Source organism: Salvelinus alpinus, chromosome 38 (genome assembly GCF_045679555.1).
Source record: "Salvelinus alpinus chromosome 38, SLU_Salpinus.1, whole genome shotgun sequence".
NCBI lineage: Eukaryota > Metazoa > Chordata > Actinopteri > Salmoniformes > Salmonidae > Salvelinus > Salvelinus alpinus.
Window position 1 is genome coordinate 14,231,805 of NC_092123.1, and position 72,089 is coordinate 14,303,893.

Genomic DNA, 72,089 nt, shown 5'->3' on the forward strand with positions numbered 1-72,089 from the left:
GTTTAATGTGAGTCTGGAAGGAGAGTTTACAGTCTAACCAGACACCTAGGTATTTGTAGTTGTCCACGTATTCTAAGTCAGAGCCATCCAGAGTAGTGATGCTGGGCGGGCGAGCAGGTGCGGGCAGCGATCGGTTGAATAGCATGCATTTAGTTTTACTTGCGTTTAAGAGCAGTTGGAGGCCACGGAAGGAGAGTTGTATGGCATTGAAGCTTTTCTGGAGGTTAGTTAACACAGTGTCCAAAGAGGGGCCAGAAGTATACAGAATGGTGTCGTCTGCGTAGAGGCGTATCAGAGAATCACCAGCAGCAAGAGCAACATCATTTATGTATACAGAGAAGAGAGTCGGCCCGAGGATTGAACCCTGTGGCACTCCCATAGAGTGGCACTCCCATAGAGACTCCGATTTGACACACTGAACTCTATCAGAGAAGTAGTTGGTAAACCAGGCGAGGCAATCATTTGAGAAACCAAGGCTGTCAAGTCTGCCGATAAGAATGTGGTGATTGACAGAGTCGAAACCCTTGGCCAGGTCGATGAATACGGCTGCGCAGTAATGTCTCTTATGGCGGTTATGATGTTGTTTAGTACCTTGAGCGTGGTTGAGGTGCACCCATGACCAGCTCTGAAACCAGATTGCATAGCGGAGAAGTGGTGGGATTCGAAATGGTCGGTAATCTGTTTGTTAACTTGGCTTTCGAAGACCTTAGAAGAGGAACGAATAGAACCAATGGAACCAATGTGGAACACTGAGCAATGTCATTCCTAATTCTGGTAGGATAATTCAATTGGGTTTTAATTATGATTTGGAAGCTGAATGATTTTTAAAACTGCCTGATTGATTTGAGTAAGTGTTAGTATGTTAATCGGAGCAATTAATGTATTATGGATTAATTGTTGTTATGCTGATTGTGACATAGGTAAAGAAATTGTTGTGTACTGAAAATGTTGACCAATGACTATTCTCAGCATGCCTTGGTGAATGGAGAGGTGAACTCTGGTCCTGAGAGTAAAATTGATCCTAATGTATTTGATTTATATCCATGCCAAATTCAATTTTTTGATGATAACACAACAAAAAATCTGTAACTATAGCAGGTTTATGCTAATGGCCAATAGAGTCCATAGGCAATGCCTTATACATGGTGGAATCATAATGCTTGTCCTGGGTCATACTTATTAGGCACTACATGGAATAAATGTGTTTTTAAACCTTGTAATTCTGCTTTTAATAAATTGAGATAATTCTCAAAATGGGGGAATGTGGTAGCAGGATAACATGATTGTTATATTTATGCACCAAACTCCTTTCGGAGTTAACTGAGAGGAGTCTTTATGGAGCTTGGGCTGGCAACTGATTAAGTGATGGCTTGGTGATAAAAAAAACTACAGCTGGCATTCCAAAGATCAGATGTGGTGGGTGTCACCGAGATGGCCTGGAGGAACAAAACAAAGGCCTCACTAGTCCTAATTATCCTGGCATCTGGGAAACAGCACCAGAGGCCGGAGGATGACCGGAGGATAAACCCAAAGTGGCTTATGGTGCCCCCCAATCTATATGGGAGAGGTGGAACCAAGCATTATGGGTATCAGCTATATAAACTGTGCATTGTCTGTAAAGGGTAGGCTCTCGCCCCCACAGTCAAGACTTTTGTGTCGACGGTTTCATTATTGCAATAATTATTCGATATTGAATAAAGATGATTGTTTGAAGAAATTACAAAGTCTCTCTCACTCTCTACATAGAATATTCCACCATACAATACTGTCTGTTGGTGATTCAACAGCTAAAGGGGAAGTAATCAGGGAAATGATGAAGTCCAAGTGTGCCTAATGAGGTGCAGGTGTGCGAAATGATGGTTACTAGGTGTGCGTAATGATAGTTTGCCAGGACTGGTGGTTAGTAGCGCCAAAGCGGGAGTAGCCGTGATAGTACCCCCCACCGACGCGCGGCTCCAGCCACAGGAGGACGGCCCCGAGGGCAAGGAGCGTGCCGGTCGGCGAATGTGGAAATCTCGGATGATGTTGGGATCTAGAATGTCATCCACTGGAATCCAACAGCGCTCCTCTGGACCATACCCCTCCCAGTCCACCAGATACTAGAGCTGACCCCCATGACGTCGGAAGTCGAGGAGGGATCTGACGGGCTTCCCTCGATGTCCAGCGGAGGTGGAGGGGTGTCATGGGAGATGGCATAAGCCAGGGGACCAGAAACCACCATCCTGACAAGGGAAACATGAAGAGGATAAGATAAGGTAGTTCTAGTGGGGAGCTGTTATGGGTACGTTATTTCATTGATCCTCTGGAGGACTTTTTTTATTATTATTATTATTATTTTTTTTAATTCGGGGGGTGGATCAGCTTAATATTGCGGAAAGAATGTTGTTTCCAATGTAATTGTCTGCATCATTTCCAATCCCCCATATTTTTTTGGGTAAATATATATATCCATTCACGTATGCATACATATACACATATATACATACACATACCTACATAGACATACATACTTTTTTTAAAGAGTATACCTTTATTATTATTACCTGCAAACCCTACCACCGATCCCCCAATTGGAGTAAACTGATAAACATTTCTGTTTTTACCTTCAATTTATACATCTTATACACATTTACAGACACAGTCTACTTTATAATAGTTCTCTCTTGTTTGTTCTTAGTCCTTCCTCTATTTCTGTTGTCCATCCAGTTTGATTTCCACTTGTAACTGTGCTATTTCACAATAGCTCCGCACCTATACACATTCCACAGATCCCGTATGCCCTACATTGTTTATCTTGTTATTAGTCCCACCCTTCAGCTCCACTCAACCTTTCCCATCTATCTTCCAACATCATCCATTTCGGATTTTTATTTGCCATATATTTTTCAGCTGTGCTGTGATGCTTCACAAAAGATTTGAATCTTCCTATTCTCATAGCTTCCACGGATTGTAAATTAAAAATAAACATTTTTGCTAAAATAATTATTATATTATTGATTGATTGACTATGGCTTTTCAAATCCCCCAGTATTGCTATCTGTAGCGTTAGTTCTACGCAAATGTTGCAATTCTTCAACCATTCCTGGACCTGTGACCAAAAACGAGCTACATGCGGACAATACCAAAATAAATGGTCTAATGACTCTGCCTCCTCACAGCAGAATCTACAGAGCTGAGAAGATTGTATCCCCCATATATATAACATTCTATTAGTTGCAAGAATTTTGTACAATAATTTATATTGAAAAATTCGAAGTTTTGAATCCGGCGTTGTTTTGCGTATCAATTCATAAACCATGTGCCATGGAATGGGTACATCGAAAATCTCTTCCCAACTATTTTGCAATTTATATGGCACAGCTGTAAGTTTTTTGGTCCTTAAATGAAATTGGTATATGTTTTTATTTATCACACTTTTCTTTAACCATTTATGTTCTTTAATATAAGGCCGACATACAAGTTCCTTACTTTTATCCCCTTCCACCTGCCTCTTCCATTTTTGTGGTAATGCTGCAATTAATTGGTTGTAATTTTGGGTAGAGCAGACATTTCCATATGTCTGTGTTAGCTGCATGTGTGACATTACTCCACCAGTCCTATTTATGATATCATTCACAAAAATTATACCTTTTTTAAAAATTTCTTAGATAAATACAGTTTTTTTATCAATTACTATATTTGAATTTAACCACAAGATTTGTTGTACTATTTGTTCCGTCCTTTCAGGTGGATTAAACTGAAATTGCAACCAACTTTCTAAGGCTTGTTTAAAAAATAAAGATATTTTGGAGATTATTTCCTTTTCAAGCAACCGAAAGTGAGCAGGTGTAATCTGAATAAAGGGAAAAAGGCCCTTCTTGAACATAGGATGAGACATTCGTACCAATCTACTAGAGAACCAGTTTGGATTTAAGTATAACTTTTGTATGACTGATGCCTTTAGTGAGAGGGTTAATGCTTTAATATTTAATAATTTCTGCCCTCCGAATTCATATTCGTTATATAAATAGGCCCTTTTAATTTTATCTGGCTTGCCGTTCCAAATAAAATTGAATATTTTTTGTTCATATAATTTAAAAAGCAGGTCACTAGGTGTAGGCAAAACCATAAGCAAATAGGTAAACTGTGATATGATTAAAGAGTTAATCAGGGTGATTTTCCCACAAATAGACAGGTATTTTCCTTTCCATGGTAGCAAGATCTTATCTATTTTTGCTAACTTTCTATAAAAATTTATTGGAGTGAGATCATTTCTTTCTTTTGGGATTTGTATACCGAGTATGTCCACATCACCGTCAGACCATTTAATTGGTAAACTACATGGCAATGTAAAATGTGTATTTTTTTGTGATCCAATACGTAATATGGTACATTTATCATAATTTGGTTTTAATCCAGAGAGGATAGCAAATGTATCTAGATCCTCTAAGAGGCCGTGGAGAGATTCTAGTTGTGGTTTTAAAAGAAAACATGAATCATCAGCGTACAATGACACCTTAGTTTTTAGGCCCTGGATTTCTAATCCCTTAATATTAATGTTTGATCTAATTTTAACAGCTAACATTTCGATGGCAATAATAAATAGATATGCCGATAGTGGACAACCTTGTTTTACTCCTCTAGATAGTTTAAAACTTTCTGAGATGTAGCCATTATTTACTATTTTACACCTAGGGTTACTATACATAATTTTTACCCATTTTATAAGAGATTCCCCAAAATTGAAATATTCTAGGCATTTATATATAAACTCCAGTCGTACTTTATCAAAAGCCTTTTCAAAATCAGCTATGAAAACCAGGCCTGGTGTCCCCGATATTTCATAGTGTTCTATTGTTTCCAGTACTTGCCTTATATTATCTCCAATGTATCGTCCATGTAAAAAACCTGTCTGATTAGGATGAATAATATCTGACAAAACTTTTTTTATTCTATGCGCCAAGCATTTTGCTAGGATTTTTGCATCACAACACTGAAGTGTAAGAGGTCTCCAATTTTTTAAATGGACTGGATCTTTATATATACCACTTGGGTCCTGTTTCAGTAATAATGATATCACACCTTCTTGTTGCGTGTCTGATAATCTATCATTTATATAGGAGTGGTTAAAACAAGCTAATAGTGGTCCTTTGAGTATATAAAAAAAATGTTTGTATACTTCCACTGGTATGCCATCCAGTCCTGGAGTTTTCCCATCCTTAAAGGCCCCAATTGCATCAAGTAGTTCCTCCTCTGTAATTAGGCCTCTGGAGGACTTTGCATGGCCCCACAAACCGGGGGCTCAGCTTCCGGCAGGTCATGCAGAGTGGGAGGTTCCTGGTGGAAGGCAGACGCGATCACCAGGATGAAACACGGGAGCCTCACTGCGGTGGCGGTCCGTCTGCACATTCTGGTGGCGGACGGCGTGTTGGAGCCTCACCTGGGCAGTGTTCCAAACCTCCTCTGCAGGAGCTTCTGGCTCGGGGTCCACGGAGCCAGGGCCAACTGGTACCCCAGGAAGCACAGGAAGGGAGACAGCCCGGTGGAGGAGTGACGAAGTGAATTCTGGGTGTACTCCGCCCAGGGAAGGAACCGGGCCCACTTCCCCTGCCGGTCCTGGCACTGACTCCTAAACTCAGACACTCTGACCAGCTAGAGCGCAACCAAAAGCAGGCTTGGCGAATCATCCTTGGCACAGCATATCTCAGATACAAGGCTGCACTAAATTCATTATCACTACCCTCATTCCATGAGCAAAGAGAGAAATTGTGCCTGGACTTTTTCCTCTTTAAAAGACTAGCTAACTGCCGCCTTGTCCACAGCCCAAGACAGAGATACAAGCAGTCACCCATGCCTTCCTTCGGTCACCCCAACCCTAAATGTTTTTGTTTTTACATAAATCAGCCTGCTCTTGTCAATTGTTTTTGTATGCAAATGACTCTACTTGTGTCCCATAAGAAAAAAATACTCAGTGCAGTTGTCCAATATCAGCAAATAGATTTTTCGATAAATATTTCTCTGCATCTTGGAAAAACGCAATAGATCTTATTTGGTTCCAGAGCAAAGCTTGCAAGGTCCCCTGTTTTAGTATCAAAGTTGTCAACTCAGAAGTTACACCAAGTACATCAGTCAGCTACCTTGGGTGTGAATTGGATAGGTACCTGACTGGTAAGCTATGGCCCTGGAGGTTTTAACAAAGATAAAGCCAAAACATTTAATTCCTAGCTCGGATCTCAAAATGGCTTGATAGTGACACCATCTGGCAGGTAGGCTAGTTCAGTGTCACTTTGACTATGCGTGCACACCATGATTCACCAGCAGCCCCAAACATCTAAAGAATAAGCTACTGACCAGCCAATTAAACTTCCCCCATGTACTGGAGGTCAAACATTTTAAATCAGCTAGGTTGGCTTGTATTAATTAAACTTCGAGTTATTACTGACTTGGCCCCCAACTATTTTACTTTTATTAGTGACATTCAGCAGTACAATAACAGAGCTAGAGACTCTTATATTGGCCATTTTAAATGTAAGTGTGTACCTGGTAAGAACACCTTTCTATATCTATATACACACACATATACACTACCGTTCAAAGGTTTGGGGTCACTTAGAAATGTTTTTGAAAGAAAAGCACATCTGTCCATTAAAATAACATCAAATTGATCATAAATAGTGTAGACATTGTTAGTGTTGTACATGACTATTGTAGCTGGAAAGAGCTGATTTTTAATGGAATATCTACAGAGGCCCATTATCAGCAACCATCACTCCTGTGTTCCAATGGCACATTGTGTTAGCTAATCCAAGTTTATAATTTTAAAAGGCTAATTGGTCATTAGAAAACCCTTTTGCAATTATGTCAGCACAGCTGAAAACTGTTGTCCTGACTAAAGAAGCAATAAAACTGGCCTTCTTTAGACTAGTTGAGTATCTGGAGCATCAGCATTTGTGGGTCCGATTACAGGTTTAAAATGGCAAGAAACAAATAACTTTCTTCTGAAACTCATGTATAGTCTTGTTCTCAGAAATGAAGGCTATTCCATGCGAGAAAGTGCCATGAAACTGAAGATCTTGTACAACGCTGTGTACTACTCCCTTCACAGAGAAAACTGGCTCTAACCAGAATAGAAAGGAGTGGGAGGCCCCGGTGCACAACTGAGCAAGAGGACAAGTACATTAGAGTGTCTAGTTTGAGAAACAGACACCTCACAAGTCCTCAACTGGCAGCTTCATTAAATAGTACCCGCAAAACGGCAGTCTCAATGTCAACAATGAAGAGGCGACTCCGTGACGCTGGCAATTTCTCGCATGGAATAGCCTGTGTTCCGGTCGAATTGGACCGTTTACAAGTTTTCCCTCAGAAAAATGTAGTTCATTTAATCTGATTGTCATAAGGTTCCATGACTTTGTCCACACAGGGCATCTGAACACACAAAATACATTTAGATGACTTTCATAAAATGTTGGGTGTTTTATTTAATTTTTGTACACCAGCGATGTTCAAGGTCAAAAATAACCGGTCATTAGAAATGAATGGGTGAGATTACAATTATTGTATAAAATTAAGTTCAGGCACAAGCCCATTCATCAGCTGGTACACGAAATCTAATATTAATGAAGATTCAAGGTTTTGCTTGCCTGAGGTAGAGTATCTCATGATAAGTTGAACACCACTCTATTTTCCAAGAGAGTTTTACAGTTGAAGTCGGAAGTTTACATACACTTAGGTTGGAGTCATCAAAACTCTTTTTTTCAACCACTCCACAAATTGTATGTGAACAAATTATAGTTTTGGCAAGTCGGTTAGGACATCTACTTTGTGCATGACACAAAAGAAATTCCAACAATTGTTTACAGATTATTTCACTGTATCACTATTCCAGTGGGTCGGAAGTTTACATACACTAAATTGAATGTGCCTTTAAACAGCTTGGAAAATTCCAGAAAATGGTGTCATGGCTTTAGACGCATTTGATAGGCTAATTGACATAATTTGAGTCAATTGGAGGTGTACCTGTGGATGTATTTCAAGGCCTACCTTCAAACTCAGTGCCTCTTTGCTTGACATTATGGGAAAATCTAAAGAAATCAGCCAAGACCCCAGAAAAGAAGTCCGGTTCATCCTTGGGAGCAATTTCCAAACGCCTGAAGGTAACACGTTTATCTGTGCAAACAATATTACGCAAGTATAAACACCACGCAGCCATCATACCGCTCAGGAAGGAGACGCATTCTGTCTCCTAGAGATGAACGTACTTTGGTGAGAAGAGTGCAAATCAATCCCAGAACAACAGCAAAGGACCTTGTGAAGATGCTGGAGGAAACAGGTACAAAAGTATCTATATCCACAGTAAAACGAGTCCTATAATCACATAACCTGAAAGGCCGCTCAGCAAGGATTAAGCCACTGCTCCAAAACCACCATAAATAAGCCAGACTACGGTTTGCAACTGCACATGGGGACAAAAATGGTGCTTTTTGGAGAAATGTCCTCTGGTCTGATGAAACAAAAATAGAACTGTTTGGCCATGACCATCGTTATGTTTGGAGGAAAAAGGGCGAGGCTTGCAAGCTGAAGAACACCATCCCAACCGTGAAGCACGGGGGTGGCAGCATCATGTTGTGCGGGTGCTTTGTTGCAGAAGGGACTGGTGCACTTCACAAAATAGATGGCATCACGAGGAAAAAAATGATGTGGATATATTGAAGCAACATCTCAAGACATCAGTCAGGAAGTTAAAGCTTGGTTGCAAATGGGTCTTCCAAATTAACAATGACCCCAAGCATACTTCCAAAGTTGTGGCAAAATGGCTTAAGGACAACAAAGTCAAGGTATTGGAGTGGCCATCACAAATCTCTGACCTCAATCCTATAGAAATTTGTGGGCAGAACTGAAAAAGCGTGTGCGGGCACGCTTGTGGAAGGCTACGCAAAACGTTTGACCCAAGTTAAATAATTTAAAGGCAATGCTACCAAATACTAATTGAGTGTATGTAAACTTCTGACCCACTGGGAATGTGATGAAATTAAAGCTGAAATCAATCACTCTATTATTCTGACATTTCACATTCTTACAATGAAGTGGTGATCCTATTTTTACTGGGATTAAATGTCAAGAATTGTGGAAAAACTGAGTTTAAATGTATTTGGCTAAGGTGTATGTAAACTTCCAACTTCAACTGTACGTATTACCTCAATTACCTCGACTAACCGGTGCCCCTGCACATTGACTCTGTACCGGAACCCCCTGTATATAGCCTCGCTACTGTTATATTGCTGTTGCGCAATAATTATTTGATATATACAGTGGGGAGAACAAGTATTTGATACACTGCCGATTTTGCAGGTTTTCCTACTTACAAAGCATGTAGAGGTCTGTAATTTTTATCATAGGTACACTTCAACTATGAGAGACGGAATCTAAAACAAAAATCCAGAAAATCACATTGTATGATTTTTCAGTAAATAATTTGCATGACATAAGTATTTGATACATCAGAAAAGCAGAATTTAATATTTGGTACAGAAACCTTTGTTTGCAATTACAGAGATCATACGTTTCCTGTAGTTCTTGACCAGGTTTGCACACACTGCAGCAGGGATTTTGGCCCACTCCTCCATACAGACCTTCTCCAGATCCTTCAGGTTCCTGGGCTGTCGCTGGGCAATACGGACTTTCAGCTCCCTCCAAAGATTTTCTATTGGGTTCGGGTCTGGAGACTGACTAGGCCACTCCAGGACCTTGAGATGCTTCTTACGGAGCCACTCCTTAGTTGCCCTGGCTGTGTGTTTCGGGTCGTTGTCATGCTGGAAGACCCAGCCACGACCCATCTTCAATGCTCTTATTGAGGGAAGGAGGTTGTTGGCCAAGATCTCGCAATACATGGCCCCATCCATCCTCCCCTCAATACGGTGCAGTCGTCCTGTCCCCTTTGCAGAAAAGCATCCCCAAAGAATGATGTTTCCACCTCCATGCTTCACGGTTGGGATGGTGTTCTTGGGGTTGTACTCATCCTTCTTCTTCCTCCAAACACAGCGAGTGGAGTTTAGACCAAAAAGCTCTATGTTTGTCTCATCAGACCACATGACCTTCTCCCATTCCTCCTCTGGATCATCCAGATGGTCATTGGCAAACTTCAGACGGGCCTGGACATGCGCTGGCTTGAGCAGGGGGACCTTGCGTGCGCTGCAGGATTTTAATCCATGACGGCGTAGTGTGTTACTAATGGTTTTCTTTGAGACTGTGGTCCCAGCTCTCTTCAGGTCATTGACCAGGTCCTGCCGTGTAGTTCTGGGCTGATCCCTCACCTTCCTCATGATCATTGATGCCCCACGAGGTGAGATCTTGCATGGAGCCCCAGACCGAGGGTGATTGACCGTCATCTTGAACTTCTTCCATTTTCTAATAATTGCGCCAACAGTTGTTGCCTTCTCACCAAGCTGCTTGCCTATTGTCCTGAAGCCCATCCCAGCCTTGTGCAGGTCTACAATTTGATCCCTGATGTCCTTACACAGCTCTCTGGTCTTGGCCATTGTGGAGAGGTTGGAGTCTGTTTGATTGAGTGTGTAGACTGGTGTCTTTTATACAGGTAACGAGTTCAAACAGGTGCAGTTAATACAGGTAATGAGTGGAGAACAGGAGGGCTTCTTAAAGAAAAACTAACAGGTCTGTGAGAGCCGGAATTCTTACTGGTTGGTAGTTAATCAAATACTTATGTCATGCAATAAAATGCAAATGAATTACTTAAAAATCATACAATGTGATTTTCTGGATTTTTGTTTTAGATTCCGTCTCTCACAGTTGAAGTGTACCTATGATATAAAAAAATACAGTTATCTACATGATTTGTAAGTAGGAAAACCTGCAAAATCGGCAGAGTATCAAATACTTGTTCTCCCCACTATATATATACATATATAAAAAATTTGATTTGATTTAGTCATGTTTTGAGGCTATACAGTGTTATGGGGTACAACAGTTGAACTAGGTTCATGAGGCATCTACAAGTTATATTCATCAAGAATCAATGAGTATATCATTAATTTAAAAGTCGATAAATGGATGTAGCAACTGCAGATTGTCCCTTCAAGACCCAGTTAAGACCCAGCTACAAAGTAGTAGGACTAGGAATCACCAAGATATTCCTTTGCACAACGTCACATTTGCAATTAGCCTGTCCAGCACGGTGTTAGAGCTAGCTAGGAAGACAATCCCTCCTCCGATTTATCGCATAAACGCGGGACGTTGAGCCCTGGTCGCCGAGCTCATAACTGCTGATTTAAGTCTCTGAATGTATCCTCGTGTCTCCTCCCTCCATCGAAAATGACTGGTCTCCATTGTTTTGATTGCTGCTAGAGGTAGTGCCTAGTATAACTGGTCCGTTAGTGTTGGTACTTAAACATTTTAATTAGGCCTAAATATTATTCCTAACATTTATTTGGGTACTTTGTATGGAAAACAATATTGCTGTATCGGCTACTTTTCATTACTCACTGCGTAGAGCTGGATGAAAAATACTTTTTGCTCAAGGAATATAATACATTTAGCTTGCTTTTCAGCCATTGAGAAAATACAGGCCTACCTTTTTTGTAATGTTACCATCGAAATCAATAATTCCATATTGGTCTTGATAAACCTGCAACACAGGCCAGTCCCTATGACAGGTAATCCACAACATAGAACCCAGAACCCACAAATCCCACTTGCTCGCTTGAGGAAGGTAGTTTGACATAGTTTTTAGGGCTCTATCAAATCTGCGTTCCGGAGAACGTGGAAGGAAAAGGAATACAGATATTAAAACAGAATTCAACAACGTTAAAAAAGTTAATCATAAGACCTGAACAAAATGCATCAGTGATTCGTATTTTCCTGCAACTTTCTGAAACGGCACAGGAATGCCCCCATCTGTGTGTGTGTGTGTATGTCTATACTTTGTGTAGCCGTTAGCAATGACGCTAATGATAACCATCTCTGGTAGATATGGTAAGGCTTTCCCAAAAACCTTCTCAATTAAATGTTAAACTACAAAGTAGCCTACCTGGTAAAATTATATGATTATTTGCATCAATCCAGTGGCCATTTGTTTAGCAAACTTTGCGATCACGAGTGCTACAGAAACCTATGCTAACCAAACACGGTGTGTTGCTGTTGTGCACTTAATTTACACACGATCTTAATTTCTTTAAAATTCAGAGCTCAAAAGTAGTCTCCTGATGTGGTTTAAGCATTGTTGTGAACTTAGAACATCCAATTTGGTTTTCTTTCTATAAAGATTGAGAGCAAAAACCTAAAAAATAAATAAACTGCAACAAAACGAATTTGAGAAGTGATTTTATAGGGCCCTACATTTTGTAAATTTTTGGTGGTGGGCACCAATATTAATAATTTGATAGAAATTTAATATTTTGATAGCGATATGAGCAAGGCATGTCATGATATCGGTTTATTCTTCCTGTTAAGCTACACTGTTCCGCAAAACTGGGATACATGACCGATCCTGCTTGCACAAAACCCTCTCACAGACCTTGTCACAGGCTTAGCATACTTAATTGCCTGATGATGGGACATCCACTGAGGATGGGCTTCCCATTGTAATCAAACTGGTTAGTTAGGTTCGAATTAAACCAGACTGACTCAACTTTGCATCCATTGAGCTATTTGGTACCATTTATACTTTCTAAACTAGAAAAGTTTTGGCACCATAGTCTGACCAAGGAATAAAGGGATACTTCGAACAACCAAAACGGATGGACAATGTTGACAGGAAGGTTGAAAGGCACCATCACATACAATGACGCTGCAAGGTACAAGTGGGAGGCTTGATCACATTGGATACTCTGACAAAAGGGGCAGTGAGTGCCAAAGGTGTGGCACCCCATTATAATATAAATTAAGTGCAGATGTACATGGGACACACCGCTAATATGACATTCTACATTTAAGGCACCTGTTATGGCTTGTGAGTGCTAGGCTACTTTTAGAACTACTGGCTGAAATTATATAAATATCCCACTGCATTTATTTTAAATGAACGTAAAAGAACAACATACAAACGACAATACTAAACAAAATAAACAAGGTTTTTAACCAATGGTATTCCATGTTACATCCAGGTACATTTGTGATTCACAGGAAGAATAAAGCCATCTGGAAACAAATGAGCCACATCTACAAGATCAGAGAGAGCAGCTAATGAGTGAGTGTGACCCATAGAGATAGAGGACTATCATGGATATCACCCATTTTGGCAAAGACATTGCCAATGAGGGCTTCCACCATGCCGCCGCCATTTCAAAGCATTAAAAGTAGCCAACTGGATGGGGATTCCTATGGGTTGTAGCATCAATGGCACTGCCCATGCTGTCAAAGACACTATAATGTCAGAGATAAAGTTGAGTCCTCTCTCTCTCCCTTTGGTGTGACCCAATATCTGAAAACAAAAACACATACTAGCTATCCAAAGGAATGTGTGTTCCATCAATTACCCTTGACGGGGGCGGGGGGGGGGGGGGGGTGAACATGCGAAAGACAAGTCTAAGGTACGTGATTCAAACCCAACAGACATCTCTTCAGACAGGGTTCACTGGGAGTGGAAAATGGTGCAAATACTTCATTATTATTCAAGTTTTGGTTTTACAAAGGGAAAATATTAAAAACATTGTCACTTCCTCCTTTCTAAATGATGAGTAAATCGCTTATTCATGATTTAAGATTCCTTCATTGTTTGTCATCCCCTTTCAGAACAGAATGTCTTCGTTCTTTATAAGCGTCTCAACCACCTGTCTCTGGTAGCGGATGTCATTGAGCGCCGTCATCGCATCCAGGTCTGGGGCACGCATGAGGGTGGGCCCAAAAACAATGCCAAGGTTTTCTGCATTCATCAGGGTGTCTTTCTCATTTTGGGTTACCCTTTGAAGAGGAACAGGAAAGGGTCAGGGCAAAGAGAGAGAAAGCAACAACAACAAAAAACTTTAGGTGCCACTGACATGCTCATTCAAGGCCAAATTAGTTTTCTACCATAAAACAAATTATTGGCTACTGTTAACATATAATGCCTAGTAAAAAATATTAACTCTACAATTAATAATGATTAAAAAAAGGCCTGTCTTGATTGCATAAGTATTTGTCCTAAGATTTTCCTTAAGTCACACAATAAGCTGCTTCACAAGTATTTACACATTTTAACACTAGAACCGCCATTGGCCAACGGGCATTTGATTTTGTAATTAAAATAAGGCAGAGGCTGCGGATCCCACCCTCATGGATCCCTTTCCCCCAGAACTGAAGATTCGAATCACGTTGTGCATGTGATTCTTTGGCAAGCGCTGCTGAGTTTTGGCCGCATGAGAAAAATGTGACCATTCGCACAATCATCCGAAAAATCTCATATGAAATTAGGTGATGTAATTTGACTTACAGTATGTTATACTGTGCTATTATATTCGGTTATGTTATATAGAATACTATCATTATGTGATCTTGTAGACATTGATTCAGCTTTGATCTAACTTTATTAAACAAGCATCATTCGCCAGGGTAGCATGCTCTCTGGGCAGCTCAACGAGTAGAGCAGAGACTGTGCAAAGTAGAGAACCCAGCACCTGAGCAGAAGCTTCGGACCTTTAGCTTGTCGGGAAGAGGGGTCCGGAGAAGACGGGACTGCAGCCACTCCTTTAAAATAAATCTGCAACATCGTCCTCCTTCCCTGACTTTTCTTAAGTATTTGTATTTTACAATCCTCTAAAAAGACAAAACAAAATCGTTTTCAGGCCGTTTGCCTGTTTTTTGACACCTAATTGCCAAGACAAACGGCATTGGTACCAACAGCTGATGTGTCTTTCCTCACTTCATGATTGAATTTGAATTAACTGAGTAATGATCATGACGATGGTGAAGGGGGTGATTGAATTTACAATGTACAACGCTTAGTTCACAATGGCAAGAAAAACAAAGTGAATTGATGCGCACACTGTATCGGAGATGGATTAGAATTTGGAACATCTCACTAGTTATTCATATGGATAATTGTTATTTTTTTATTGTTTTATATTGCATTATATTATTATAAATACTATAACAGAATAAATAAATTGACATGGCAGGAATCAACTATTGATTTTATTGATTGTGCGATAAAGATGCTGTTAGATTCCACTGGAACAGGCAAAATACGTGCATGCCAGGGACTCCGTTAGGAAAATGTGGCGCCACACATTTGACCGGCAGCATTTTCATTTAAATTACATTTGAGAAATGTATCAGACCCATAAGTTTGGGGAAGCAAATTTTCACCATAAAAATGCACCTTTATAATATAAAATACCATTCATCATCACATTTGAAGACTGATGTAAGATCACATTACAAATAGTAGGCTATGACTCAATCACTGTTTGCAAATAAAATACCAATCAACGCATGGCTGAGCGAGTATAGTGTAGAGGCCTGGGCTATGTCAGATACATTTCTCCTTTCTTTGCACATGAAAAACACATTTCATGCAATTCTACTACACTTTATATGACTGAAGACATTAGCAGAATCTTTTTTAATAAGACAAATTACAGGGTAGCCTACTCTGCTGAAACTGACAATTAATAAAAACAATGTTGTCCATATAATAGGCCTACGACAAGGGGAGACACAAATACGACGTCCATCTAAACTGGAGGAGGAAATTATTGTCCAAAAACAAACTTAAGTGGGACTGACCCAACAATGATAGTGTGAATATGCGCTGTGCGTAAGGTAGGCTATAGGACTACTGTTATTCGATCAATTAAGATGAACATTTTGATATCTAAAAGACAGATGAGTCTTTTCATTGTCTTCTCTTTACAGCAATAGCCATTTGCTTTCCAAACTATGTTTTCCTGCGATTGAATTTAGAAATATTGTAATATGCCTGGCTGGGCCTCTACTTTTCAGTGACAGTCGTAAATCAACAATCTATTTGGTATTTGCAGCGCTCGCTGCCTTTCCTTCCGACTGAAACTAATGATTCTCTGTGGCCTTAGTAGTCTATTTTGAATTATTTTACTTATTTCTGTATAGACAGGAGTAGGCTAATTCGGCTATATACATTTTTGCAATTTAATTAAATTTACTTGGGGAAATCTACTATACCCATAGTAGAAAAAAAGTTTAACTATTCTATTGGTCAGCTTGTCGAGAAATAAATAGCCCAGGCGCAGTTGTGGGAGGATAGATACCACATTCATAAAAATCAGTAGGCCTACGTGACATACATTTTCTTTTTAAAAGCAATGAATCTGATACAACAGATCAAGACCGTTTAGCTTAAAATGTTGATAAACTATTATTTCTTAACATTATTAGCGCAGCAATATGCACAAGGCAGTAGGCTACACGCAAATTTGCATTTGGCTACCGGACAATGAAAGAAAGTTGAAATAAAAATAGAATATGAGAAATAAGCTACTAGTTTCAATGTCTTATTAAAATAATTGATATGATATGGTGACATTTTGCCTTGACTACGTTGAAACATGGTAAAACATGCCTCATACTATGTAGTAAAATGCTCAGGTTTCAAACAATTAAGTAGCTATAGTATATGTTTTAAAAACGCATACTGCCTCCAGCTCATTGCAAAGTGGTGTGAGAATTACAAATAGCCATTTTTAATTGTGGACAAAAAACTATTTTTAACATTCTAATGGCTGTCAAAGGTGCTTCCACCAACTATTGTTCAGGTGCGCAAATATTTATGCAATCAAGACATCTCCAGATTTTTTTGTTATTGTTAAAACTTCTTAGGGATAGCCCCCTTTTTTTCAAATTTTCGCCTAAAATGACATACCCAAATCTTACTGCCTGTAGCTCAGGCCCTGAAGCAAGGATATGTTAGGGGCTCTCAAACAATAACATGGCATTTTTTCGCAGTAATAGCTACTGTAAATTGACAGTGCAGTTATATTAACAAGAATTTAAGCTTTCAGCCGATATAAGACACATACGTACCGACATTTGTTGTTTCTCTAAAATCTGCGATCGTGACACAAGGCTCTGCATGATTTACAACTGTCCCGTTGACGGGACGCTGATTAAATAGACTGTACAATCTAATCATTGTCTCTACTCAATGACTAGGCCTGTTCTACCATAATATACTACAATATCTGGTCTCACCTCTTTAAGTGGGCCATGAGATAACACAGTGTTTCACAGTGTGCAGGTGGCAGCAGCTTCAGAGCTTCATGATGGGCCTCTAACCCCTTGTCTGGATCTGTAATCTCTAGAACCAGACAAAACGGACACACAGTCAGCCTCTGCAGGATAGGAACCATAACACACACCCAATAAAAATAAAAATATTCATTAAACGGACTAAGTTTAGGACTAACTTGCTGCCTCCATGAACCTTGGGTAGGCGTCATACGTGATAAGAGGAATAGGTAAATCCCTGAAGTACAGTTTCAGTGCGCCAGTGATTATATTGATGTCTTCATACACATTCACAGAAATGTCCGCCTTTTCACCATCTATTGGGAGACAGAGGGATAATTTTTTAACTTAACTAGAGATGGGGCAGTTAATTAAAAGATGCCACAACGGTTGCATGCATCCAAAAGGAGAACTTAGAATTACATTGTTTTGTGGCTATGCAGCCGGTCTATAGATTATAAACTCAGTTGGCACTCGATTGGTGTTACTTGATAACTGCCATTAACAATTAAATCAGTTTTTGTCCAACCTAGTCCCCGCAATCTTGCAGCAATATCAACAATAGTCCTTGAAAAATGCTGTCCATGCCCTAAGTCCAATTGATACCCACTGACTGCCCCACCCAGAAAGCAGGTAACTGAATGCAATACAGTGGCAAAGGAAAAAGGGCCCTGCCTCTGTCAAAAGCCAGCTTCACATCTTCAATCAGATCACTGAAGCCTGAGATTCTGTACAGGCCCTCAGACTGAACACCTACAGTTAGAGAAGGACGGGAGAGAAAGACAATGACAAATTAAACAGCTTTACATTTATCAAACTAACACCAGTGCAAATTCATACCTCTCCATTACTTGTCAGGAAATTCGAGTAACATGAACATTGTTACTGGAGGATGTCTGAAACCATAACAACCGTATAGCAAAAAAAACATCACAAGTGGGTCATTTTCTACTGCTCACCTCTAGACTCAATCTCTTGTATGCACATGTCCACCACCATGGGTCGCTTGGAATTGTGGGCTTTTACCAGGGTCGTAAGGTCACAACTGTATACTTTCTTGACATGCTTGAGGTCAGGCTTACAGTCGTTTGGCACCATTTTGGAACACTGTTTGTGGACATTCAAACCGCAATCTGGGCAGAAAAAGAGATGAGCAATAATGCTGTATCATTTAATTGAACCTTTATTTTGGCAGGGTAAGTCCTGCATGGTAGTATCATTATCACAATTTAAAATGGCAGGCAGCACTAAAAACGATTATTCTGTTACAACGCATAAAAGCATCCTCAATGTTATGTCAATCTGATTGCTTTTCCAATTGGAGATTAATTGTGTATGTTTTATTTAACCTATATTTAGTCAGGGGGTCCCATTGAGACCAGCCTTGTTTGCAAGGGAGCCCTGTATTACAAGAGCAAAAAGCAATTACACATTAGTTAGACAAATACTTCAAATCAATAAAAAATACAATAGTAAGAACCCACTCTATCATGCACATAATTTCTTAAAGTCTGCAGTGGCGATCTCTGATAAATTTGCCCTTAAAGTGGCATTGAAAACTAGAGCAAATCAAATTGTATTAGTCACATGCGCTGAACACAACATGCTTACTTACAAGCCCCTAACCAACAATGCAGTTTTAAAAAATATGGATAAGAATAAGAAATAAAAGTAAGAAGTAATTAAAGAGCAGCAGTAAAATAACAATAGCGAGACTATATACAGGGGGTACCGGTACAGAGTCAATGTGCGAGGGCACCGGTTAGTTGAGGTAATAAATACATGTAGGTAGAGGTACTAAAGTGACTATGCATAGATGATAACAACAAAGAGTACCGTAATTTCCGGACTATAAGCCGCTACTTTTTCCCACGCTTTGAACCTCGCGGCTTATACAATGACGCGGCTAATTTATGGATTTTTACCGCTTTCACAAGATTCATGCCGCCAAAAAACTGAGCACCGTCACATAATGTGACGTAAATCGAGCGCGCTCAAACTTCCCATCATTCTGATTACGGTAGTCATTTTGTCACCCTCATCATGGCAAAGACACAGAGAAATGCATATGATGCAGCTTTCAATTTGAAGGCGATCGATCTGGCTGTTGGAAAAGGAAATAGAGCTGCTGCACGGGAGCTTGGCCTTAATGAGTCGATGATAAGACGTTGGAAACAGCAGCGTGAGAAACTGACTCAGTGCAAAAAGACAACAAAAGCTTTCAGAGGAAAGAAAAGCAGATGGCCCGAACTAGAAAATGAGGCTTGGATGACAAGTGGGGAGAAATCCTTCACTAAAACAGGCCGCATGCGAAGAGCAACTTATGGTCAAGTCTGCCAGTGGGTCCTGACAGCGTGGAGCATTGTCAAAAAATCCACTATCATCAACGGGTTTCGAAAGGCTGGACTGCTGCGTACTGAAGAGGGCAGCATGAGCTCAGCGGGGAATTTGCCTCCGGATGAAAGTGACGAGAGCGACAATGAAAACGATCCAACATCGGATGAAGCAATTCTGAGGCTATTCAACTCCGACACCGAAGGAGATGACTTCAGTGGTTTCAGTGCACAGGAGGAAGATAGTGACCAATGACTTTCTTGGTAGGCTACTGTTTACTGCTATTTTTTTTTTTTTATTGTTACAAGCCGTGTTTCGTTAAAGCCTATATATTTTTGTTACAAGCCGTGTTTCGTTTAAAAGCCTATTTATTTTTGTTACAAGCCGTGTTTCGTTTAAAGGCCTATTTATTTTTGTTACAAGCCGTGTTTCGTTTAAAAAGCCTATTTATTTTTGTTACAAGCCGTGTTTCCTTTAAAGGCTGTGTAAAGTTCATTTGTTTCAATGTACCGGTAGGCACCTGCGGCTTATAGACATGTGCGGCTTATTTATGTACAAAATACATATTTTCTTTAAATTCAGTGGGTGCGGCTTACATTCAGGTGCGCTTAATAGTCCAGAAATTACGGTAGCAGCGGTGTAAAAGAGGTTGAGAGGGGGGGATGGGCAATGCAAATAGTCTGGGTAGCCATTTGATTAGATGTTCAGCAGTCTTATGGCTTGGGGGTAGAAGCTGTTTAGAAGCCTCTTGGACCTAGACTTGGCACTCCAGTACCGCTTGCGTGCGGTAGCAGAGAGAACAGGGTGGCTGGAGTCTGACAATTTTTAGGGCCTTCCTCCGACACTGCCTGGTAGAGGTCCTGGATGGCAGGAAGCTTGGCCCCAGTGATGTACTGGGCCTCGGGTCAGATGCCGAGCAGTTGCCATACCAGGCGGTGATGTAACCGGGTCAGGATGCTTTCGATGGTGCAGCTGTAGAACTTTTTGAGAATCTGGGGACCTATGCCAAATACTTTCAGTCTCCTGATGGGAAAAGCTGTCGTGCACACTTCACAACTGTCTTGGTGTGTTTGGACCATGATAGTTCATTGGGGATGTGGACACCAAGGAACTTGAAACTCTCGACCCACTCCAGTACTCGTCGATGTTCATAGGGGCCTGTTCGGCCCACCTTTTCCTGTAGTCCATGATCAGATCCTTTGTCTCGCTCATATTAACGGAGAGGTTGTTGTCCTGGCACCACACGGCCAGGTCTCTGACCTCCTCCCTATAGGCGGTCTCATCGTTATTGGTAATCAGGCCTACCACTGTTGTCATCAACAAAATTAAATGGTGTTGGAGTCGTGTTTGGCCACGCAGTCGTGGGTGAACAGGGAGTACAGGAGGGGACTAAGCACGCACCCAAGGGGCCCCTGTGTTGAGGATCAGCGTGGCAGACGTGTTGTTGCCTACCCTTACCCTTATGTAAACGTCCGTTTTTTGATTTAATACATTTGCAAACATTTCTAATAACCAGTTTTTGCTTTGCCATTATGGGGTAAACAATTTAATAAATTTTAGAATAAGGCTGTAACGTAACAAAATGAGGAAAAAGTCAAGGGGTCTGAATACTTTCCGAAACCAATGTAGGTTTTCAAATGTTTTCCCTAAAATAAAGGTTAAATTAAAAAAATATAATAACGGCAGTCAAGCATCCAAGCTAACTGGCTAACATTGACTAGCTTGCTAGCTACTTTAAAGACAAAAATGAGAGAACAGCTTACTCTGACTAATTTTACTCACCTTTGCTGAGCTGGTTAGACTATTTTCATGTTATTAAGAGGGTTAGTGATTGTAACTTACTGGCAACATTTCAATTCGTTGTTTTAGCCGATGTTAACTGGCACCTGTCATTTCAACAGGCACAACTTGTCGTTCGTAAATTCATCAATTATTCTGTGCTCCGACACTCTCAAACCAGAGTGCTCTGAACTCTAATAGATTACCAGATTGAATTTACGAACGCCCTGTAGACACTGGTATGGCACAGTAGATGACATCTCCTCGAAACCTGGTTCAAACTAGCTGTGTGTTAAAAGACAAAACACAAAGCAGAGACCACAGTTTGCTTCCCACCCTCCCTTTACCTGCACATTTAACTCCCTGAGCGATGAGGCCCCACATGAAGTTGGCACAATATTCACACCAGTGGGGTCCCCGGAAGGTGTGCACCTGCAGGGGAGAGGAAGAGAGGACGGAAAACATGGTCACTTTTTTACTGGATGGAAGGATAGATGGACATACTAGGCTTTCCCCTGGCTCTCCACAGCCTGCGGACACTGAAGGAGCCAATTGGGAATTATCCCTGTGAGAGAGATAAGCAGCGCTAGAAAGCAGACTGGCAGGCCTTATAATGTGGGTTGGAAAGTGTGTGTGTGTGTGTGTGTGTGTGTGTGTACCATGGTTGACAATGCCAGGGTTATCACATATCTAAAAGGGACTACATCAAACAAATGCCTAGTTCTGCCAGGTAATGGCTAGACCAATCATAAATGCTCAACATTTATCTGGACTCAGACCCCTTGTTTTAGATTGCTATTTTGGGTATGGGAACGTGGAGGATAGGCATCTTGTGCAAATGACAAGACAAACAACAAATGAGAAAACCTAATGACTGGTGTTATAGTGGTCTTGGTATTTTAAAAAATCTCACAAAACAAAATGTATTATTTTCACATGCTCTAGTAAAATTATATCTGGCTGAGATTATTTTAGGAGAAGATGGTTGCTGTGTTTGACTGGTAAGAGGCGTGGTTAGCAAGATGCGGCTGGATTCTGTGAGGGTCCCCAAGCGTCTGGCTGGGCAGAATGGGATTAAGGGCTGTGTTGTGTTCTGTCAGGTTGTGTCTCCCTCTCCCAGTTTATATGAGCTACTAACGACAGGTCCGGTAGCCAGTCAGACTACACTATCAGTTGCTGAGGACTACTACAATCCCTCCTCCTTCATGACAACTCAAAATGCTGCTCACTAGTCAGAAGCCGATCAGAATTTAGATTTAATCAAAGAGGCAATTCTCTCCCCCGTCATTCCAAAAATGTAAAATATGCCAATCAAACAACCTCAAATGTGATATAACCACCATAAAGGCAGTGAAAAAGAAAGAGCAGAAGAGGAAAAGTAAGAAGCGCTGAGCAGGCAGGTTCAGGTCTTACCTTGAAATTGTGGACTTTCTCATACTTGGTCGCGTGGTCGTTGTCCTTCAGGGTGGCTCGACGGACCAGTGAGGTGAGCTGTGAATAGGCAAACAGTTTGAGAGGTTGCCAGAAGGTGGCACGGGGCTTCTGGGTCCCTGACGCCATCCTCACACCCAGGGCTGTGGCCATAATGTCTTTCTGCGCCCCCTCCTTCTTAGCCTCTTGTACCAGAGACTTCTTCCCCCTCCCTGACTATGTACAACTCCCTGGATGGCATGATGGGTGGGTAATAAAAGGGAAATTCCCCCAATTTTCTCAGAACAGCTGATGTGATGCCTATGTGGAGGACTGACAGAGCTGGAGAGCGACCTCAGAGGTCAACTCGGAGCAGCTCAGAGCAAGCCTGTACTCAGCACTGCTGCTTGCATCGTTAAAATCAACGCATCAAGTAAACCAAAACAAGCCAACGAAAGCAGTAGGTAAAATCCACTAAGAATCCAAAGATCTGAAAGGAAAAAAAAGAAAAAAAAAAGTAGTTTGAGTATTCCTTTAAAATTACAGTGCCACAGAATTGTGTCCTTAATCCTGTGCTGATCAGGGTGTCTAAACGAGATTCCTCCTCAAAAGATCCGGCTTGACTGTGTGCATCGATGCAGATGAGGTGGGTGGCTGATTTTATCCTCTCCATGTCGCGCTGATACTGTCACTGGTGCACAGACAAAACCCAGAGTGAATACAGCCATTGGGCGGGGGGGGAGGAAGCGAGAGAGAGAGAGCGAGTGAGTGAGAGCAGGTGGAGCATTGGGTAGTCACTGCTGGATCTAAATGCCACATTGAGAATAAGCCAATCAGAGAAAAGAACAGGCTCGGCTTTATCACCAGTGCTATAGTATATTCCTATTACCCCACAGGCAGAGGGAGAGAGAGCTCAATCCTACAATACAGCTCAATGTCACTGTAGCTCCAGGGTTGAGACTGAGCATTAATCTGAAAGCTACAAAAACACTACATCTACCACATACAGAAGAAAATAATTCCCCAAATTTTAGGATATGGTGCAATTGATTGAACTTTCAGACAACTTAGTCCAACATGGTTGTAACTTCCAGAGAAAAAAATCAATATAGGATCTGCATGTATTCAAAACAGCTATTTACAACAACAAAAAATTACGCATTACTTGTTATATACAGTGCATTCAGAAAGTATTCAGACCCTTCGACTTTTTCCACATTTTGTTACTGTTACGTTCCCCAGTTTCTGTGTTGTAGCTTTTGTATTTGAGTGTGTGTTTCAGGACATTGCTTCCTGAGTTCTCCCCAACCAGCTGATTGGTCGACCCCAGGCTAATTGATGATTGGAGCTGACCCCGCCCCCTCGTCAAGAAGCAGCTGACTCTAATCAGCTAATAGCCACCTGAAGATATAAAAGCCAGTGTTCTGTTTAAGAGAAATCATTAGAGAGAGAGAGAGAGAGAGAGAGAGAGAGAGAGAGAGAGAGAGAGAGAGAGAGAGAGAGAGAGAGAGAGAGAGAGAGAGAGAGAGAGAGAGAGAGAGAGAGAGAGAGAGAGAGAGAGAGAGAGAGAGAGAGAGAGAGAGAGAGAGAGAGAGAGAGAGAGAGAGAGAGAGAGAGAGAGAGAGAGAGAGAGAGAGAGAGAGAGAGAGAGAGAGAGAGAGAGAGAGAGAGAGAGAGAGAGAGAGAGAGAGAGAGAGAGAGAGAGAGAGAGAGAGAGAGAGAGAGAGATCATTGTAGGCTAGAGATTGAATATTTTGGAGAGATGATGAGAAAAGATTAGAGAGAGAAAGATTAGAGAGAAGATTGAATGTTTTGGAGAGATCATTAGAGAGGATAGGCAGGGTGAGATCATTGAAGGCTGAGGAATGCAGAGAGTTTGATTGTAAGAGAGATATTTGCTGAGAGAGGAGGCTGATGGCTTTGGAGTAATTTACTGTGTTCGTTGTTGCTGGGAGTGGTTGGTATATTCTGTGAGTTTGTTGCTCAGTCAGACAGAGCCTCATTGATGTCCTGTGTTTCTGAGTGTTTGTGAAATTGTTAATAATTATTCTGTTTCATTTGTTCCCAGGGGGGAAGGGGAAGGCACTTAGGGAGTGCTTAGGCAAGAGGCCCGCGGGCATACATATACCCGTAGTATATTCATTGTCTAGGCACACTAGGTAAGACCTGGGCGGACCACCACCTATATTTTGGTTAGGGCACCAGGTGGTGCTAAGTTAGGTAGTTAAGTGGGTAGGCAGGTTAGATAGGAGAGGGGGAGCTTTGATATTTACTTTCTTTCCTTTGGTTCCGTCCAGCCCCTTTTCCCCATATTACCGTGTAGGAAATCAATCCTAGTAAACGGTAAATTCTGCCTTTGTCGTCCTTTCTCGCACCTACAGTCCATACCTCTTGCACTTCACAGAGAGTTGAGTTGTAGCAGGGAGTTGCGTTCCCTCTTCTCAGAGAAGATGCGTAACAGTTACGTTACAACCTTATTATAAAATTGATTCAATCGTTTTTTTCCCCCTCATCAATCTACACACAATACCACAGCAAAAACAGGTTAAGACATTTTTGCAAATGCATAAAATAAAATAAAAATTAACATTTACATTAGTATTCAGACACTTTACTTTGTTGAAGCACCTTTGGCAGTGATTACAGCCTTGAGTCTTCTTGGGTGTGATGCTACAAGCTTGGCACACCTGTATTTGTGGAGTTACTCCCAAAGATTTCTCCCTCTCCCACTCACCTTTTATCCTTACTTCTAAATTTGCCCGATTGCATCTTCCCCTCACACTCTCTGCATCTCCCTCTCCCACCACCATCTTCAACCCTCTGTGTGTGTAGCACTCTCTTGGTGGTGAGGTCCAAAAGTATTTGGACAGTGAAATGTTTGTTGTTTTGGCTCTGTACTCCAGCACTTTTGATTTAAAATGATACAATGAAATATAAATTACAGCACTTTTGGTACATAGCCCATTATAGGCAACCAAACGTATTTGGACAAATTCACTTAGAGTAGTCAAAAACTTCATATTTGGTCCCATAATTCCTAGCATGCAATGACTATAACAGGCTTGTGACATTACAAACTTGTTGGATGCATTTGCAGTTTGTTTTGGTTGTTTTTTCGGGTTATTTTGTGTCCAATAGAAATTAAATGGTAAATGATGTACTCTGTCATTTGAGTCACTTTTATTGTAAATAAGAATAGAATATGTTTCTGAACACTTATGCATTAATGTGGATGCTACCATGATTACGGATCATCTGGAATGAATTGTGAAAAATTACGATTGAGAAAGTTCGAGGCATAAATATCATACCCCCAAGAAATGCCATTACCAACAACAGGAGAGGTTTGCATTTTTAGGGGGGAATGATATTTTTGCCTCCAACTTGCTCACTCATCAATATTCAAGATTCATTCAGGATTATCTGTAATCTACATTAACGCAGAAGTGTTCAGAAACATTATTTTCTTATTTACAATAAAAGTGACTTCAAAAAAGACAATACATTATAGACCATTCATTGGGAACAAAACCTGAAACAAGCAAAACAAATCTGCAAATGCATCCAACAAGAGTCACAAGACTGATTGTGTGCTAGGAATATGGGACCAAACACTAAACTTTTGAATACATTCATACACAAGTGAATTTGTCCAAATACTTTTTGTTCCCTAAAATGGGGAAGGTGGGGAGGGGGGGCACATACAAAAAGTGGATGAAAATATGATATGGATGAAAATACCATCAAATTCAAGTTGACAGTCTGGACTTTAACCCCTGTCATTGTATAATAAAAAAAAATCCAAAGAGCTGGCGTACAGAGCCAAAATCACCAAAAAGGTCTGTGTCTAAATAGTCCCGTGTGGCTCAGTTGGTAGAGCATGGCGCTTGCAACGCCAGGGTTGTGGGTTCATTCCCCACGGGGGGACCAGGATGAATATGTATGAACTTTCCAATTTGTAAGTCGCTCTGGATAAGAGCGTCTGCTAAATGACTTAAATGTAATGTAAATGTAAATACATTGACCTCACTCTATAGAAAGCACTGACAGCCCAAGTCTCCCAGGTTACAGATTCTATAAAACAATCATGATTAGACTGTCTTCCCTGTAGGGGAAAGGCAGAAAGGAAATTGAGTGATCTTGATCATGTCCTCTGTATACATAGCCTGTTAAAGCTACCATGGGACAAACAGAAAAAGACTGCCAAGATTGATCGTGTATCAGAAAAGAGGCCACTAGTACACACCATAACAACTCAAGGAGTGAGTTTAGTGTTGTATTATTCTAAATAAAATCACCTTTAATTCGGTCCTCCCAAGTGGCGCAGCATTCTAAGGCTTCATTCCCAGGCTGTGCCACAACAGTCCCATAGGACTGTGCACAATTGGCCCAGCACCGTCCGGTGGGACTTTACTTGGCTCATCGTGCTCTAGCGACTCCTTGGTGCGGATGGCTTCCAAGTTAAGCTGGCGGGTGTCGGGTCATGTAAGCTGGCGGGTCATGTTTCGGAGGACGCATGACTCCACCTTATCAGTCTGTATTGAGGTACTGTTAGCTGGGTTGATTATGTCCAGGTTCTTCAAAAAGAGCCTGCATTGTGATGATTATAGGCATTTAATTACATAGAGAGCGAACAGTGGGAGGAGGGAGAAGAAGGCTGGGGGAGGTCAGCGAGTGAATGACCATTAGATAACTTCAGCGGTGTAAAACAAAACAAAACAAAAAAGTATTGCATACATCCATTTGAGGCTGAATCATGAGATGGGGCATCTATATGCAGACCACGACAGTCCAACAGTAGACACTAGGGCAGTCTCCCCTCCACAGCATGCTGCATTTAAACGCCATGCTCGTGATCCAGTTGAAATTCATCACCAAAGCGGGAACAGAAAAGCTAAACATTTCGTTTTTTGGGATGGATTGCTCAATTCTGAGGACGCCCTGTGTTAGTTTAGTCTCAATATATACTCAGATTATAGCTAAAGGAGTCCAGACCTGTGGTGACAACAAAGCACCTCGCTCCTGTAAGTCACAGCATTTTCGCTTGGTCTGCAAACCCTATCACCCCCACATAAGGGGTAAAGAATAAAATGACCAATACATTACCAGGGGCTCCTCTACCCTGACCACACAGTCTTGACAGTGATACATGAGGTGCTCTCACAGCACATACTGTCATTAGTCATAAGTCACAAAGGAGGACACCTTGCATGATGCTGGTACACACACTTCACACACCACCAAAAACAACCAAATAACATGACCCCCTAAATCCCAAGCCAAATTCTAATCTAATTGATTAAAATGAGGGAACATTGCCGGACAAGGCGGTGATGCAGCCTGACATAATGCTCTCAATGCTGCCTCTCCAGAAGTTTGTTAGGGTCTTGGGGGCCATGCAGATTTTCTTCAGCTACCTGAGGTTTTAGAGGTGCTGTTGCACCTTATTCACCACAATGTTGGTGTGGCGAGACAATTTCAGGTCCTCTATGATGTGCACGCCAATTAACTAGAAGCTTTTGAACCGTTTTGCTTCCAAGGAAGAACCATCGATGAGGATGGGGGCGTGCTCCCTCTTTCGTCTCCTGTATTCCACAATAAGCTCCTTTGTTTTGTTGAGGGAGAGGTTATTTTCCTAGCACCACTCCAACAGGGCTCTAACCTCCTCCCTGTAAGCTGTCTCGTCGTTGTTGGCAATCAGGCCTACCACTGTCAAGTCGTCAGCAAACTTGATGATCGAGTTGCCAAACAGTCAGGGGTGAAAAGGGAGTATAGGAGGGGGCTAAGCACACACCCCTGGGGCGGGGGGAATTTATATTTAATATACATCCCCATTAACCTCTTATGGCTGCAGGGGCAGTATTGAGTAGCTTGAATGAAAGGTGCACAGAGGTGCCCAAAGTAAACGACCTGCTCCTCAGTCATAGTTGCTAATATATGCATATTATTATTAGTATTGGATAGAAAACACTCTGAAGTTTCTAAAACTGTTTGAATTATGTCTGTGAGTATAACAGAACTCATATGGCAGGCAAAAACCTGAGATAAAATCCAAACAGGAAGTGGAAATTATTAGGCTGGTTGATTTTCAACCAAGATCCCATTGAAATCACAGCGAGATATGAATGACTATTCACTTCCTACGGCTTCCACTAGTTGTCAACAGTCTGTAGAACTTTGTCTGATGCCTCTACTGTGAAGGGGCGCCGAATGAGAGAGGAATTAGTCAGGTCTGCCATGAGGTGACCATGCTCTGACCATGCGCGTTCACATGAGGAGGACCTCTGTTCCATCGCTCATCTGAAGTCAATGTAATTCTCCGGTTGAAACGTTATTCAAGATTTATTTTAACAACATTCTAAAGATTGATTCAATACATCGTTTGACATGTTTCTAGTGACTGTTACTGAACTTTTGGACATTGTCATCTTTTAGGGAACGCGCTTCGTGACTTTGGAATTGTTTACCAAACGCGCTAACCAAAGTAGCTAATTTGACATAAATAACGGACATTATCGAACAAATCAAGCATTTATTGTGGACCTGGGATTGCATTCTGATGAAGATCATCAAAGGGAATATTTAACATGTAATTTCTGGTTTCTGTTGACTCCAACATGGCGGCTAATTTGACTATTGTTCGGAGTGCCTTTTCAGATTATTGCATGGTTTGCTTTTTCCGTAAAGTTTTTTTGAAATCTGACACAGCGGTTGCATTAAGGAGAGGTATATCTATAATTCCATGTGTATAACTTGTATTATCATCTACATTTATGATGAGTATTTCTGTTGAAACGATGTGGCTATGCACTATCACTGGATGTTTTTGGAACTAGTGAATGTAACGCGCCAATGTAAACTCAGTTTTTTTTTATATAAATATGAACTTTATCAAACAAATCATACATGTATTGTGTAACATGAAGTCCTATGACTTGATGAAGATCATCAAAGGTTAGTGATTAATTTTATCTCTATTTGTGCTTTTTGTGACTGCTTTAGCTGGAAAAATGGCTGCGCTTATTGTGGTTTGGTGTGACCTAACATAATCGTTTGTGGTGCTTTCGCTGAAAAGCATATTTGAAATCGGACACTTTGGTGGGATTAACAACAAGATTACCTTTAAAATGGTATAAGACACATGTATGTCTGAGGAATTTTAATTATGAGATTTCTGTTTTTTGAATTTGGCGCCCTGCACTTCGACTGGCTGTTGTCATATCGATCCCGTTACCGGGATTGTTAAGCTGCTGCACTCTTCATGGGGTCCAGAACATTTTTATTCAGTTAGGGCACTATGACTACTGCTCAGCTTTTAACACCAAACAGCATAGGTATTATTCTTGTCCAAGTGGGATAGGGCAGTGTGCAGTCCAACGCCGATTGCGTCGTCCTTAGAAATGTTGGGGCGGTATGTAAATTGTAGTCGGACAACGGTGTCGGGTAAGTTGGAGGTGATATGGTCCTTGACTAGCCTTTCAAAGCACTTCATGATGACAGAAGTGAGTGCTACGGGGCGATAGTCATTTAGTGCAGTTGCCTTGGCTTGCTTGGGTACAGGAACAACGGTGGCCCTGTTGAAGTGCAGATGACAGACGGATGGTGAGAGGTTGAAAATGTGCGTAAACACTCCAGCCAGTTGGTCTACGAATGCTCTGAGGACACGGCTTGGTATGCCATCTGGGCCGGCAGCCTTGCGAGGGTTAACATGTTTGAAGATCCTACTCACGTCACCTACAGAGATTGGGAGCCCGCAGTCCTCATAAGCAGTGGAGGCACATGTCAGTGGGTCAGTGTTGTTTTCCTCAAAACAGGCAAAAAAGGTGTTAACGGGTCTGGAAGTGAGACATCAGTGTCCGCAACGTGGCTAGTATTCCCTTTATAAATCAGTGACTGTTTGAAGTCCCTGCCACATGGGTCTCGTGTCAGAGCCGTTGAACTGCAACTTGACTTAGTCCCTGTAACGTCTTTCTGCCTCTGTCAATATTCGTCTAGTCCCTTTACCGTGGATAAATGCGGTGGTTCACACTTTCAGTTGTGTGAATGCTGCCATCTATCCACCGTTTTTAGTTTGCGTATGTTCTAATGTCCTTAAATGTATTTTGTGAAAGTCACGGAGTACAGAAGGGGGCTGAGTACACACACCTCGGAATATGATGTTTCCATTTTGTCCACACCCATGCTTATATACCACCCGCTTTAGAAGTTCAGAGCAAGAAAGTGTGGGCTATATCGAATTAATGACACTCAAATGTAAAATCATTCAAACTATGGATTTATAATCAGCCTAATTGAGGTGTAGATTACATCACACATTCCAGTGTTCAAACTGTAACACGGCTGCATGAGATTTGTAAAAAAATAAAATAATAATACCTGTCTGAGGTCACTTTATTTTAAGAAAGTGAAATGTCAGAATAATAGTAGAGAGAATGCTTTATTTCAGCTTTTATTACTTTCATCACATTCCCAGTGAGTCAGAAGTTTACATACACTCAATTAGTATTTGGTAGCAATGCCTTAAGATTGTTTAACTTGGGTCAAACGTTTTGGGTAGCCTTGCACAAGCTTCCCACAATAAGTTGGGTGAATTTTGGCCCATTCCTCCTGACATAGCTGGTGTAACTGAGTCAGGTTTGTAGGCCTCCTTGCTCGCACACGCTTTTTCAGTTCTGCCCACAAATTGTCTATAGGATTGCGGTCAGGGCTTTGTGATGGCCACCTTGACTTCGTTGTCCTTAAGCCATTTTGCCACAACTTGTGAAGTATGCTTGGGGTCATTGTTCATTTGGAAGACCCATTTGCAACCAAGCTTTAACTTCCTGACTGATGATATATTACTTCAATAGGTCCACATAATTTGCCTTCATGAGGCCATCTATTTTGTGAAGTGCACCAGTCCCTCCTGCAGCAAAGCACCCAAACAACATGATGCTAACACTACCATGCTTCACGGTTAGGATGGTAGTCTTCGGCTTGCAAGCCTCCCCCTTTAACCTCTGCCGTTCCCCTCACAGCTCCGTAGGCAAGCACCATGGTCTTGTAGCGGATGCGAGCTTCAACTGGAAGCCAGTGGAGAGAGCGGAGGAGCGGGGTGACGTGAGAGAACTTGGGAAAGTTGAACACCAGACGGGCTGCGGCGTTCTGGATGAGTTGTAGGGGTTTAATGGCACAGGCAGGGAGCCCAGCCAACAGCGAGTTGCAGTAATCCAGACGGGAGATGACAAGTGCCTGGATTAGGACCTGCGCCGCTTCCTGCGTGAGGCAGGGTCGTACTCTGCGAATGTTGTAGAGCATGAACCTACAGGAACGGGTCACCGCCTTGATGTTAGTTGAGAACGACAGGGTGGTGTCCAGGATCACGCCAAGGTTCTTAGCACTCTGGGAGGAGGACACAATGGAGTTGTCAACCGTGATGGCGAGATCATGGAACGGGCAGTCCTTCCCCGGGAGGAAGAGCAGCTCCGTCTTGCCGAGGTTCAGCTTGAGGTGGTGATCCGTCATCCACACTGATATGTCTGCCAGACATGCAGAGATGCGATTCACCACCTGGTTATCAGAGGGGGGAAAGGAGAAGATTAATTGTGTGTCGTCTGCATAGCAATGATAGGAGAGACCATGTGAGGATATGACAGAGCCAAGTGACTTGGTGTATAGCGAGAATAGGAGAGGGCCTAGAACAGAGCCCTGGGGGACACCAGTGGTGAGAGCACGTGGTGCGGAGACAGATTCTCGCCACGCCACCTGGTAGGAGCGACCTGTCAGGTAGGACGCAATCCAAGTGTGGACCTTGCCGGAGATGCCCAGCTCGGAGAGGGTGGAGAGGAGGATCTGATGGTTCACAGTATCAAAGGCAGCCGATAGGTCTAGAAGGATGAGAGCAGAGGAGAGAGAGTTAGCTTTAGCAGTGCGGAGCGCCTCCGTGACACAGAGAAGAGCAGTCTCAGTTGAATGACTAGTCTTGAAACCTGACTGATTTGGATCAAGAAGGTAATTCTGAGAGAGATAGCAGGAGAGCTGGCCAAGGACGGCACGTTCAAGAGTTTTGGAGAGAAAAGAAAGAAGGGATACTGGTCTGTAGTTATTGACGTCGGAGGGATCGAGTGTAGGTTTTTTCAGAAGGGGTGCAACTCTCGCTCTCTTGAAGACGGAAGGGACGTAGCCAGCGGTCAAGGATGAGTTGATGAGCGAGGTGAGGTAAGGGAGAAGGTCTCCGGAAATGGTCTGGAGAAGAGAGGAGGGGATAGGGTCAAGCGGGCAGGTTGTTGGGCGGCCGGCCGTCACAAGACGCGAGATTTCATCTGGAGAGAGAGGGGAGAAAGAGGTCAAAGCACAGGGTAGGGCAGTGTGAGCAGAACCAGCGGTGTCGTTTGACTTAGCAAACGAGGATCGGATGTCGTCGACCTTCTTTTCAAAATGGTTGACGAAGTCATCCGCAGAGAGGGAGGAGGGGGGAGGAGGGGGAGGAGGATTCAGGAGGGAGGAGAAGGTGGCAAAGAGCTTCCTAGGGTTAGAGGCAGATGCTTGGAATTTAGAGTGGTAGAAATTGGCTTTAGCAGCAGAGACAGAAGAGGAGAATGTAGAGAGGAGGGAGTGAAAGGATGCCAGGTCCGCAGGGAGGCAAGTTTTCCTCCATTTCCGCTCGGCTGCCCGGAGCCCTGTTCTGTGAGCTCGCAATGAGTCGTCGAGCCACGGAGCAGGAGGGGAGGACCGAGCCGGCCTGGAGGATAGGGGACATAGAGAGTCAAAGGATGCAGAAAGGGAGGAGAGGAGGGTTGAGGAGGCAGAATCAGGAGATAGGTTGGAGAAGGTTTGAGCAGAGGGAAGAGATGATAGGATGGAAGAGGAGAGAGTAGCGGGGGAGAGAGAGCAAAGGTTGGGACGGCGCGATACCATCCGAGTAGGGGCAGTGTGGGAAGTGTTGGATGAGAGCGAGAGGGAAAAGGATACAAGGTAGTGGTCGGAGACTTGGAGGGGAGTTGCAATGAGATTAGTGGAAGAACAGCATCTAGTAAAGATGAGGTCAAGCATATTGCCTGCCTTGTGAGTAAGGGGGGAAGGTGAGAGGGTGAGGTCAAAAGAGGAGAGGAGTGGAAAGAAGGAGGCAGAGAGGAATGAGTCAAAGGTAGACGTGGGGAAGTTAAAGTCACCCAGAACTGTGAGAGGTGAGCCATCCTCAGGAAAGGAACTTATCAGGGCGTCAAGCTCATTGATGAACTCTCCAAGGGAACCTGGAGGGCGATAAATGATAAGGATGTTAAGCTTGAAAGGGCTGGTAACTGTGACAGCATGGAATTCAAAGGAGGCGATAGACAGATGGGTCAGGGGAGAAAGAGAAAATGTCCACTTGGGAGAGATGAGGATCCCAGTGCCACCACCCCGCTGACCAGAAGCTCTTGGGGTGTGCGAGAACACGTGGGCAGACGAGGAGAGAGCAGTAGGAGTAGCAGTGTTATCATTGGTAATCCATGTTTCCGTCAGTGCCAAGAAGTCGAGGGACTGGAGGGAAGCATAGGCTGAGATGAACTCTGCCTTGTTGGCCGCAGATCGGCAGTTCCAGAGGCTGCCTGAGACCTGGAACTCCACGTGGGTCGTGCGCGCTGGTACCACCAGGTTAGAGTAGCAGCGGCCACGCGGTGTGAAGCGTTTGTATGGTCTGTGCAGAGAGGAGAGAACAGGGATAGACAGACACATAGTTGACAGGCTACAGAAGAGGCTACGCTAATGCAAAGGAGATTGGAATGACAAGTGGACTACACGTCTCGAATGTTCAGAAAGTTAAGCTTACGTTGCAAAAAATCTTATTGACTAAAATGATATAGTACTGCTGGCTGGTGAAATAGGCTAGCTAGCAGTGGCTGCGTTGTTGACTTTGTTTGAAAGTGTAGCTGGCTAGGTAACCTCGACAATTACTCTAGACTACACAATTATCTTGGATACAAAGACGGCTATGTAGCCAGCTAAGATCAAACAAATCAAACTGTTGTACTGTAATGAAATGAAATGTAATACTACCTGTGGAGCGAAGCGGAATGCAACTACTCGCTCCAACCCGGAAGTGCGTATCGTAGAGGGAGAGGCAATAGAAGTGTTGTTTCTTGTATTATTGTCTTTTGTGTCTTTAGAGGACTGCTTCACCTTAATGTCCCCTTTCCCTTTTCTTCTGTCCTTATTTTGTCCCACTTTGTCCCTTCTTTGTCCCTTCTTCTCTTCTGCCAACTAGACACTCCTTGTTAGCTAGCTAGCTTCTTCCAGGAATGTCCCTAGCAACTGCCTAGCAACAGGTAAACAACTTAGCTAGCTAAGAAAACGGTATAATTTTATGAAAAATTGTTACTTTTTCAAAAGCCTTTCTTCTTTGTTAGCTGCTTGTTTGGTCTCCTATTCAGTTTGCAGTTTTCTTTTGATTTTTTTCGATGTACTTTACTCTAAAAAAACATTTAAATTTCAATATTTGTAGGAGCTCATCTTTTCAGCTGCTGCTGCTTAATTTGGAACTCCGGAAATGTTGATATAGGACTCGTTTTACTGTGGATATAGATACTTTTGTACCTGTTTCCTCCAGCATCTTCACAAGGTCCTTTGCTGTTGTTCTGGGATTGATTTGCACTTTCCGCACCAAAGTACGTTCATCTCTAAGAGACAGAACACGTCTCCTTCCCGAGCGGTATGGCACCTGCGTGGTCCCATGGTGTTTATACTTGCGTACTATTGTTTGTACCGATGAACGTGGTACCTTCAGGCATTTGGAAATTGCTTCCAAGGTCAACAATAATTTCCGAGGTCTTGGCTGATTTCTTTTGATTTTCCCATAATGTCAAGCAAAGAGGCACAGAGTTTGAAGGTAGGGCTTGAAATACATCCACAGGTAAACCTCTATTTGACTCAAATGAGGTCAATTAGCCTATCCGAAGCTAATAAAGCCATTACATAATTTTCTGGAATTTTCTAAGTTGTTTAAAGGCACAGTCAACTTAGTGTATGTAAACCTCTGACCCACTGGAATTGTGGTACAGTGAATTATAAGTGAAATAATCTGTCTAAACAATTGTTGGAAAAATTACTTGTGTCATGCACGAAGTAGATGTCCTAACCGACTTGCAAAAACTATAGTTTGTTAACAATACACTTGTGGAGTGGTTAAAAATGACTCCAACCTAAGTGTATGTAAACCTCCGACTTTACCTGTATATACACACACAGGAAAAATATATAAAAAGCAACATGTAAAATGTTGGTCTCACGATCAGCGGTTTTCTGATGTCAACGTTGCCCCATGGTGGAGGTGGGGTTATGGTATTAGCAACGGACGACGAACACAATTGCATTTTATCGATGGCAACTCGAATGCACAGAAATACCGTGATGAGATCCTGAAGCCCATTGTTGTGCCATTCATCTGCCACCATCACCTCATGTTTCAGTATAATAATGCACAGCCCCATGTTGCAAGAATCTTGACACAATTCCTGAAAGCTGAAAATGTCCCAGTTCTTCCATGGTCTGCATACTCACCAGACGTCACCCATTGAGCATGTTTGGGTTGCTCTGGATCGATGTGTACGACAGCGTGTTCCAGTTCCCAACAATATTCAATGGCTGTGAGAAGTTGCTGAAGAGGAGTGGGATAACATTCCACAGGTCACAATCAACAGCCTGATCAACTCTATGTGAAGGAGATGTCTCATGCAGCACAACACAAGTGGTGGTCACACCAGACACTGACTGGTTTTCTGATCCACGCCCCTACTTTTTTTTTTTTTAAGACATCTTGTCATATCCATAGATTAGGGCCTAATTTATTTGAATTATTTCCTTATATGAACTGTGAAACTGAAATTGTTGCATTTATATTTTTGTTCAGTATAATTGCCCCCTTACACTCAACTGATTGTGCCACCTATAGCTACAATGACTGTAACCAAATCCTTCCTGTAGTTGATGATCAGTCTCTCACATCGCTTTGGAGGAATTTTGGCCAACTCTTGCATCCAGGACTGCTTTAACTCAGCGACATTTGTGGGTTTTCAAGCATGAACTGCTCGTTTCAAGTCCTGCCACAACATCTCAATTGGGATTAGATCTCCACTTTCACTAGGCCATTCCAAAACTTAAAATGTGTTACTGTTTAACCATTTTCATGTAGACTTGATTGTGTGTTTTGGATCATTGTCTTGCTGCATGACCCAGCTGTGCTTCAGCTTCAGTTCACAGACTGATGCCCTGACATTCTACTGCATAATTCTCTGATACAGAGGATCATTCATGAGGTCTCCTATTAAGGCAAGTCGTCCAAGTCCTGACGCAGCAAAGCAACCCCAAACCGTCACACTACCACAACCATGCTTGACTGTTGGTATAAGATTCTTACTGTGGAATGCTGTGTTGGTTTGCGCCAGGGATAAATAGGACCCATTTCACAACTTATGACTCATCTATCCATAGAACATTCTTCCAAGAGTTTTGATGATCATCCAGGTGCTTTTTGGCAAAATGTAGTCAACTTTTTGAATGAGAATTGCATTTATATTTTTGTTCAGTTTGTGTGTACATACAGTGCATTCGGAAAGTATTCAGACCCCTTGACTTTTTCCACATCTTGTTACTTTACAGCCTTATTCTAAAATTGATTAAAAAGTTGTTTTTTCCTCAATCTACACACAATACCCCATAATGACAAAGCAAAAAAAGGTTGAAACATTTCAGCAATTTTTGCATTTTTTTTTTGCTAAAACGGAAATGTTACATTTACATAAGTATTCAGTCCCTTTACTCAGTATCTTGTTTATCATGGTATGAGAGTCCTTTAGGTGCCCTTTGGCAAACTCCAAGTTGCGGTCATGTACCTTTTACTAAGGAGTGGCTTCTGTCTGGGCACTATCATAAAGGACTGACTGGTGGAGTGCTGCAGAGGTGGTTGTCATTCTGAAAGGTTCCATCTCCACAGAAGAATTCTGGAGCACAGTCAGAGTGACCAACTGGTTCTTGGTCACCTGATTAAGGCCCTTCTCCCCCAATTGCTCAGTTTGGCCAGCTCTAGGAAGTGTCTTAACCTCTCTTGGGTACGTGAGACGTTAGCGTCCCACCTCTTCAACAGCCAGTGAAACTGCTGGGCGCCAAATTCAAATACAGAAATACTCATTATAAAAATTCAGAAAACAAAACATATTTTACATAGGTTTAAAGATGAACTTCTTGTGAATCCAACCACGGTGTCAGATTTTTAAAATGCTTTACGGCGAAAGCATACCTTACGATTATTTGGGAACATAGCCCAGCAGACAAATCATTACAAACAGTAACCAGCCAAGTAGAAGAGTTACACAAGACAGAAATAGAGATAAAATTAATCCCTTACCTTTGATGATCTTCATATGGTTGCACTCAGCAGACATTCATTTACTCAATAAATGTTCCTTTTGTTCGATAAAGTCTCTTTATATCCAAAAACCTCAGTTTTGTTCGCGCGTTTTCTTCTGTAATCCGCAGTCAAAACAGGCAGACAAAAAATCCAAATTGTATCCGTAAAGTTCATAGAAACATGTCAAACGATGTTTATATTCAATCCTCTGGTTGTTTTTAGCCTAAATAATCAATAATATTTCAACCGGACAATAACGTCGTCAATATAAAAGGTAAACAAGAAAGGCACTCTCTCGGTCACGCGCATGAAAAAGCTCTGTGACACTTTAGGGTTCACTCATTCAGACTGCTCTTACTTCCTCATTGTTCAGAATACAAGCCTGAAACAATTTCTAATGGTTCCAAACTTCCTCCATTTAAGAATGAAGGAGGCCACTGTGTTCTTGGGGACCTTCAATGTTGTAGAATTTTTTTTGGTACTCTTCCCCAGATCTGTGCCTCGACACAATCCTGTCTCGGTGCTCTACGGACAATTCCTTCGACCTCATGGCTTGGTTTTTGCTCTGACATGCACGGTCAACTGTGGGACCTTATATAGACAGGAGTGAGCCTTTCCAAATAATGTAACCAGTTGAATGTATCTACAGGTGGACTCCAAGTTGTAGAAGCATCAAGGATGATGAATGGAAAGAGGATGCACCTGAACTCAATTTCGAGTCTCATAGCAAAGGGTCTGAATACTTATGTAAAAAGGTATGTTTTTTTATATTTTTAATACATTTGCAAATAAATAAATAAAAACCTGTTTTTACGTTCTCATATTGTGTTATTGTGTGTAGACTGATGAGGGGAAAAAACGATTTAATACATTTTAGAATAAGGCTGTAACGTAACAAAATGTGAAAAAAGTCAAGGGGTCTGAATACTTTCACACCCACACGCCAGCAAATCCAGGTTCCATGATTCACAAAACGACAAAATTCAGTTCAATAGTATGAAGTGTATTAAAAACGGATCTCAGGATGCATCTAAACATTTTCTGGATATCTTATTTTGGTGAGCAACAAGAGCAGTGCTACCAACTTTCTGCACATTAGAAAAGTAGAGCTGGAATTACTTGACATGGAAAACATTCACTTCTGCCTGGTTTTCACATTGCATTCATTTCAGCACCTGCTCCATTTGTTTCCATTTTCAGTACAGTAAAAGGCTGACATTTTCAGGATAGTGAGAGTGTTCCTTACCCCTTTCTCCTCGTCACCCAGCTCTCCCTGTGGCGCAGGCCCATCAGGAACCTCCTGGCACACGGGCAAGTGTTTCTTCAGCGTGGGCTCCTTGTTGAGTGTTGTGTAGCCAATGTGCTCATAGATTGGGTTGATGGTCATCTTAGCGATGTACTCTGCTGCCTTGGTCTCGATGTAGAGCGTGATCAGCCCATCTGTCACAAGGTCGTGGATGGACTCGAAGCGCTTCTCCCCAACAAAGTGTTTCCCATCACGGTAGAGGCGGAAGTTCCTGGTTTGATTTCCAAAGCTGGGTTCAGGATATAGGGGGGAAAGAGGAAAAGGGAAGGGGGGAGTGAAATCAGTGAGAATCAGTTTCTATGGGTAGGAGAGTGTTTTTACATCGTCTCAAGTGGGGAGCATAAGGAAGAGGCCGTACAGATGTGGGGGGGAAACGAAAATCCTAGGATGAAGAGCCGACCTTAAAAGCATAAAAAACCCTTTGCCTGCCTCTCCTTCCTCGTACCCTAGATCAGTGGAAAACCAAATTAAATAATTTTCGCAAAAGCGCTAAAAAAGGTTTTTATATCCAGTAATGACTGCTAGATCAAATAACTTATTCCCTGCACATAGTGGTTATAAATAATGGAGACCTTTATTAGAGCTGATCAATACATTAACTTCTCTAGGGTAGGGGGGCAGCATTCGGAATTTTGGATGAAAAGCATGCCCAAATTAAACTGCCAGCTACTCATCCCCAGAAGATAAGATATGCATAGTATTAGTAGATTTGGAAAGAAAACACTCTGAAGTTTCTAAAACAGTTTGAATCATGTCTGTGAGTATAACAGAACCTATTTAGCAGGCGAAACCCCGAGGACAAACCATTCAGATTTTCTTTTTTTTTTAGGTCACCCTCTTTTCAATGAGTTTTCATTGGGAAACCAGATTTCTAAGGGACCTGCTTGCAGTTCCTACCGCTTCCACTGGATGTCAACAGTCTTTAGAAATTGGTTGAGGTAATTCCTTTGTGTAATGAAGAAGTACGGCCATCTTGAAGGAGAGTCACTCGAAGTGTCCTGTTTGTTAGAGGCGCGAGACCAGAAAGCTAGTTATAGTTGGTTTTAATCCTGTATGGAACCCAGATCATCCCGTCTTAAATTTTATCGATTATTAACGTTAAAAAATACCTAAAGTTGTATTACAAAAGTAGTTTGAAATTTTTTGCCAAAGTTTACAGGGACCCTTTGAAATATTTTGTAGTCACGTTTGAGCAAGTTGGAACCGGTGTTTTTCTGGATCAAACGCGCCAAATAAATGGACATTTTGGATATACAGTGGGGAGAACAAGTATTTGATAACCTGCAAAATCGGCAGTGTTTCCTACTTACAAAGCATGTAGAGGTCTGTCATTTTTATCATAGGTACACTTCAACTGTGAGAGACAGAATCCAGAAAATCAGATTGTATGATTTTTAAGTAATTAATTTGCATTTTATTGCATGCCATAAGTATTTGATCACCTACCAACCAGTAAGAATTCCGGCTCTCACAGACCTGTTAGTTTTTCTTTAAGAAGCCCTCCTGTTCTCCACTCATTACCTGTATTAACTGCACCGGTTTGAACTCGTTACCTGTATAAAAGACACCTGTCCACACACTCAATCAAACAGACTCCAACCTCTCCACAATGGCCAAGACCAGAGAGCTGTGTAAGGACATCAGGGATAAAATTGTAGACCTGCACAAACTAACTAGCTAAGAATCCTTACTCCAATACCAACCAGACGCAAAGTTCATTACCTAACCCTTCCAAATTAAGATCCAAGGATGCCCATTGTTGGACACCATTTTCCAGCCATCCTTACAAAAGGTGATTATATTTATGGAAAGCAATTATAGCAAAGAATCAGCAAAGGTGAGACACTTAAGCAGAGAGAAAAGAAAGCCTTCTGGTTTTCTATCAGATATACAGGAGGAAGCAATGCGGTTTATTTGCATTTCAAAACCTCATTGCTTGTTTGGAAAACAATGCATTTTCACATGAGAATTTCAAACGCTGCCCTAGTTTGTAAAAACACAAAATCAGAGACGAAAACATTCATCACCTCTGCTGATCTGCTTTAGCGAGACCAAATGAGATACAGGACAGAAAGGGTTTTTGAGGGAAGCCTCAGACTAGGAGATTATGAAAAAAAGAAACACTTGGCAGCCCTCTCACTGGCTTCAAGGACAGAGCCCAGACCTGGGAATACACTGTGCATTAGATTTACCACGCTAACGACATCTGCGACAGAGGAAGGTATACTCCTCTGTCGCAGAGGCAAACACATAGGCGAAGCAATGCACAGAGTGGCAGATTGACACTTGAAGCACAACATGGCTGACCTCAATAAATACAGGAAATCAACATTTTCATCACAGCAGCTTCAAGGAAAATGATCTGGATAAATAATTAAATTTAAATCAGGCCCCAGTGCATAAGCAATACAGCACTTGACAGCTGAGAGACGCTGATCAATGCTACTCATACAACCTATGTTCCCCCAATGGAATTACATTTGAACTTTCAAGATAAAGAAGAACACACACACTTTTTAGAACATTCTGTACTAGAAAACTCCCCTACATCATTCAATGTTTATTTTCCTGGTGATTCATATCATCAGTGTAGGACAGAAACGGACTCTTCCTTCCTAATGACCAAAGTAAGAATATGACGTTAATGTGTGTGAGCTCTTTAAAACCTCTTTAGGCTAGGGGGCAGTATTTTGATGTTTGGATGAAAAACGTGCCCAAAGTAAACTGCCTATTTCTCAGGCCCAGAAGCTAGAATATGCATATAATTTGCAGATTAGGATAGAAAACACTCTAAAGTTTCCAAAACTGTCAAAATATTGTCTGTGAGTATAACATAACTGATATTGCAGGCGAAAATCCATCCAGGAAGTGCTGTTTTTCTGAAACTATTATTTTACATTGCAATCCTCTATTTAAAGGGATATCAACCAGATTCCTTTCCCTATGGCTTCCACAAGGTGTGAACAGTCTTTAGACATAGTTTCAGGCTTTTATTCTGAAAAATGAGCGAGAATGATCACATTGCATCAGTGGATAGCCAGATGTCCTCAGATTTGTGCATGCGCGCGCCACGGGAGCGAGACCATTTCTTTCTCTCTTCTATTGAAAAGGCTACCGTCCGGTTGAAATATTATTGATTATTTATTGAAAAAACAACCTGAGGATTGATTATAAAAAACGTTTGACATATTTCTACGAACTTTACGGATACTATTTGGAATTTGTGTCGTGACCGCACGAGCCTGTGGATTACTGAACAAAACGCCAACCAAATGGAGGTTTTTGGATATAAAGAGAATCTTTATGGAACAAAACAAACATTTATTGTGTAACTGGGAGTCTCGTGAGTGCAAACATACGAAGATCAAAGGTAAGCGATTAATCTTATTGCTTTTCTGACTTTCGTGACCAATCTACTTTGCTAGCTGTTTGTAATGTTTTGTCTGCTGAGAGCTGGTTTGCTTTCACCGTAAAGCCTTTTTGAAATCTGACACGCCGGCTGGATTAACAACAAGTTAAGCTGTGTTTTGGTGTATTGCACTTGTGATTTCATGAAAATTTAATATTTTTTGTAAATTAATTTGAATTTGGCGCTCTGCAATTCACCGGATGTAGACGAAAATGATCCCGCTAAAGGGATCTGAGCGGCAAGAGGTTGGAGTTTGATGTAGTTTTAGTTTGCTGTTTATGGGTTGTAACAGAGACACATACAAAGCTCTCCCTCGCCCTCCATTTGGAAAATCTGACCATTCCTTCCTCCTGATTCCTGCTTACAAGCAAAAACTAAAGCAGGAAGTACCAGTGACTTGCTCAATACGCCACAGAACTGTTTTGCTAGCACAGACCGTAATATGTTTCGGGATTCATCCAATGGCATTGAGGAGTATATCACCTCAGTCACCGGCTTCATCAATAAGTGCATCGACGACATCATCCCCACAGTGACCATACGTAAATATCCCAACCAGAAGCCATGGATTACAGGCAACAGATGCATCGAGCTAAGGGCTAGAGCTGCCGCTTCAAGGAGTGGGACACTAATCTGGACGCTTATAAGAAATCCCGCTACGCCCTTAGACAAACCATCAAACAGGCAAAGTGTCAATACAGGATTAAGATTGAATTCTACTAGACTGGTTCTGATGCTCGTCAGATGTGGCAGGGCTTGAAAACTATTACAGACTACAAAGGGAAACCCAGCCGCGAGCTGCCCAGTGACACGAGCCTACCAGACTAGCTAAATGCCTTTTATGCTCGCTTCGAGGCAAGCAACACTGAAGCATGCATAAGAGCACCAGCTGTTCCGGACGATAGTCTGGGTAGACAATGTGAGCAAGACCTTTAAACAGGTCAACATTCACAAAGCCACAGGGCCAGACAGATTACCAGGACATGTACTCAAAGCATGCGCAGAGCAACTGACATTTTCAACCTCTGCCTGACATAGTCTGCAATACATACATGTTTCAAGCAGACCACCATAGTCCCTGTGCCCAAGGAAGCGAAGGTAACCTGCCTAAGTGATTACCGCCCCGTAGCACTCATGTCGGTAGCCATGAAGTACTTTGAAAGGCTGGTCATGGCTCACATCAACAGAATCATCCCGGTGTCATGACTGTCCTGTGAGGATCACAAATGGGTCAGCTCAGCTTGGCAAGGGCTGACAACCAACTGCCGGATTGACAGCTAACACCTGGTCATAAACTTAAGCAGGAGAACTCTCTCACGTGCTCTTTAGTATCAACCAAAGGAATGTCTTTGTTCACAGAAACATTTGCCCGCCCAAAACTCTAACATCCAAAAAGTGATAATGAAACAATATTTCTAACACAACAATGTGGGAAGTGGTCAGATGTAGAAAACGAATGTCATATCCACATCACCAATGAACTATCATGGTCCAAACACACCAAGACAGTTGTGAAGAGGGCACGACAACACCTTTTCCCCATCAGGAGACTGAAAATATTTGGCAAGGGTCCCCAGATCCTCAAAAAGCTCTACAGCTGCACCATCGAGAGCATCCTGACCGGTTGCATCACCGCCTGGTATGGCAACTGCTTGGCATCTGACGCTACATAGGGTGCTACAGAGGGTAGTGCGTACGGCCCAGTACATCACAGGGGCCAAGCTTCCTGCCATCCAGGATCTATATACTAGGCGGTATCAGAGGAAAGGCCCAAAAATTGTCAAAGACTCCAGCCACCCAAGTCATTGACTGTTCTCTCTGCTACCACACGGTAAGCAGTACCGGAGCGCCAAATCTAGGACCAAAAGGCTCCTTAACAATTTCTACCCCCAAGCCATAAGAGTGCTGAACAATTAATCAAATGGCCACCCGGACTATTTACATTGATGCCCACCCCCTCCCCCCAAATTCATATTACACTGCTGCTACTCGCTATGTATTTTCTACGCATAGTCACTTTACCCCTACCTACATGTACAAATTACCTCGACTTACCTATACCCCCACACATTGACTCGGTACCGGTTCCCCCTGTATATAGCCTCGCTATTGTTATTTTATTGTGTTACTTTTTAATATTTTTTACTTTATTTGGTAAATATTTTCTTAACTCTTTCTTGAACTGCATTGTTGGTTAAGGACTTGTAAGTAAGCATTTCACCTGTTGTACTTGGCGCATGTGACAAATAAAGTTTGATATGTAGGCGGTGTGTGTGAGTGAGTACGAGTGTGTGTGTACGTGTGCAAGACTCAGCAAACCTTGGAGTCACACATGCGCCCAGTAACAGTCTGAGCAGTCTTTGACATTTCTGAATGCGATATTCAGTAATACACTACATGACCAACAGTGTGGACATACTCGTCGAACATCTAATTCCAAAATCATTTTAATATGGAGTTGGTCCCCCCTTTACTGCTATAACAGCTTCCACTCTTCTGGGAAGGCTTTCTACTAGATGTTGGAACATTGCTGCGGGGACTTGCTTCCATTCAGCCACAAGAGCATTAGTGAGGTCGGGCACTGATTTAGGGCAGTCGGTGTTCCAATTCCGACCCAAAGGTGTTTGATAGGGTTGAGGTCAAGGCTCTGTGCAGGCCATTCAAGTTCTTCCACACAGATCACAACAAACAATTTGTGTGTGGTCCTCCCTTCGTGCACGAGGGCATTGTCATGATGAAACAGGAAAGGGCCTTCACCAAACTGTTGCCACAAAGCTGGAAGCACAGAATCGTCTAGAATGTCATTGTATGCCATAGCGTTAGGATTTCCCTTCACTGGAACTAAGGGGCCTAAAACAAACCATGAAAAACAGCCACAGACCATTATTCCTCCTCCACCAAACTTTACAGTTGGCACTATGCATTCGGGCAGGTAGCGTTCTCCTGGCATCCGCCAAACTCAGATTCGTCTGTCGGACTGCCAGATGGTGAAGCTTGATTCATCACTCCAGAGCCCGTTTCCACTGCTCCAGAGTCCAATGGCGGTAAGCTTTACAGCACTCCAGCCGACGCTTGGCATTGTGCATGGTGATCTTAAGCTTGTGTGCGGCTGCTTGGCCATGGAAACCCATTTCATGAGGCTCCCGACGAACAGTTCTTGTGCTGGAGTTGCATCCAGAGTCAGTTTGGAACTCAGTTGTGAGCTTTGCAACCGAGGACAGACGGTTTCACGTTCTGTGAGCGTGTGTGGCCTACCTTTTCACGGCTGAGCCGTTGTTGCTCCTAGACGTTTCCACTCACAATAACAGCACTTACAGTTTACCGGGGCAGCTCTAGCAAAGCAGAAATGTCATGAACTGACTCGTTGGAAAGGTGGCATCCTATGACGGTGCCATGTAAAAGTCACTGAGCTCTTCAGTAAGGCCATTCTGCTGCCAATGTTAGGCTAAGGAGATTGCATGGCTGTGTGTTCAATTTTATACACCTGCCAGCAATGGGTGAGGCTGAAATATACCCTAAAGTATGTGGACACCCCTTCAAATTAGTGGATTCGGCTATTTCAGCCTCACCCGTTGCTCAGTGACTTTTATATATATATATAAGCGTACCTAAAGGGTTCTTAAAATTCTAAATGAAATAGATAAATGACCCATGGTATGCTCATCTTAAAGCAATTCCATATGTTAGCTTAGTAGAACCCCCCCCACCAAATGGCTCAGACGTTGAGGTCACCAGCTGAAAGGTGTTTCTTCCTCAGACACATTGGTGCGGCTGGCTTCCGGGTTAAGCGAGCAGTGTGTGAAGAAGCAGTGCGGCTTGGCAGGATCGTGTTTCGGAGGACGCATGGCTCTCGACCTTCAACTCTCCCGAGTCCATAGAGGAGTTGAAGTGATGGAACAAGACTGTAACTACCAGTTGAATATCACGAAATTGGGGAGGAAAAAGGGGTGAAAAAAAAAATATCTAAACTAATCAAAAGAAGTCATGCATCACACCGTTTGGAAAATCTATCTGTAGAAAAAGTGTGCGTGTGCCTAACCGTAGGGCCAGTGTGTAGGTCCCAGGCTGCCTCTGGCTCTCTCTGATGAGGTAACTCCCCTCTGCCACACTCAGCAGCTGGTCAGCCTCCTCTCTGGAGATCATCCCATGATACCTGGGGAGAAGACAGAACATTGGAAATACAGATACAGAGTGGATTTTTTTTTAAACTACAGCAATGCCTAGTTTTGTATATAAATTCTAAATTGAAATAATCCAACTTACTCTCTCCCATAATATTTGGGCCGGTTATCCACCTGAAAGCAAATAGAATATTCCATTGATAAGTAAATCAGGGAAAATAGAGATCTAGTTTCGGATTGTGAAGGTTGGAAGGTTAACCAGAGGAGAACTAAGTCACTGCAATAGTACTTTACTTGCATCAGCTATAAAACACTGGGATGCATTCCATAGGAAACAACTCATCATGGAGGACAAAATAAAGAATTATCCACCGTATGCTACGCGACTTGACTACTGTGAAGACATATAGCAAACTTAAATAGGATCTAATGCCCACCATCTAGGTGTTTCAGAGGAAGGTCACTGGATAAGCACCATGGTCAGAGACAATGCTAGCAGGCACAGGTGTCCATCAAGGGGCAGGCCAAGCCGGAATGTAATACTTAAAAAAAAAAAAATGGTATCCCTTATCCCACCCTTGCAAGCCTTTTCTTTAATATATTCAACTGGCTATGAAGTGAAATGAATATCTGTGCGGGGTCTCAACATTTCTATGGGAATGTGACAAGATACATTTGCAAACACTAACAGTGTAGTTAACGTCACAGAGAATCCAGTGCAGTTGTCCAGGCCTACACTACCGGAAATATCTACTGGAAATTCACATACCAAAATGTGTTGAAAATCTATTACTGTTGTGTTGCAATTAGGGTTGGGAGGTATTCCTATTTTCAGAACATTTCTGTACAATACCAGGATATACGGTTTTACCGAACGTGCACACAAGGGGCGACATATATATACATATATATATATATATATAAATAACATACATACATATATACACACATACATACACACACACACAGTTGAAGTCGGACGTTTACATACACTTAGGTTGGAGTCATTAAAACTCGTTTTTCAACCACTCCACAAATTTCTTGAAAGCAAACTATAGTTTTGGCAAGTCGGCTAAAACATCTACTTTGTGCATGACACAAGTCATTTTTCCAAAAATCGTTTACGGACAGATTATTTCACTTATAATTCACTGTATCACAATTCCAGTGGGTCAGAAGTTTACATACACTAAGTTGACTGTGCCTTTAAACAGCTTGGAAAATTCCAGAAAAGGATGTCATGGCTTTAGAAGCTTCTGTTAGGCTAATTGACATCATTTGAGTCAATTGGAGGTGTACCTGTGGATGCATTTCAAGGCCTACCTTCAAACTCAGTGCCTCTTTGCTTGACATTATGGGAAAATCAAAATAAATCAGCCAGGACCTCAGAAAAACAATTGTAGACCTCCACAAGTCTGGTTCATCCTTGGGAGCAATTTCCAAATGCCTGAAGGTACCACGTTCATCTGTACAAACAATTGTACACAAGTAACCCCACCTCTTTAAGGAATACCTAGGATAGGATAAAGTAATCCTTCTAACCCCCCCCCCCCTTAAAAGAGTTAGATGCACTATTGTAAAGTGGTTGTTCCACTGGATATCATAAGGTGAATGCACCAATTTGTAAGTCGCTCTCGATAAGAGTGTCTGCTAAATGACTTAAATGTAAATGTAAGTATAAACACCATGGGACCACGCAGCCGTCATACCGCTCAGGAAGGAGACGCGTTCTGTCTCCTAGAGATGAACGTACTTTGGTGAGAAAAGTGCAAATCAATCCCAGAACAACAGCAAAGGACCTTGTGAAGATGCTGGAGAAAACAGAAACAAAAGTATCTATATCCACAGTACTATATCGACATAACCTGAAAGGCCACTCAGCAAGGAAGAAGCCACTGCTCCAAAACCACCATAAAAAAGCCAGACTACGGTTTGCAACTGCACATGGGGACAAAGATGGTACTTTTTGGAGAAATGTCCTCTGAACTGATGAAACAAAAATAGAACTGTTTGGCCATAATGACCATCGTTATGTTTGGAGGAAAAAGGGTGAGGCTTGGAAGACGAAGAACACCATCCCAACCGTGAAGAACGGGGGTGGCAGCATCATGTTGTGGGGGTGCATTGCTGCAGGAGGGACTGGTGCATTTCACAAAATAAATGGCATCATGAGGACGGGAAATTATGTGGATATATTGAAGCAACATCTCAAGACATCAGTCAGGAAGTTAAAGCTTGGGTGCAAATGGATCTTCCAAATGGACAATGACCCCAAGCATACTTCCAAAGTTGTGGCAAAATGGCTTAAGGACAACAAAGTCAAGGTATTGGAGTGGCCATCACAAAGCCCTGACGTCAATCCTATAGAAAATGTATGGGCAGAACTGAAAAAGCGTGTGCGAGCAAGGAGGCCTACAAACCTGACTCAGTTAATCCAGCTCTGTCAGGAGGAATGGGCCAAAATTCACCCAACTTATTGTGGGAAGCTTGTGGAAGGCTACCCGAAACGTTTAAAAGATTATACAATTTAAAGGCAATGCTACCAAATACTAATTGAGTGTATGTAAACTTCTGACCCACTGGGAATGTGATGAAAGAAATAAAAGCTGAAATAAATAATTATCTCTATTATTCTGACATTTCACATTCTTAAAATAAAGTGGTGATCCTAACTGACATAAGACAGGGAATTTTTACTAGGATAACATTTCAGGAATTGTGAAAAACTATGTTTAAATGTATTTGGCTATGGTGCATGTAAACTTCCGACTTCAACTGTATATAAAATATATTTATTTGTTTAACACTTTTTTGGTTACTACATGATTCCATGTGTGTTATTTCATAGTTTTGATGTCTTCACTATTATTCTACAATGTAGAAAGTAGTACAAATAAAGAAAAAAGGTGTTCTAAAACTGTTGACCAGTAGTGTATGGTCTCAATTAAATAGCCTAGAGGTACGGGTGGAAAAGCATGGGCCAATTATCTTTAATTTCCTAATCTCTTGTGGACTGAATAATAAAAGTTCTAAATGTGTGTTGTTGGATTCGGGGTAAACTTTGAACATTGATATACTAGAGACATAATAGATCAGAAGCATAGTATATTAAGGAGTGTAAGAGACTGGTTTCACATCAGAAGTTAATGGTTTTCTGTAGAAAGACAGATGGCTTTGGAATGTGTTGGGTGGACAGGAGGAAGTCACAGGATTGCTATAGGGGAAGCGAATGTACATCTGTGGGTTAAGGGAAGGAGGGGTTGAGGTCAGGAGGTCAGGTCAGATCCCCTGAAGGGAGAAATAATGGTTTATTATCTTATTACCCTCTTCCTGTCGAACCATAAGATGTAAGGATTGGAGAGAAGGAGGAGTGTAAAGTGGAGTATATATATACACTTGTGATGGAAGGAACATGTCTTTGTTTGAATCCAGCTGTATCGACCCTTTGGGAAGAATTAAACTTGGTTAAACTTCTCTAGTGTCCGTGAGTTATTTACTCTGAAAAATTAGAACCCAAGTGTGAAGTGGTTTTTAAAATGGGCTTTCTCCATTTTTATACTGAACCAAACTGGGACAAAACTGACAGTGAAGTAAGATCATTTGTAGAACTTCATTTACTATTTAGCACCTAAAGCTGCAATGTGTCACTTTTTGGGTGACCCGAACAAATTCACATAGAAATTTGAGTTATAGATCTCTTATTCTCATTGAAAGCAAGTCAAAAAATGTATTTGATGTAAAACTTTTTCAACTAGGCAAGTCAGTTGAGAACAAATTCTTATTTACAATGACAGCCTACCAAAAAGCAAAAGGCATCCTGCAGGGACGGGGCCTGGGATTTAAAATAAAAATATAGGACAAAACACATCACGACAAGAGAGACAACACAACACTAGATAAAGAGAGACCTAAGACAACAACATAGCATCGCAGCAACACATGACAACACAGCATGGTAGCAACACAACATGGCAGCAGCACAAAACAGGGTACAAACATTGGGCACAGACAACAGCAAAGGGCAAGAAGGTAGAGACAACAATACATCACGCAAAGCAACCACAACTGTCAGTAAGAGTGCCCATGATTGAGTCATTGAATGAAGAGATTGAGATAAAACTGTCTTTGTTGCAGCTCTAAGAAGCAGTAGATCTGTGTAATGTGTGCTATTTTTATGCTTCACGTTCTTAAGTTATGTTTTTGTGTCTTTTACTTTCAGTTTTGTAAACCATCTTTAAACACAATATTTTTGGTTATGGAAAATATACTGTATTTTATAGCAGTTTAGATGGTCCAATGATTGTGTAGACCATGACCGCTTGTTTTGTCAAACAAATTGAAAATAGGCGAACTATTAGAATTTTAGCAACCACAAAATGGTGAAGCGATTTCTGCATATTGCACCTTTAAAATATCATTATAGACAGTATTGGAAAAATCTACACTGGTATGTGAACCCATACAGAGATAATTTAAAATACATCCAGCACCAATCTCCTCCTAGAACATTTGAGCATCTGCCGCAATTACATAAGATTTTAGTTCTGAGATTATGAAACTTCCTAAATATGAGCTAAAACTGTAAGTCGCTCTGGATAAGAGTCTGCTAAATGACTAAAATACAGTTTATTAGGTACACCACCCCGTTCACGAAAATGGTTACCTTCTACAGACAGTGATTCACGTGGCCGTGGCTTGCTTTATAAAGCAGGCAGACAGGCATCCAGTTACTGTTCGATTGAACATTAGAATGGGCAAAACTAGTGACCTAAACGAGTTTGAGTGTGGTATGACCGTCGGTGCCAGGCACGGTGGATCCAGTATCTCAGAAACTGCCGCCCTTCTAGGGCCTCCATACTCAACTGGCGGACTGCGGACCGGGTCTGGACCCAGAACGGGGTCAATACGGACCGGGCTTCGACTCCTGGTATTATATAAAACACACAAGACATGGAAGAATGCATAGAATTGCAGGAAATTAGCTTTAAAAACAGCAAAATAAGATCTGCCCCATGCAAAAATGTGTGGAATTTTCTTTAAAATTGCAACATTTTATATCCACCAACAAGAGGGGTAAAAGGGGTGTGAACAGTTGATGGGTTGTGAGGAGGGGGTTTGTTACTACGCCGTTCGATTACATTATCCATCCGGACCTTTGTAACCTACAGTAGGACATTTTTGTGACCGGACCTTCTCCAATAGTACTCAAGTAAGCCTGATCTAGGGTTTACCGAAAATGGTGCGACAAACAAAAAACATCCAGTCAGCGGCAGTCCTGTGGGCGAAAACAGCTTGTTGATGAGAGAATGTTAACAAATCACTCAAGCTAACAGGCGGGCCAAAAACAAATAATGGTGGTGTGGAGAATGGACGGGCTGTTGCAGCAGATGAATACACAAGGTAGTCATCTATCAGCTAAAAACAAGAAGCGGCTCTAGTGGGCACGCGATCACCAACACTGGACAATTGAGGAGTGAAAAAACATTGCCTTGAACATGACAGCAAGTTCAGTTTACTTGAGTGGCTTGCACAGTCCCCAGACCTCAACCAACAGAGCATCTTTGGGATGAGATGGAACGGGCTGTTCCCAGCAAGAATGTACTGGCGTCCAATCTGCAGCAACTGCCTGATGCCATCGCATCAGCATTGACCAACATCCCTGTGATGTTACCGACACCTAGTACAAGGTGGGCGTACCTAATAAACTGGCCGGTGACTGTAGTTTACTACATTGACTGGAAATAAATAACACATCTGTCTCTGTCTGAAAATCGTCCCACTCCTAAAAATTATGCAAAACGTAGCTCAAGTCAAGTACCCAATCTATTCTATTTCGCTCCAACTCTGGATCTCGTTCAAATTACCTCTGGCCTATTGGCTGATATGCAACCCAATAATAGCTTACCGATAGCCTACAATTTTAAAAAAATTGGCCAAGTGAGAATATCTGATAATTTAAGCAATTTTTGGGGCTGTTTTTTTGCATTTTGATATTGCCTAGAGTGGCAAATTGCTGGGACCAGGGCTCCCAAGTTAGTTGTGTCACATAAGCCTAAAATAACATTTTGGGACTTCTGTTGGGTGGAACCAGTTCTTGCAGGAACAGGCGGGAGTCAGACAAAAAAACAGGAGGAAGTGGTGGGTGCGGTATAAAAAGCTGCGGGAGCACGAAGAAATTTGCCATGTCCAGACATAATGTCACAGTTCATCAAGTGATGCAGTAAATAGTTTTCAGTTCATATAAAATTGTTATATCGGACGCATTTTGTTTAATAATCTCTTATTGAGAATCTATTATGAATACCTGCAGACATTCTTTTAAGTGGCCAATTTGTCTCTTTTCTGTGTCTGTTTGCTTACCTCAGAGGTGCAGGTCAGTCGCCGTGGATGTGGTGCCTCCTGCTGGAGCTGATACACTTGTGCAAAAACAGAACAGTCAGTAAAACATGATTACAGTGCTCCCTACAATATTTTCATCATTAGAATACATTTATACTCACGGTAAGATTTCCACACTGGCGGCCTGTATTCATCATGGTCTGAGGAAAGAAGACCATAATTTAAAGTCTTAAAATTAATAAACCTGAACATTGACACACTACCAAAAATCTTTGTTTCCTGATTGACAGTGCCTCCAGGTGGTCATTCTATCACACTACACGTAAACTGTGTTGATTAAGCCACCCTGACAAATTAGATTTTCTACAGATTCAGGAACAGACAAGATATTTTTGACCCCAAAAAATGATTACACTAGTGGGCCTTCAGCACATCTGAATTGCCTTCAAGCATAATAAAGGGTCACTCATTTTAGGCTAGGCGCAAGATACTATGCAACTAGCCTAATCAACAATACCAAACTAATGCTGTGGGAAAATTTGCATTTTATGCAAATTCTGAATAAATCTAACATTGATATTAGCTTTGGCTTATTGTACTTGAGAAGTAAGTGCATGAATACATTAAAACATTTATACATTATGGTGCCAAGCCCAACTGTTTTATGAGGGCTTGGAATTTAATTTTCACACATCCACCATTGTTGGTATGGTCTCTCTGTCTCCAATCAAAGCAACATATCCTTCCAAAAAAATTACCACTGTTCTATACTGAACCATACCACTACCGTAACACATACAGTTTGGGTCGACACCATTGTGTAGGATACATTTAAAGAGAGATACTACTTACTACTGACAATGATTTCAATTAGGCTACTACAAGGATGTTCTGACCCTCAAATAGCTATTGCACTACATAGGACTGCAGACTGTGCTTTCAACAACACCCTGAAAGGACTATGGCATGTGTGTTCTGACAGAATACACTGGATGTCTGTCCCAAAGCACAGAACTTCCAGTCTCATCCCCCACAGCCTGGATGTCAGCTCTATAAAAAAAGGCAATAGACTGAAGTCTACTATTCCACCTCTTGAAAAGGCTTGTGATACCCTTTGATGATGAAGGGGTTTTAACATGGCTTAAAACGCTATAATAGATGCACGTTGATAATGACTTAAATAAACTGTTGGTTAGCTAGCGTTAGCTATCCAACATCGTATCTACAAATATGCTGACGCAAAATACGGTGTTTCTATCCCGTGCGAAAGAACTCTACAGGCCTCCCGAAAAGGTAAAAAAAAAGGTAGCTAGATGGACAAACACTGACCACATTTCTATAGCAAAACATTTGCATATCTGTCACATGCATTACTAGGAAGCTGGCGTTAGAGCTGGTATTGGAACTAGCGAGGTATCAAACTTACAGAAAGGAACAGTTAGCTAGCTAACGTTAGTTAACTTACCAAAGACATTTAGAGCCATTCTTGGTGCGATAACTGATGCGCAATATATGACTATTTCCACCACCGTTAGAAAGCTGATAAGGGGAATACAGTGAATAAATATTAGTTTGCGAGAAAACATTCAGCAACTAGGAAAAATGTTGAAAACTGTATCAAAATGTTTATAGTACAATAACAGAGCCAGTCCAGGCTAGATAGCGTTGGCCACTTAAGGTAACGCGTTTGCTCACACTGTGAGTCACCGCTAGTAGCGCCGCCGACTTCATGACAAAAATAAACAAACCTAAGGAATGGGAACAGGCGTAGATGCAAACATGCATTTATCTACAGTGAGGATAAAGCTAAGATGTAATCTATCCGGTTGCATATGCATGCATATAGCTAATATAATTGATCCCAACAAACACCGTATCTATATTCTATAACGAAGTCGCCATCTTGTGATATCACGTGACCATCAGCCTCAATTTTAGGCCGTAGTTTTACCATGGTTACCATGTGAAGCTGCTCAGAAAAGGATGGGGCAGGGTTGGTGCTATTTGGAATCCTTAGGATGTCCCTACCCTAACCGTAACAATTTTACATTTCAATTTGGTTAGTCCCAAGGATCCCGGAAAGCATGGACCGGTGCAGCAGCAATCCAGTTAAATCACCATGTTAGAAGGATGAGAGAATCCATACATCTGATTAGATTAATATACCATTGAGATGTCCTTGTAATTTCGTTTTCATTTTTTGGGGACATCCTAAATGGAAATCTTAACTGCAAATTCGGCTCTGCTAGTAGGCCTAGTACAGGCAATGTTTGAGCTAACGATTCATAGATCCTGCAGTCCAAAGGCAAGAGCACTACTTGTGCCACCAGTCATACACACGTACACATGGATTGTGTGTTGTAGATATGTGGTAGTAGAGTAGGGGCCTGATGGCCCACACCTAATATGTTGTGACTGTATTGTAATGTTTATTTTTTATAACTGCCTTCATTTTGCTGGACCCCGGGAAGAGTAGCTGCTTCCTTGGCAGGAATGGGGATCCATAATAAATAGAAATACAAAATACCTATTCTATCATGGAAGGTGTGTGTGCTACCAACTTGATCTTGTAGGGTCATGAGAAGGAGCACAGCCAGATAAAGCTCATGCCCTTTGCCAGGCACCATAATAGTAGTCATTTACTACACATGTAGGCTGTACTTGGCAGCTATAGCCAAATTACATACATAGCACATAAGTAATTAAACAGTTTAAAGTCAGGATGGGAGCAGAAGCAGTTTGTTTTTGGTAGTGTCAATGGGCTGAGCGGTGGAAAGCAGAATTCACAGGAATGAAGGTCACAGCAGGGGGGGGGGGGGTCATTGGTCAGAATCAGACAAGTCCAGAGCCATTTAGCAGCACACCTCACTGTCCACTCACATACAACCAGTTGCATTATTCCCTCCCCCCTCTTAAAGTATCCTCCTCGCCTTCACACCAAGCCAACTATGCTCCAAAAAAAGGATATCCCACTACTACAAAGCAACGCAAAGTGTGAGCAATAATGGAGGGTCAATTCAAAAGCCCAGGCACTGCACAGGATCCAAACTCCATTTTTTGTATTTAATATAAAGTGAAATTCAATGGACCCAAACTGTTTCAATTTAGCATGCAGATTAAACAGATAACCTCTGCTATGAATGTTATAACTATCCATAAATAATTTCTGCTCATGACAACCAAAATGTTTACATAGCGCTATTAAGTTTATAATCTCAAAATGCAAGAGATTGGAAGTGTCTATTCAATTGCAATCCAACAGCTTGACTAAATCTCACCCCAAATCCAAAATAGCTTCAAGATCGATCGAAATGTATGGCTTTGGGGTGAAGTTTGCCCTAGGTGAAGAGCTCAGATCAGCTTCCCCAATCCTAATGCAAAACTGACCCAATATCAGCATCTATTGGCAACTTTAACATATATTAAATGGCTGTTTTAAAAATAAATGCAAAGCAGAGTCATGTTGATCATTTTTCATGGAATAGCAAAAGAGGACATTGTATTACACCAGTGAAAGATGACTTCAGTATTTATTACAATTAAAAGCATATGATAACCAAAAGTACAGTGAAAATGTACTTAAACACTTGATTGCAACCAACCTGCAGTTAACATAACTATATGCTTTGTTTTGAGCTGAAGGGCACACACTAGAGAAATGCATTTGTTAATCCAAAATCTGGTGTTTACATTTACATTTTACATTTAATGTGTTCCTTTGAAAATGTTTTGCAGGGAAGTGGGGCTATACACAAAATAACTAAACCATTTTAAATAGTGAAATACATGCATTTAATTCTGTAATTGGTTACATTTTTACAATACATGCCTTTTCTTTTGTCAGCCTTCAACAAAAACTTGGAAAATGTACAATTTTATGACCAACACTGAACAATTTGGGTTGCTCGAGTAAAATAGGTAGCCACAGCTGTGGTTTCAAAATCATGATCACCATCTGCAGTGGACATATTTACATGGCAAACAGGATCAGGAAAGCAACCATCAAGCAGAACAGACCCATGGCTTCAGACAGGGCAAATCCCAGGATAGCATAGGAGAAAAGCTGCTGCTTTAGGGAAGGGTTCCTGGGGAGAAAAAAAACAACATTTGCTAGTGCCATGAATCAAAGCTGTGGGAGAGACTTGCAGCCATAGCGATTGTTTACCATTTTCACAAACATTGTAAAAAATAAAAATGCAAAAATCAACAAAGATTCACATAGTTGAGGGCATAAAGTAGGGCACCATATCTACTAATGGCAATATTTACCTTGCATATCCGATGATAAGGCTGCCGAACACAGTCCCGATTCCAGCACCAGAACCAGCCACTCCAACTGTGGCAGCTCCAGCGCCGATGAACTTGGCTGCTGTGTCAATGTCTCTGCTCACAGCACTAGTCTGGAAACCCCGCAGTGCTACCTGAGAAAAGGCACTCTGTGGCACAAAGGCAGTGCTAGCCTGGGAGCAACAAAGAAAAAGTCTAAAAAATATATTAACCAATTGACCATAAAAACAGCTTGAAGATAAATATTACAATCATTTATGATTAAGACAACATTTAAATCATTGCAGAGGGGTCCAATATAATTTGGAAGAGAACAGAGGGCTGTTTCTTTATCATTTCTATCAACAACATTTTACCTAAGGGAAAAAATCTAGACTGAAAGGTAGCATCAGTTGTCCATAGAAGTTGATGTTGTTCCTCAAGGTAAGGGCGCTAAAGGGTAAAAGGGGCAGGTAGACACTCACCTCTCCTGTTCTGACATCCGGCCGGGAAAGCACAGACGCAGAGAGAGGTCTGTATAATGCCCTGGATCCAGCACGGACCTGTACATTTAAAAAAAATGGTATACGTTTAGTGATGCAACTTCCATAACATCATTGTAACTTGATTATAAACACACCACCACAAAAATAAACAACATTTGTTAACAGTCGCAAGGGGACACATGGCCAAATCATATGTACATCCCACTGACCAACTGTACAAGTCAGATGTGGGCAGTACAACATGATAAATAACTAGTAGCTTGCTACATACTACTAGCAAGCTACAGAGCCACCCTCCCACACACACTGAGGAGAATGTGCTGTTAAACATGACAAATGCATGGAAGCACTGCAGTGTTTAGTTCCAAATATCTGCCTCTACTGAACCAGCCCTTTCAGATGTCCTAGACGACCAACTCAGAGGGCATTATGGAGTGGATCAAGATGTAGTGCCATGGCCCAAAATACACAAACGCCAAACTGGCAAAGTGCACAACTAGGATTGACATTACTAGTAGCAAATGCACATAGCCAAATGAAAGCAGTCTTTGCTGCTTTATTTCTGCATGACCTTGAAATCACAAAGTCTCATTGGCTCATTCGAAAGCTAACGAGCGATGGTTAGCAACCTAACCTAAGCATAGCTAAAGCTGGCTACCTAGCTTAGGTGACAAGAGGTAACGTTATTTTCCAAGAGCAGGTTATTATTTATTTTTAAAGGTTAGCTAGCTACGTTGATTTCAATTAAATTTCAAACCAAGTCACTTACAATTCAGTGTGCACAATTGCATGCACTAAAACGTTACAGCAGTTCCTAAGTCACAAATAAGTACAAGTTCAGCAGGCCCATCTAACTTGCCTAGTTAACATTATGCTATGACAACTTATATGCATCATTACTTTCACAACTCACCAGTGCAGGCGTAGAGACGAACTTCGCACAGGCGTACATATTAGTTTAATGTGTTGACTGATAAAATCAACTAAAGACGAGTCGCCTGGTTGTCTCAAAAAAAAAAGAGAGAACAGTAGCTAAGGTCAATGATAATTTCACAACAAATTCAAAGAAACAACGAATCCATAAAAATTATTAACGTTATGTGCAAAACAACTTTCTTCACATAAATTATGTTGTCGGTGTGGGATCAAAACGACTTTAGATCGAAGATGAAAATGGATTGTTAAAATGTTTCAGCGCAGACCACCCATTTGCCTCCCCTTCACTTACCGGCTGCAGAGGTCGAAGCGCTGAGGAACAACTGCGCATGCCCGAAACCGTATTTAATTATATTCCCGGATGACGGGATTTACGACATCAGACCTCATTCCTCAGCTAGCACCTTTGTTGGAACATTGGAGAAAAAAAAAAGTACAATCACGATCTATGTTTCTATATATCAATCAAATATCTATTGTATTCGTTTCAATGACAAAGTGACATATTTTAATCATGCTACTAGTGATAATAAACTTATAAACGCAAGGTGATAGTAGGGCAAACTCAAAATAGTGTATTTCTACTTGTGTGAGTGCCACACTGTTCACCAATGATGTTGAACTGCTATTTTAAAATTCTCTGTTAATGTATCAGTTTTACCCCAGATATTTGTTTTAACCCAAAAATAATTTTGAATTATAGTTTTCTTGTTCTTTAGCCTTTTGTTGTATTCATATATGGACAGTGTCATCTTTTTCAAACGTTTTTTTTTTCAAACGTGTCATCTTTTTCAAACGTTTTTTTTTTCAAACGTGTCATCTTTTTCAAACGTTCTCTTGTCTATAATTATTTATTTTTTTAGATATAAAACCATTAATTTATTCGTCGAGTTTGGTTTTGCACTATAGCAGATCATATGCAACATGATCCATCTCCAGCAGAGGGGGATGTTGTATAAGCCTGTGATGTAGTGGCAGCTAGGCAAGGTATCATTCCTGCTATACTGACCCAATCCCAATGTCAACCCTCAACCCTAACTTCAGCGATCTGAGAAGGTTTGACAGGTGTTAGCAATATGGCATTCAATCCAACTAGCCTATCTGAAGCCTAGGTTTAGCTATTACCATACCTATGCCATGTCCTTTCAGATCTCCAATCTGCACAGGGAGTAGGGCAGTGGTATTCAACTCTTACCCTACGAGGTCCGGACCCTCCTTGTTTTCTGTTATAACTGATAATTAATTGCGCACACCTAGTGTCCCAGGTCTACATCAGTCCCTGATTAGAGGGGAACAATGGAAAAATGCAGTCGAACTGGCTTCGAGGTCCAGAGTTGATTTTAAAGGCCGTAGGGTCTTATGATTAAAATTGAGATTTGCCACTGTGTATTAAGTAGGTGCACACACACACACACACACACACACACACACACACACACACACACACACACATATACTGTACATACACAAAAACATATGACCAGCTTAAAAAAACGTGTTGGATTAACATTCCTTGTCCATTAAATTAATGGTATTTTAGAGATGAGAGCAAAATACTGATAAACTACTATTTTCATGCCCTACCTCCCTCAAAGATCTGTCCTCAACATGATTGGCAGCTCTAAAGCTGTGTCTGTCTTTGTGTGTTTGTCTGGGTATGTGAGGGAATGACAGGGGCGAACAGACATGCAATGATTGGTTCATAGGCAGGGTCTCTACCTATGTCTTCAAGGACATGTAGTTGTAGCCAAGCTAAATTCCCAATCTGGACCTCATACCATCATGGCCACCTAATCATCCACAGCTTCCAATTGGCTCATTCATAAATAAAATTTGATTTGATTTGATTTGATTCATCCCCCTTCCTCTCCCCTGTAACTGTTCCCTAAGTCATTGCTGTAAATCAGAATGTGTTCTCAGTCAACTTACCAGGTAAACTAAGGGTTGAGTGGAACATTTAAATAAAGATATTATACTGCATCTCCAAGGTTCTTAAATAACGGCAGTCTGAAGCTGATTAAAAGGCTTGTATTGTGCTTGACCTTTTCTTCACATCAATGTGACATTTAAATATCTAAACACACGCTTGGAAATTCACAAATGTGGACAATATACAGTATTTGTATTTGCATTTATTATGGGTCCCCATTACTCTTCCTGGGGTGTGGCAAAATTAAGGCAGTTATACAATTTTAAAAACATTACTATACATTCATTACAGAATTCACAACACAATAAGTGTGTGCCCTCAGGCCTATACTCCAATACCACATATCTACAACGCAAAATCTATGTGTACATGTGTGTATAGTGTGTATGTTATCATGTGTGTGTATGCATGTGTCTGTGCCTATGTTTGTGTTGCTTCACAGTCCCCGCTCTTCCATAAGGTGTATTTTTACCTGCTTTTTAACTCTGATTCTACTGCTTGCATCAGTTACCTGGTGTGGAATAGAGTTCCATGTAATCATGGCTCTATGTAGTACTGTGAGCCTCCCATAGTTTGTTCTGGACTTCGGGACTGTGAAGAGACCACTGGTGGCATGTCTTGAGGGGCATGCATGGGTGGCCGAGCTGTGTGCATTCAGCTTGTCAACACCTCTTACAAAAACAAGTAATGATGAAGTCAATCTCTCTTCCACTTTGAGCCATGAGAGATTGACATGCAATGCATTAATGTTAGCTCTCCGTTTACTTTTAAGGGCCAGCCATGCTGCCCTGTTTTGAGCTAATTAATTTCGCCAAGTCCCTCTTTGTGGCACCTGACCACTCGACTGAACAGTAGTCTAGGTGCGACAAAACTAGGACCTGTAGGACCTGCCTAGTTGATAGTGTTGTTAAGAAGGCAGAGCAGCGCTTTATTATGGACAGACTTCTTCCCATCTTAGCTACTGTTATATCAATATGTTTTGACCATGATAGTTTACAATCCAGGGTTACTCCAGGCAGTTTAGTCACCTCAACTTGCTCAATTTCCACATTATTCATTAAGAGATGTAGGTGAGGTTTAGGGTTTAGCGAATGATTTGTCCTAAATACAATGCTTTTAGTTTTGGAAATATTTAGGACTAACTTATTCTTTACTACCCATCCCGAAACTAACTGCAGCTCTTTGTTAAGTGTTGCAGTCATTTCAGTCGCTGTAGTAGCTGACGTGTATAGTGTTGAGTCATCCGCATACATAGACACACTGGCCTTGCTCAAAGACAGTGAAATGTCGTTAGTAAACATCGAAAAAAGCAAGGGGCCTAAACAGCTACCCTGGGGAATTCCTGATTCTACCTGGATTATGTTTGAGAGGCTTCCATTAAAGAACACCCTCTGTGTTCTGTTAATGTCACGTTCTGACCATAGTTCTTGTGTGTTTTGCTTGTTTTAGTGTTGGTCAGGACGTGAGCTGGGTGGGCATTCTATGTCATGTGTCTAGTTTGTCTGTTTCTATGTTTGGCCTAATATGGTTCCCAATCAGAAGCAGGTGTTTTGTGTTGTCTCTGATTGGGAATCATATTTAGGTGGCTTGTTTTGTGTTGGGGATTGTGGGTGGTTGTTTCCTGTCTTTGTGTTTTCTCTGCACCAGATAGGGCTGTATCGGTTTGCCACATTTGTTATTTTTTATTGTTGTAGGTGTTCACAGTTTCGTTTTATTAAACATGTTGAGCACTGGCTACGCTGCGTGTTGGTCCGATCCCTGCTACACCTTCTCTTCTCGTGAAGAGGAGGAAGGCTGCCGTTACTGTTAGACAAGTAACTCTTTATCCACATTATAGCAGGGCGTGTAAAGCCATAACACATAAAGTTTTTCTAGCAGTAGACTATGATCGATAATGTCAAAAGCTGCACTGAAGTCTAACAAGACAGCCCTCACAATAATTTTATCATAAATTTCTCTCAATCATCAATCATTTGTGTAAGTGATGTGCTTGTTGAGTGCCCTTTCCTACATCCGTGCTGAAAGTATGTTGTCAATTTGTTTACTGTTAAATAGCATTCTATCTGGTCAAACACCATTTTTGGGGTTGATAACAGGCTGATTGATTGGCTGTTTGAGCCAGTAAAGGGGGCTTTACTATTCTTGGGTAGCAGAATGACTTTAGCTTCCCTCCAGGCCTGAGGGCATACACTTTCTAGTAGGCTTAAATTTAAGATGTGGCAAAAAGGAGTGGCAATATCGTCTGCTATTATCCTCTGTCACCCCGGTGTTTTATCATTGGTGATAGACAACAATACTTATTTCACCTCTTCCACACTGACTTTACGGAATTCATAACTACAATTCTTGTCTTTCATAATTTGGTCAGATACACTTGGATGTGTAGTGTCAGCGTTTGTTGCTGGCATGTCATCCCTAAATTTGCTAATTAATGTAGCTGGCAATATCAATTGGTTTTGTGACATATGAGCCATTATCTAACTCAATGAATGATGGAGCCGAGTTGGCTTTTTTCCCAAAATGTGATTTAAGGTCTTTACTATCATTCTTTATATAATTTAACTTTGTTTCATAGTATAGTTTTTTTGGTTTTTTTTTTTAGCTTAGTCACATGATTTCTTAATTTGCAGTACATTTGCCAATCAGTTGGTCTGCCAGAGTTATGTGCCATACCTTTTGCCTCATCCCTCTCAACCATACACTTTTTAAATTCCTCATCAATCCAAGGGGATTGAACATTTTCTTAATGGGTGCGTGCTTATTAGTAACTGGAATAAGCAATTTCATAAATGAGTCAAGTGCAGCGTCTGGTTGCTCCTCATTACTCACCACAGACCAGTAAATACTATTTATATGTGAATCACTACAAAACTTATTGTATGACCTCTTATACACTATATTAGGCCCAGCCTTTGGAAGCTTGGCTTTCCTAGATATGGCAATTATATTGTGATCACTATGGATTTGGATACTGCTTTAAAGCAACTTTCTGCAGCATTAGTAAAGATGTGATCAATACATATTGATGATTTCCTTCCTGTGCTGTTTGTAACTACCCTGGTTGAGCTAAAACCTGAACCAGGTTGCAGGCACTGGTTACAGTTTGACGTTTTTTCTTGACCGGGCAGCATGATGAGAGCCAGTCAATATTTAAATCACCCAGAGAATATACTTTTCTGTTGATATCACATACATGATCAAGCAATTCATATATATTATCCAGATACTGACTGTTAACACTTGGTGGTCTATAGCAGCTTCCCAAAAGAAGGGGCTTTTTATTGACTTCATGGACTTTGTTTCTCAGGCTGCAAATGTTAATATGGGCTATTTTAGCACTTTTCTTGGATTCTTGATTGCTTTACTGGGAAGCTTATCAGAAGTAGACTTGCTCATGTTATTTATATTGGAGCTGATAGTGCAGGGTGAAATGCACAAAGTGCTCTTCCTACTAGGGCACACCACCTCATTGATTATGGTGTAACTGATTCATGGTGTAACTGATTCATAGGCTCCTGATTACTTCATACAATAGCAGCAGGATCAACAGAGTTATTCAGGGAAATTAGGGGGAAGTCGGTTAGGACATGTGCCTTTAAACAGCTTGGAAAATTCCAGAAAATGATGTCATTGCTTTAGAAGCTTCTGATAGGCTAACTGACATCATTTGAGTCAATTGGAGGTGTACCTGTGGATGTATTTCAAGGCCTACCTTCAAACCCAGTGCCTCTTTGCTTGACATCATGGGAAAATCAAAAGAAATCAGCCAAGAACTCAGAAAATAAATTGTAGACCTGCACAAGTCTGGTTCATCCTTGGGAGCAATTTCCAAACGCCTGAAGGTCATCTATACAAACAATAGTACACAAGTATAAACACCATGGGACCACGCAGCCGTCATGCCGCTCAGGAAGGTGTTACGACTTCTACCGAAGTCGAAGCCTCTCCTTGTTCGGGTGGTGCTCGGCGGTCGACGTCACCGGTCTTCTAGCCATCATTGATCCATTTTTCATTTTCCATTGGTTTTGTCTTGTCTTCCTACACACCTGGTTTCAATCCCATTCATTACCTGTTGTGTATTTAACCCTCTGTTTCCCCTCATGTCTTTGTCAGAAATGGTTTGTTATTTCAGTGTTGTGTTAGTATTGGTGTGCGACGGGTCCTCGTACCCACTTTGTTTATTGTTACATTTAGTGTTTGGAGTATGTTTCGTTTATTGTTATTAAATAACTCCATTACACTCAGTTTGATTCTCCTGCGCCTGCCACATATACACACGACTCTGACAGAAGGAGACTCATTCTGTCTCCTAGAGATGAACATACTTTGGTGCGAAAAGTGCAAATCAATCCCAGAACAACAGCAAAGGACCTTGTGAAGATGCTGGAGGAAACAGGTACAAAAGTATCTATATCCACAGTAAAACGAGTCCTATATCGACATAACCTGAAAGGCCGCTCAGCAAGGATTAAGCCACTGCTCCAAAACTGCCATAAAAAAGACAGACTACGGTTTGCAACTGCACATGGGGACAAAGATTGTACATTTTGGAGAAATGTCCTCTGGTCTGATGAAACAAAAATAGAACTGTTTGGCCATAATGACCATCGTTATGTTTGGAGGAAAATGGGGGAGGCTTGGAAGCCAAAGAACACCATCCCAACCGTGAAGCACGGAGATGGCAGCATCATGTTGTGGGGTTGCTTTGCTGCAGGAGGGACTGGTGCACTTCACAAAATAGATGACAACGTAAGGAAGGAATATTATGTGGATATATTGAAGCAACATCTCAAGACATCAGTCAGGAAGTTAAAGTTAAACCTGAAAAAGTGTGTGCGAGCAAAGAGGCCTACAAACCTGACTCAGTTACACCAGCTCTGTCAGAAGGAATGGGCCAAAATTCACCCAACTTATTGTGGGAAGCTTGTGGAAGGCTACCCGAAATATTTGACCCAAGTTAAACAATTTAAGGCAATGCTATATATATATAAATATTAACTTCTGACCCACTGGGAATGTGATGAAAGAAATAAAAGCAAAAATAAATCATTCTCTCTACTATTATTCTGCCATTTCACATTCTTAGAATAAAGTGGTGATCCTAACTGACCTAAAACAGGGAATTTTTACTTGGATTAAGTGTCTGGGATTGTGAAAAACTGAGTTTAAATGTATTTGGCTAAGGTGTATGTAAACTTCCGACTTCAACTGTATATATATATATACACTGCTCAAAAAAATAAAGGGAACACTAAAATAACACATCCTAGATCTGAATGAATGAAATATTCTTATTAAATACTTTTTTCTTTACATAGTTGAATGTGCTGACAACAAAATCACACAAAAATTATCAATGGAAATCAAATTTATCAACCCATGGAGGTCTGGATTTGGAGTCACACTCAAAATTAAAGTGGAAAACCACACTACAGGCTATTTTATAATTTACCTACTTTTTTAAACATTGTAATTATCGTGCATCAAACACCTCCATTTCCCCCAAAATAACAATGTTTGCTTGTAATACAATTCTTCAACCACTAGAAGTTGTGCGTAGGCATGTGTAACGGATGTGAAATGGCTAGCTAGTTAGCGGGTACGCGCTAGTAGCGTTTCAATCAGTTACGTCACTTGCTCTGAAACCTATAAGTAGTGTTGCCCCTTGCTCTGCAAGGGCCGCGGCTTTTGTGGAGCGATGGGTAACGATGCTTCGTGGGTGACTGTTGTTGATGTGTGCAGAGGGTCCCTTGTTCGCGCCCGTGTTGGGGCGAGGGGACGCCATAAAGTTATACTGTTACATTGATGCTGTTGACCCGGATCACTGGTTGCTGCGGAAAAGGAGGAGGTTGAAAGGGGGGTGAGTGTAACGGATGTGAAATGGCTAGCTAGTTAGCGGGTACGCGCTAGTAGCGTTTCAATCAGTTACGTCACTTGCTCTGAAACCTATAAGTAGTGTTGCCCCTTGCTCTGCAAGGGCCGTGGCCTTTGTGGAGCGATGGGTAACGATGCTTCGTGGGCGACCGTTGTTGATGTGTGCAGAGGGTCCCTGGTTCGCGCCCGTTTCGGGGCGAGGGGACGGTTTAAAGTTATACTGTTACACATGGTCTGAGATTTGTGTGAAGATATGCACACTTTCTGTCAAGTTCAAATTTGATAAATACCAACCTTTGCTAGAAAAGTGGTGCACGCAAAGTTTAGTATTTTTTGTGTATACGCGCCTTTGATAAATGAGACCCCTGGTAATTCAGGCAGGTAGAAAACAGACAAGGTGATGGGAAAACAATAAATCAGTCAAGTAACAACTAGCCTAATAGCTCGCTCCTACACACTTTTCTACAAATAAATGTGTATTATAGGCCATTAACCAATCATGACCCTCCTTTAGGATTGCACATTCAGTAAATCACCAGCAGAGAGAGTTCCCTTTGAATCCATTTTTCCATTCACTGAGCTGGTGATGCTCATAAAATGTATCATAACTTCAAAAGTAGCAGAGTCCACTCTAGAAATTTGATGTACAGTGCCTTTTAAAGTATTCACACCTCTTGACTTGTTCCACATTTTGTTTCATTATAAGGTGGGATTAAAATGTATTTAATTGTATGTTTTTGACAATATGCAAAATACTCTGTCAAAGTGGAAGAAAAATTCTAACATTTGTAAAAAAAAAAAAAAGAATCTTTTTAAAAAAGTGCAATATATGCACATTATTATTTTTTAAATTCTTCAAGGTCTGTCAAGTTGATTGTTGATCATTGCTAGACAGACGTTTGTCAAATATTGCCATAGATTTTCAAGCTGATTTAAGTCAAAACTGTAACTAGGCCACTCAGGAACATTCAATGTTGTCTTGGTAAGCAACTCCAGTGTATATTTGGCCTTGTTTTAGGTTATTGTCCTGCTGAAAGGTGAATTTGTCTCCCAGTTTCTGTTGGAAAGCAGACTGAACCAGGTTTTCCTCTAGGATTTGCCTGTGCTTTGCTCTATACCATTTATTTTTATCCTAAAAAAACTCCCTAGTCCTTGCAGATGACAAGTATGCCCATAACATGATTCAGCCACCACCATGATAGAAAATATGAAGAGTGGTACTCAGTGATGCATTGGATTTGCCCAAACATAATGCTTTGTATTCAGGACATAAAGTTGATTTCTTTGCCACATTTCTTTCAGTTTCACTTTAGTGCCTTTTTGCAAACAGGATGCATGTTTCGGAATATTTTATTCTGTACAGGCTTCCTTCTTTTCAATTCGTCAGTTTTGGAGTAACTGCAATGTTGTTGATCTATCCTCACTTTTCTCCTAACACAGCCATTAAACTCTAAATGTTTTAAAGTCACCATTTACCTCTCCAGCAACTGGGTTAGGAGGGACGCCTGTATCTTTTTAGTGACTGGGTGTATTTATACACCATCCAAAGTGTTATTAATAGCTTCACCATGCTCACAGGGATATTCAAAGTTAGCTTTTTTATTTTTACCCATCTACCAATGGGTGCCTTTCTTTGCGAGGAATTGTAAAACCTCCCTGGTCTTTGTGGTTGAATCTGTGTTTGAAATTCACTGCTCGACTGAGGGACCTTACAATTAAATTGTATGTGTGGTCTACAGAGTTGAGGTAGTCATTCAAAAATCATGTTTGTGAGAGCAAAATTACAAGATTATGTTCTAAATACTGTTATTGCATCAAATGGTAGTTTTATGCAATAGAATAGGGGGTTCATAGAATTACATTGTCTGTGTGAACTGAGATTTGGCCTCTGGGGGCTTAATGCTGACAGAAGATTTACGATTCCTTAGGTGATAAACCTAACAAGACTACATTCCATAGCATGAGTTGGTGTTTGTGTGCTGGGAGGTACCAGGATGGAGATGGCTCCGGTATGGCCACCAATGAGAACAGTCTTTACAGCAGATACGGTCTGCTGTGAATTATTAGTATCTTCCACACATCTGTTGTGTGTCATGTAGACTAAGGGGTTGTATCTTTGCTATAAATGTGTTTGTATCCTTTGTGTCATCTAAGAGTGATTCGTCGACCAGCCATCGTTATCGCAGAGCACTCAATCGATTCACTTTGTGTGTGTTGTATTGACCTGCTCTCTAAGTGGATAAATATTTAGTTTAAGTATAACTCTAACCTGTGTGATAAGTCTCTCCTTATTTGATCATAAAGAAATTAAACACATGTTAAACACTATTGCACAGTCCATGCAACTTATCTGACTTAAGCACAATTTTACTCATCTTTGTAGTGTCTTAAGGCCTGGGTAAGGCCTAAATGTCACAAATTCCCCAACTTATTAGTTCTCAATAAACATTTTGCATATGTCAAAGGTATGCCAAACATCCTTCCCATGAATTTCATGTCAGTAAGAACCAAAACATAATAAATATCTTTGGGCCAATCTTGTATGGAATCTCCCACTATGGCACTGCAGTCTACCCTGGAATAATATGAAGTAGAAGCACCCTTCGTCTGGTTTAAATAGTCTACCATGAATTGATTGAGAACATGTTTTTTTATTTAATTAAAAAAAAACATTATTTGGCGTGCCATGTACATACTAATAAAAACAGGCATTTGCAAAGATTGTGTGTGCCGAAAACCTGACATACAAATTAAGCTCCAACACAAAATACATATTTTTTTATTTACTTCATGGCTGAACATAACACAGGCTTGAAAGAAGATATGTGGAACTGCTTCTTGGCCAGAATAAATAATATCTCAATTCATTCTATTCTCACTCTGTAAACAAAAGTTTTGCCTGACTAGGCTTACGATTGAATAAGTTTCAATATTTCCAGAACTGCTGTAAATAAATGTAAAACATGTCTTAACTATTTAAAGAATTACACAATCAGAGCAAATCTTGAAAGACAGACCGGACCTGTGCATTTGGCAAATGTATCCTTTCAAAATAAAAATTGGATTTGGCAAGTCAGTAATTTTGATCATCAAAGTCAATGTACGAAATGCTCTCTTTCACACCTGTGAGAAAAAGTGGTCAATTCTAGATTATTATTTCTAGATTATTATTTCACTTCCAAAGAATATTGTGCATTACAAGCATTTTATGTAAATCCAGGAGCTGGGTACCACATGATTTTTAAACAAACATGGCACCATGTCAGCTGATATACATAGAGGGGAGGGTGGGAATTCAATGTTTTCTACTCTGTTTCCAATTGAGGGACTTCTTGCTTTTCTCCTGGTCTCTCAGGCTCCTCTTCTGTGTGTACCGTCTCTGCGGCCTCTGGGTTCTCTACGTTGGGGTCTGGGGTCTCCTCTGTAGACTGGGCCTTTTCAACTTGAGGCTCCACTTCATCAGAAGGGGCCTCCAGCTCCTTCTCATCTGCAACCAGAAGACAGACATTTATAAAGCTTACATTAACAAATCACACATTCATAAGCCACAATAATATATGTACTGTAAACTATTACTGTCAAACTGTCAGAGCAGCCTATTATCAGAGAAAGAGAGAGGGGGGGGGGGGGGTGAGAGTGACAGGGTTAAATCATTTTAACAGTCAAACCATTAAATCACTAACTTTGTGTAATTACACTATAATAATAATTTGCAGCATGCCCAGCCTGTTAATATTATATACAATGACTTGATCTGCAAACACTGAAGCTTTACATTACTCCGGAATTAAGTTAATTATCAACAACTCTCAGGGTCAAAAGAGTGGGATCAGTACAATGGTCATTTGATGGTCCAACATGAAATAATGCATCAACATCATTGTGTGATGCCATGCAATAGCTTGTTTAGCTGTGATATCAGACAGAATTGTAAAACTGGAATTTCAGTTCAATTCCTGAATTAAAAATTTAATTGACCCAAAATCTGATTGTTAGTTGATTGATCATATTAAGATCGTGATATGATTATGGGGCCAGATGCCACAAGAAGTCAATTTAAATAGCCTTTAATCAGGGTAAGTGATTGGTGGGACTAAAATCATTATTTGTAAGGGGCTGCAAAGCACCAGGCTGTGGTAAGATGGGACCTTTGTGGTGATGGTGGACAATGGCGAAACTGTGCACTGAACTCCATGAAGCAGTTGCTAAAGATACAGTGGGCGCCCTGGTAGCCACATGACTGGTACCACTGTCTTCACTTTGATCAGCTATTCAAAGACAAAGTATAAAGCAATGGTAAATATTAGGATAAAACAAACATTCACAAAAAGACGACAATGCTAAATTGATCATTGAGTTTGTTATAGCAACAAACACTATGCTACATTTACCATGTGGTTTTAATGACCTGAAGATTATGAATTAATGACTAACCAAGTTGGTCACTCTGTCATTTACGTTACTATTGTGGAGTAACTATAATGTTGTTGACCCATCCTCAGTTCTCTCCCATCACAGCCATTCAACTCTGTAACTGTTTTAAAATCACCACTGGACTCATGGTGAAATCCCTGAGCAGTTTCTTTCCTCCCTGGCAAATGAGTTTAGGAAGGATGCCTATATCTTTGTAGTAACTGGGTGTATTGATAAAGCATCCAAAATGCAATTAACAACTTCACCATGCTCAAAGGGATATTCAATGGCTGCTTTTTTTTTTACCCATCGACCAATAGGTGCCCTTCTTTGCGAGATATGGTCTTTGCTCCCTGGTCTTTGTGGTTGAATCTGTGTTTGAAATTCACTGCTTGACAGAGGGACCTTATATAATTGTATGTGTGGGGTACAGAGATGAGGTAGTCATTCAAAAATCATGTTAAACACTATTATTGCATGCAGAGTGAGTCCATTCAATGTATTATGTTTCTTATTAAGCACATTTTTACTCCTGAACTTATTTAGGCTCTGGATGAGCGTCTGATAAATTACAAATGTTTTACAGAAATGTAAAAATAGCAAAATAGTGCTATTCCATAATGTCAAAACCTAAAATTTCACAAATGACTAATTTCAATGACAGGTATTTATATCAACAGGGTTACATGAGTTTCTAGGGCACAACATGTGCTTCAGAAGTAGCTAGAATTCATATAGGATATATCTCAATCGATTTTAAATAAAATCATATTTTCTGGTTCCTCTTAAATTTAAATGAAATTTTTAAAGTTGGGAGCACCAGTGCTGTTAATTTACAACCTGTTCATTTAGAGCCCTGAATAAAATATACAACTTGTTTTACTTTAATGTCAACACAACTTTAATGATACATTTGGGTCCACTTAACTCCTCTGA

At 41.2% G+C, this 72,089-nt stretch overlaps 3 protein-coding genes across 17 annotated transcripts in view; all 3 read right to left on the bottom strand.

Annotated features, from left to right (window-relative positions):
* Positions 1-13,047: 13,047 nt before the first annotated feature.
* Positions 13,048-55,146, bottom strand: LOC139566417 (N-chimaerin-like). Of its 4 annotated transcripts, none has more exons than XM_071387578.1 (14): positions 54,977-55,146; positions 54,694-54,767; positions 53,390-53,428; positions 53,250-53,305; positions 47,032-47,063; positions 46,808-46,921; positions 39,300-39,588; positions 22,696-22,773; positions 21,630-21,714; positions 18,129-18,302; positions 17,845-17,922; positions 17,349-17,486; positions 17,134-17,239; positions 13,048-13,890 (listed from the first exon to the last, which is right to left on the bottom strand). In XM_071387578.1, exons 2-14 carry the CDS (start codon positions 54,710-54,712, stop codon positions 13,719-13,721), a joined length of 1,380 nt encoding a protein of 459 aa, XP_071243679.1. In that variant the 5' UTR covers positions 54,713-54,767; positions 54,977-55,146; the 3' UTR covers positions 13,048-13,718. The 4 variants fall into 4 exon arrangements, with proteins under 4 accessions (XP_071243679.1, XP_071243678.1, XP_071243677.1 ...); XM_071387577.1 differs by having other exon boundaries at positions 54,924-55,146; XM_071387576.1 differs by lacking the exon at positions 54,977-55,146 and having other exon boundaries at positions 54,694-54,917.
* A 1,593-nt stretch (positions 55,147-56,739) lies between these two features.
* On the bottom strand, positions 56,740-59,340 carry atp5mc3b (ATP synthase membrane subunit c locus 3b). Of its 4 annotated transcripts, none has more exons than XM_071387583.1 (5): positions 59,229-59,340; positions 58,914-58,998; positions 57,980-58,057; positions 57,498-57,688; positions 56,740-57,313 (listed from the first exon to the last, which is right to left on the bottom strand). In XM_071387583.1, the coding sequence occupies exons 2-5, from the start codon at positions 58,950-58,952 to the stop codon at positions 57,199-57,201; spliced, it is 423 nt and encodes a 140-aa protein (XP_071243684.1). In that variant the 5' UTR covers positions 58,953-58,998; positions 59,229-59,340; the 3' UTR covers positions 56,740-57,198. The 4 variants fall into 4 exon arrangements, with proteins under 4 accessions (XP_071243684.1, XP_071243682.1, XP_071243681.1 ...); XM_071387581.1 differs by having other exon boundaries at positions 57,980-58,066; positions 59,229-59,262; XM_071387580.1 differs by lacking the exon at positions 59,229-59,340 and having other exon boundaries at positions 57,980-58,066; positions 58,914-59,091.
* Positions 59,341-69,503: 10,163 nt separating this feature from the next.
* The window catches only part of lnpk (lunapark, ER junction formation factor), a 16,288-nt gene continuing 13,702 nt past the window's right edge, over positions 69,504-72,089 (bottom strand). For 5 of the 9 annotated variants that reach the window (XM_071387155.1, XM_071387151.1, XM_071387149.1 and 2 more), the window contains 2 exons: positions 70,889-71,008; positions 69,504-70,227 (listed from right to left, as the gene is read on the bottom strand). In XM_071387155.1, the coding sequence (XP_071243256.1) occupies positions 70,046-70,227; positions 70,889-71,008 (302 nt within the window). In that variant the 3' untranslated portion in view covers positions 69,504-70,045. The remainder of the gene's footprint in view (positions 70,228-70,888; positions 71,009-72,089) is intronic. The other 4 variants (XM_071387157.1, XM_071387153.1, XM_071387152.1 and 1 more) reach the window with 1 other exon arrangement.

What these genes read in the sequence shown, in the direction of transcription:
- atp5mc3b (XM_071387581.1), bottom strand. Translation starts at nt 58,952, where the DNA reads ATGTACGCCTGTGCGAAGTTCGTCTCTACGCCTGCACTG. An exon ending in TCGTCTCTACGCCTGCACTG is followed by an intron (nt 58,067 to 58,913) that starts GTGAGTTGTGAA and finishes CCATTTTTTTTA; the next exon opens with AATGTACAGGTCCGTGCTGG. An exon ending in CTTATCATCGGATATGCAAG is followed by an intron (nt 57,314 to 57,497) that starts GTAAATATTGCC and finishes TTTTCTCCCCAG; the next exon opens with GAACCCTTCCCTAAAGCAGC.
- LOC139566417 (XM_071387576.1), bottom strand. Translation starts at nt 54,814, where the DNA reads ATGTTTTCTCGCAAACTAATATTTATTCACTGTATTCCCCTTATCAGC. An exon ending in GCCAGTGTGGAAATCTTACC is followed by an intron (nt 53,306 to 53,389) that starts GTGAGTATAAAT and finishes TTTTTGCACAAG; the next exon opens with TGTATCAGCTCCAGCAGGAG. An exon ending in TGGGTGACGAGGAGAAAGGG is followed by an intron (nt 22,774 to 39,299) that starts GTAAGGAACACT and finishes GCCTATTCACAG; the next exon opens with CTCACCTCACTGGTCCGTCG.